The sequence below is a fragment of the Varanus komodoensis genome, unplaced genomic scaffold (genome assembly GCF_004798865.1).
Source record: "Varanus komodoensis strain SLA01 unplaced genomic scaffold, ASM479886v1 scaffold39, whole genome shotgun sequence".
Lineage (NCBI taxonomy): Eukaryota > Metazoa > Chordata > Lepidosauria > Squamata > Varanidae > Varanus > Varanus komodoensis.
Window position 1 is genome coordinate 619,596 of NW_025335922.1, and position 72,089 is coordinate 691,684.

At 42.6% G+C, this 72,089-nt stretch overlaps 2 protein-coding genes across 4 annotated transcripts in view; one reads left to right on the top strand and one right to left on the bottom strand.

The window, feature by feature from the left end:
- Positions 1-3,848, top strand: part of SLC16A8 (solute carrier family 16 member 8) — a 5,850-nt gene extending 2,002 nt beyond the window's left edge. Inside the window, exons 2-4 of the mRNA XM_044441192.1 lie at positions 1-37; positions 531-1,400; positions 3,463-3,848. The exon at positions 1-37 is cut by the window's left edge and continues 107 nt beyond it. Of these exons, the coding sequence (XP_044297127.1) occupies positions 1-37; positions 531-1,400; positions 3,463-3,848 (1,293 nt within the window). The remainder of the gene's footprint in view (positions 38-530; positions 1,401-3,462) is intronic.
- A 5,581-nt stretch (positions 3,849-9,429) lies between these two features.
- Positions 9,430-35,245, bottom strand: PICK1 (protein interacting with PRKCA 1). Of its 3 annotated transcripts, none has more exons than XM_044441196.1 (13): positions 35,203-35,245; positions 32,006-32,088; positions 29,142-29,253; positions 23,966-24,094; positions 23,779-23,845; positions 23,546-23,635; positions 21,586-21,639; positions 20,422-20,484; positions 18,834-18,967; positions 15,897-15,989; positions 13,322-13,372; positions 12,420-12,564; positions 9,430-11,228 (listed from the first exon to the last, which is right to left on the bottom strand). In XM_044441196.1, exons 2-13 carry the CDS (start codon positions 32,044-32,046, stop codon positions 10,987-10,989), a joined length of 1,221 nt encoding a protein of 406 aa, XP_044297131.1. In that variant the 5' UTR covers positions 32,047-32,088; positions 35,203-35,245; the 3' UTR covers positions 9,430-10,986. The 3 variants fall into 3 exon arrangements, with proteins under 3 accessions (XP_044297131.1, XP_044297128.1, XP_044297129.1); XM_044441193.1 differs by lacking the exon at positions 35,203-35,245 and adding an exon at positions 35,067-35,196; XM_044441194.1 differs by lacking the exon at positions 35,203-35,245 and adding an exon at positions 33,580-34,966.
- Positions 35,246-72,089: the final 36,844 nt, after the last annotated feature.

Consider the following 72,089-nt stretch of genomic DNA (forward strand, 5'->3'; position numbering starts at 1 on the left):
ATTATTGAGCTGTACTTGACGGCTGGTATGCTGACAGGTGAGTGTTTGCACAACAAGGAAGAATAGCTATATCCTATACAGATACACCTGGAAAAGATAGGCGGCATGTGAAACAGGTATTGCTGGGAGTACCTGCTAAGGTATGTCAAGGAGAGTGAAAGAACAGTCAATTGAGCTTTGTCATACAGATGATGCAAAAAGTATCTTTCTACTGCTTTTAGTGCTCATGTGTGAAAGTTATTGAAGATATAAACCAGAAAGAGCACTTTTATATAGGCATCACAAAGTCTATGACTGAGTGTGGGGTGTGTGCTCCTACTTATTGTGGTGAGGTACTGTTATCACTGACAAATAATGTTAAATAATGGCTGAAGGATCAAATGATACATTACATGGATGAGTGGAAGATTAAATAGCATATTCTTTGGTGGAGGCTTCAGGAGAGCTCTGTAGGGATCTTAAGACACTAAGTATCTGTTAAAATTATCTTCTCTCACCTATTTCTACAATTCCCTTTCTATATTCTGCAGGTTTAGGTATGGCTCTGAACTTTCAGCCTTCTCTGATCATGCTAGGGTCTTACTTTGACAAGCGTAGACCTCTGGCCAATGGGCTTGCTGCAGCTGGAAGCCCAGTGTTCCTTTCAGCCCTCTCTCCACTGGGGCAAGTCTTGCTGGATAAGTTTGGCTGGCGAGGGGGATTCCTCATCATGGGGGGTCTCCTACTTAACTGTTGCACTTGTGGTGCGGTAATGAGACCCCTGGAGATGAGCATGGAAAAGGCAAGAGAGAAAGCGCAGAACAAATATGAAACTAAAGAAATGCTGCCAATAGGAGGAAGGACAGAAGAGGCTATCAGCACCATGGACAGCACCAAGAAGTCCAAGAAAGCCAAGAAGAAAAAGATGCCCAAGAAGGGGAAAAAGCTATTAGATTTCTCTATCTTCAAAAACCGGGGCTTTGTCATTTATACCATTGCCATGTTCATCATGGTCCTGGGTCTCTTTGTGCCCCCCATACTGCTGGTCAATTATGCCAAAGACACAGGTGTCCCAGACAAAGAGGCTGCTTTTCTGCTATCTATAATTGGTTTCATTGACATCTTTGCCCGTCCATCCTGTGGGATTCTCGCTGGGCTGAAGTGGTTACGGCCCCATGTAACTTACTTGTTCAGCTTTGCCCTGCTCTTCAATGGCCTGACGGATATCTTCAGTGCTAAGGCTAGCACCTATACGTCCCTTGTCATCTTTTGTGTCTTCTTTGGCATCTCCTATGGGATGGTTGGGGCACTGCAGTTTGAGGTGCTAATGGCCATCATTGGATCACAGACGTTCTCCAGTGCCATTGGTCTTGTCCTGCTAATTGAGGCCTTGGCGGTGCTCATTGGACCACCCTCTGCAGGTAAGCCTTGGAGCTTTGCTACCTGGAAACATCTCTCCCTTTTGCAGGGCCTAATTTGACCTGGGACCCATCAGGTCAGCTTAGATCAAGAGTCAGTTTTTCATGCTATAGCACAAATGTGAAAATAGAATTATGAGTCATAAAAAGGTGAGCATGTGCAGAATCCCCATCCTATATTACTGCATAACTGCAAGTCTGTGGTTAGGAGCCAAGGGTTTGTGGGTTTGTTTTTTAATATAGGTTTACCATCCTTTTTTCCAGAAATCTCAAGGTAGTATGTATTTATGGTTCCTCTTTTCCCCACCCATTTTATTTCTGCATTATCTCTCAAAGGTTGCTCAAGCAAAGAGGTTGTGAAAATTCATGCACATTGAATTTGATGCCTAAGTAGAGGATTGAACTTGAGTTTCTCAGCTCCTATTCCAATAGTACAAACCAGCTTCCAGGTCAGATACATGGATCTTTTAGGCACCACAAAGGCTTACTATAAGAAGCTTTTAAAATGTAGGTTTTTTTCTGTTGAAATGTTTTACCTTTCAAATACTTCAATTATCTTGTCTTTCAGTTTTTACTCAGTCTGAGTTAACATGGTGACATCTACCATGTCAGAATACTGATTTATTCATAGAAAAATAGTTCATCCTCCTGTTTATGGCTTGGCATATTACCCAAAGAGCCAGGCTACCCAAATAAGTACAAGGAGCCTACTTAAAAAAGCACATATTCCTGCCTGTCTGCTCAGTTTGTGCGTACATTCCTTGACTTACCTAAGAAGTGATGACTGATATAGTTGGGAGCCAATGGAATCCATCCTAATTTGCATGAAATCCTTTTCTTATTCTGGCTTTCTTAATTTCTCTCTTGCTCTATGACATGGCTTTACACACCCACAAACAGAACTTGGAAGCAGTGGTGGGAACAGAGATAGAGGGTATGGATAGATCAAGGTTTGGCCATACTTGGAGAATGTCCATATTTAGATTTTTATATACCACCCCATTCCCATAGGCTTTGGGTGGTTTACAAGAGATTTAAATCAACAATGATTAACATTTGACTAAAAACAAGCACAGTAAATAAATACTAATCTAGAAAGGTCTGCCAGAGGAGACCTAGTTTAGGGGTAACCACTGAGAAAGTCCTCTGTGTAGCTGAAATCATACAAAAGCAAACTTTGGGAAATTATCTGCATAAGACCTTAGTGGGTGAAATGGAATATATGGGTAAAGGCACTCCTGAAGGTTTTTTGACTCAAGAAGGCCTTTAAGGTGACCACCAATATTCTGAACTGTATCCAGAAATGTATTGGCAGCTAGTGCAGAGATATTTATTTATTTATTTATTTATTTGTTTATTTGGGAAACTTGTATGCCACCCCATTCACATAAGCCTTGGGGTGGCTTCCAACAAATAAATAGCAGTACAAAAATATAAAAATATTGGTGATATATGTTTTCTTCAGGATGATCCAGAAGCCAGCCTAGCTGCTGTACTTGTATTAGTTGCAGCTTCTGAATAGGCATAAGGATAGCCCTATATAGTGCACATCACGAAAATCAAACTTAGAAGTTACCAGTGTGAGCACTACTGTTTTAACATCATTCTCCTCTAGGAAGGGTTGCCTTCAAGGGGAAAGAATTCAATGAGACTTGGGTTAGTAATGACTAACTTGATCACAACAGATATGCCATAAATATGACTACATATGGTTCCTGCCTTATAGGCAGGTATATTCAAAGGCCAGCCCAAATTAACCTCCAATCATTTAAACAACATGCATATCTTAATAACTATTTCGATACTGCCACAGGTCCTCCAGTCTCTGATGCTGAAGTGATGTGATAGAGGATCATATGGGGATGGGGAGGTGAAAACTTACTGAGTATGTTTACAGACTTTGGACCTGATTTAAGTTTTCTATTCCCAAACATTGTGAGCTTTCAAACAACACATGCTCCAAGTTCTTAGTAAGTCTTTTAATATGGCATTTACATGAAAGAGGAGTAAGTTTATAGTTCAGCTACGCCACAGTTCCTTTTTCTTTTCCTTGTTTTAATTCTAGGGATATTGGTGGATGCACTCAAGAGGTATGAGGTTATTTTCTACCTGGCTGGCTCAGAGGTTGTACTGTCTGCTCTCTTCCTGGCTATTGCTTCCTATTGTTGCCTCACTCGGCAGAAAAATAAGACCTCTCAACCAGAGAATCCTCCAGCAGGTGGAGGTGGCAGTGAAACAGAGGAAGCAGAATCAGATGTCCAGGAAGCGGATGATCACCCTGCTGACAATCACCGCCTGTCTCACAGCAGTAACAGTGCTGGAGGTGATACAGTGAACCACATTGAAGAGAACAGAAATGAAGGTGGAAGTGGGCGCCGGGAAGGAGAGGGGGAAGCATTGGTACCAAGTGGCTGCAATGTCAACCAGACAGTCGAAAGAAACAGTTTTTAGCTATGTGGAAGTCAGCTTCAGAGAACAAAAACAATACCACCAATGCATGGGATGTAAAATATAGAGGGGAAATGGATATGTCTGAATGGTGGAAAGAGAGAGTCCCAGTAATAACGATTTTCATAGGTAACTGACTAGTAGTACCATGAACATAATTCTCTAAGGAGTACAAGCCATAGTGTCATCTCTTCCCCTCCCCAGCTCGGCCTGTGGTATTGTACAATGCTTTCCCTCACTGCAAGAGTTTGCTCTCACATTCTGGCAAATCAGAGATGTTTGATAAATCTGGAGGTTGCAGTTAAAATCTGATAAAACCATCAGTTATGTTTTTCTAAATTGCCTTTACAGACCCAGAGTCTAGCAAAGGAGACGATCACATAATAATCATGACCCCTGAACATGGTGTTTCCTGTTAAATCAGAAGTACAGGACACAACAGCTTTAGCAGAAGGCTGGTAATTAGGCTGGCAAGTAATACGATGTTTTTTGACAAACTGACTCAGTGCCACAGCTTCTCTGAGAAAGAGTATGCAGTTAAGAAGATGTCTACTGTTGGACAGGTTTCAGCTGGCCAGATAAAGCAGCTTTTCTTCCTTCTGGGTTGGTACTGGTAGGCTACGAGGTTGACCAGAGCCTCTAAACTTTAGTGTAAGGAGGCCAGTTTTAGCTGTGTCTAAAATGGGAAGGGGTGCCAGAACAATGAAGTCCCTGAAACTGGATCTTCAGAGATAGTAATTAAACATTCAGTATAAACATTTCAGGTAAGTCAGACTATCCACTCAATGCTCTAAAGTAGAGCTCAGATGTCACAAGTGCAAAGGACTGTCCGTCTTACCAAAAATGCACCCAAGATATTCCACTGAGGACAGGGCTTCTGTCTCTTTAAAGAGTTCAATGCTGATCAAAAGTTATTCACTGTTGCTACAATAGGAGGTACTGTGCCAGTTGGATGCTGTGCAGAGCTCTTAAAGGGAAAGAAGTGCCCCTTTTGCAATAAGAGTCAACTGAGTTTATCAGCTGGGGACTGACACAGGTCAGCTGTAACTGAACTTCCTTCTAACATGAGGCCTCTTGCCCTGCCGTCCCATGACATTATCCTGCTTTGGTAGGAAATATCTGCTTCAGAAAACACCCATTATTTACTAAGCCCTCTCCACGGCATAAATATGTATGTCACAGACATCTAGGCAGGGGTTTAAGCAAACTGGATGCACTTCAGAGCCTGTCCTTAATACACATGAACCTACTGATTATGGTTTACCCAGCAGGGGTGCTCTTAGGGCTTGTATAGCCAATATTTTTTGGAACAGTAGAAATAATAACTACACATGAATAATATGTTTCCTGAGAACAAGTCAAATATTCTATGTTAACCAACTCCCATTTTGTATGCCAGTTCAGAATTAATTTTACCTTCCATTCATTCTTGTGAACAACACTTTCAAGTTTGCAAGCTGGGTTGGTGTGCGCGCACGCAGAGCAATCTAATAAAAACAATTGCCTTACCTAATATGAGTGGAGTGTTACTCCAAGAGAAACCAACTTATGCCAAGCATTTGGTCACAGACAACTTGGACAGTCATCTGAGTGGGATGGTGTAAACTGGTGACCTGCAACAGCAGGGGGCTGGACTTGATGGCCTTCTTGGCCCCTTCCAACTCTACTATTCTTTGATCTTATAATAAAAGCAAGTCTGCCCTGTCTGATGCTACTAATTTTATGTCAACAAGACAAACTAGATGGGATTCCCTACTATTCTCTGATCCTTGCATGATTATCGTGCATCTGTGTAGAACTGGGGTGGGTCCTGAAACAAGAACTTTATGGTTGTTGCTGCTGCAAGAGGTGCTCATCAATTTCCTAGAGCACTTTGGCTATTGGTTAGTATAGAAATGTATAGTATAGAATACACAAAAGCAGAAGACACCAGATTGCAAAAGCCTAACCAAAGATGATAGGAAGATCACTATTTGAGGGGAAGGCTAGCTAGGTGATTTCAAGAATGCTTTAGGCCCTCCACTTAGGCTAAGCCTATGACACCAATTGGGTGATTTAAGTCTAAATGAGAAGGAAGCAAGTTTTTGCACTGCTGCATAACATGGTTTAGATTTTTGTGTAGTGCTGGTTCAGAGGGCCTATACTGCCACTGAATAGACTTTTTCTTATCACTTATTAAATTATAATGACAGTAAATTATTCTGTGTCAAGATTGATCTAATTGGTTCACTGAGGTCTTTTCCATGCTCCAACTGTAGAGTTTCTGTTTGGTTTACCTTCCTAGATAGCCTAAAATGCAAACAGTTAATAGAGAACTCTCACGAAATGTGCAAAACAAAAGCTGAATAGTAGGACTGAAGGGACATGTCTGGTATTTAATTATTCTATTTATATCCTGTTTTTCTTCATTTCAAGGAACTCAAGGCAGCTTACACAATTCTCTTTCTCGCAATCTTATTCTCACAACAACAACGCTGTGAGGTAGGTTGGGTTGAGAGACCGTGACTGGCCCAAAGTCACCCAGTTAGCTCCATTGCTGAGTGGGAACTAGCATCCAATCTCCTGAGTCTTAGTCCCACACTCTAAACCACTATGAAATTATCTTTGATACTAGTCCCATGAAAATGCCTGAAAGTAACTGGGAGGAAGGAAAGCAAGCAAGAGCAGCTGTACAGCTGGCAACTCACCAAACTGCCATCAGGGTTAACTCAGATGTGTGCTTCATTCTGAGATGGTTTTCTGGTCTCCTTAAATTTAGTGTAAACATTCGTCCCTCTTCAAAGTAGGAGGGATGTGGTGCAGCTGGATGTGCATGAACACATCATCTTATGGCACTGAAAGATGAAATCTATATTTAAAACAAATGTGTTACTCTGAGGTGATCTCACCACACAGGTAAGTCCTTACAAAGAGTTTCTGCATTCTCCAAACAAGATATGCTTCTGTCCTAAGGGATAATTCACTCCAAGCACGGTACAAAATGTATTTTTACCCCACTTTACATAAAGGCATCTGTGCTAACAAAATAAAGAACAAATTGCAGCCAAGAGGCTGAAATGAAGGGTGAACTTAACAAGCAAATTAGGCCAAGGGCCTCTTGGGTCTTTAAAATGGATTTCTGGATGAAAACTACCTTCTTGGGCATGCCTAAATCACACATAATCTGCTTTACTACCAGGTCTCCCATAAACAACCTCTGCCAAAGCCCTTCCTTCCGGTGCCTTGATAACCTGACCTAAAATGCCCAGACCAGCACTTAAAAGACCTTTGCTACATCAGAGAGGCATCAGACAATAATTACAACATCTGGCAGGAGCTGCAAAAGAATGGGCATTATTCCCCTATCTCTGAGCTCATGTTTAATGCCACAACTTATACGTGATAACTGATAACTTCCTAAGTGGCTGGAGATTTATTTGCTTATAGGCAGTGGCTTTTAACTGACAAGAAAGCAGCTATGCAGCTGATGTAGTGCAATACCTAACAGCTCATTTAACCCAAATAGGAGGATACTTCCAATTGCAGTCTTTTCAGCCAAGCAGGGCAATGGGCATCTTCATGTAGCCAGTGTATTTGCTCCTTCTCCAATGCTGTTTGTACATAGACTCTTGAAAAGACAAAGACTCTTTCCTCTGCACCGACGGCAAATAGCTTATCTTGTGAGTGCAGAACTATCCTTGAAGGTGCTGGTTTATGCAAGCTATGGGGCAGAATGAGCTTCACGAATGCATTCAACTGTCCTCTGAGCAGGATAACCTGGGGCACACTACTTCAACTACTCAAAACCTTATTTGCCATTGAAAAAAAAATTAAATGCATTTTATAGGATAATGTATTTCATTTCAGGCAGGTAGCCTTTGAAGCATCTTCTAGTAGAGAAAACAAATTCAAATGAAACGCTTGAAAAACAGCCAAACATAGTTTCTTTAACAACCTCGCTATGGTGAAGGAGTTATTACCTAGAGAGCTATGGCTAGGAATTAGTGCCTCTTAGACAAAATTCACAAGTTTCTCACAAACTCTACTCCCTGTCCTCAAGAGAAGGTTGCAAATTTACGAAGTCAGCTATGGTATAGAGGTGAAGTTGGCAATAGAACAAGGTATGCGTGTGTTACTTAGAGCTAGACACAATGTACATTAAGAGCATTTTCACAGCCCAACAGCAAAAATCATGATTAGAAAAAAGCAGAAACTATGTAAAACCTACAAGTCAATGTAGGGTACCATAGCTACAGTTCTTCACCACTGGAACATTTGTCCAAATTCTCTCTGGTTTTTCAGTTTCTCATTGTTCACACTCTCCAGAGCATCTCATACCTGAAAATGCTGAGAATGCTGTGCAGAAAGTATATGATATTGTGTCCACAATACCACAATATATACTGTATTTTTCCTTGCATAAGATGATACTTTTTCTTTAAAATATTTACCTAAAAATGGAGGGGCATCTTATACATGTGGAGCTGAGAGGAGAACTGCGGCTGCGATCGGGGTTGGGGGGAGACTGGCCCGATCGTGGGCACGCTTGGGGAGGAGGTGGGCGTGGGTGCAATTGGGGGAGAGGTGGGCGTGGGTGCGGGGAGGTGGTATGTGCGCAGCAGCAGCTTGCTTGCTCAGAGATTGGTAAGAAAAGTGGGGGGGGGTCCTATACATGGGGGCATCTCATAGTTGGAAAAATACAGTACACTGTCCCATTTTCAGGAAACTTAAGAAATGAAACTCTCTAAGGGCAATAGGCCTGAAAGGACACAATCCTTCTTGTTAGGCTAGCAGCAATATAATACATTCAGGATACCTGTTTCTCATTTGTACAGTTTTTATGAATGTATATGCATCTATTTGCAATGACAGAAAACTCTGAAAAGAATGATTCCATGCCCTCTGGGACCATAAGATGGCTCGGAAGACCCTTCCTAGGTTTGGTGATAGCACTCCAACTTTGGAAGCATGAGTGATCTGACACTAATTGCACACAGCTAGTGTGGAAAGAACTGCACAGACTGCCTCTCCAAGGTTGGAAAAGAGAGGGAAAAGGAGGTGTTTTGGTGAGCAGGGAGGGGAAGAGACTGGAGAGGCCAGATACAATTTATCTGAGCCTCTTTCTCCCTCTCTCTTGCCTCCTCCAAAGTGCCTTTGCTAGACTGGCTGAAAAACTTATCTAACAAAAAATATAGATCTTTGCATGGGGTGCAAAGATCACCTCTGCTGCTACTTCTGCCTGGCAGACCAAAGAGATCTTAGAATACTCTGAGTATGAGGGCTTCCAAGCAGTGAGGCCACAGAACAATGGACTGTGCTCCAAATGTCTTCCTTAAGCCTGCAAAAAGTGCCCCAGGACAACCTTTAGGAGGATGAACTGAGCTCTGAGCCTTTTCAGGGGGAGTGCATCTGAATTTATTCAATGTCGTGCTTTTGGATTTCAAAATTACTGCAACAGGCACTGCAACACCTCCCTTTTGGAGGCAAATAACTCCTTGGCTAAAAGGCTACTTGATTTACTAACACTCTCTGCCCATCATCCCTCTTCCTGTGATCTGAACAGGAAGATGAACCAAATTGTTAAAAATTAGGAGGAAAAGAGACAGAAAGTTCATTTTTTCTTTATTAGTCCACACATAAAAGCCCACTGAAGGGCCCTGGACCCACATAGTCTTTTCTTGGCCATTCACGAAGAAGGATGCAAAAAGAAACAAAAACCAAGGGGAAGTTACAAGGACACACATTTAATGCTGTTATATACCTTCTCTCCTTGACAAGCTGCCACAATCTCATGGAGTGATGTAGTAGCCAATGCCCATTATTTCCAAAAGATCATTCTTACTAATCAGGACAAAATGTCACTGTGTTCTGTTAGAAATTGCAAAAAGGTACAGGACTGGGAGAATTCCTCAGAGGATCAGGATGTAATCCTGTGCATGTTTAGACAAGGAAAAATACTACAACTCTCAATATTTCCAAGCCAGAATGGCTGGTTGGAGAATGCGGAGAGTTGTAGGACTTTTTGCTGCCTAAATATGGATTATGCCCTAATTTACCCTTCCTCCTTCTCAGTGACCTCTTTCTTTTAACATTACATGAGTGAATGAGGGGGAGGAAATACTGTTTGGGGCTCATAATGGGCTCTCTGTCCTCAGGAGCAATATTTCAAAAGAATAAAAGAAAATGCGTAGGTGTAATGAAAGTGCAGGATACAAATTAGAACTGTAATGCTTAAAATGGTTGATTTTTAACCTCAGCAAATCGATGGCCTCCTTTCATAGATACCATTTCCCTGCTTGCTATATAAACTTTCCAAAGTGGCCACTATGTTAAATACTGGAACTTTTCTGTATTTTAGAAAAGATCACACAGCAGGAGGGTTATGACTATGTGATCCTTATGGATTTGGTATTGGCTAAGAACAGTCATGACATATTGCATGGTACTGACTGGAAACATATAGCAATGCAATTTAATCCCAACATCACATTCCATAGTGACTATCCATACTGATGCCATCCTATGGAGGATAATGATAATCCTCAGATGGTCTTTAAAATTACCTTTATCTTCAAGGCCATTTTTTCTGGTTTCATCCTTCTGGTCTAATAAGACCTATGACCAATGGTAAGAAAGGGATCTATTCTCTGAATTAAACCTATCTTTTAAGAGAAATGTAATTCAAGATGAAAAGTGGAGGAGGAAGAAGGAACCAAAAAACCTTCAGCCATTCTTCTTCTCCTACCCCATGATATTTTTGGACTTAACTAACACACAAGGAGTCTGCACTGATCATCATTTAGTTAATAGAAATGTGTTTCCTGTACATTCAAATGAAGCCCCTCTGCACAGGCAGCCTTGCTGGGATGAGGACTGAAGGGTTTTCCAATGTAGTCAATCTTCCTCTGGCCATCTCCTCAAGTTGGCAATGAAATTTTGAAAAAAGGTCATTTAGACATACCAGGCAGGAGGACACTTTTGGAAGAGGGGCCGTGCATGAACGATTTTAGTTCCAAGCCATCCCAACTGCCCACAGTCAAGTCAGAATCTTGATTCCACAACTGGGCTTATACAGACAAAAAAGTCACTGTAAACAAGTTGTCTAGAGAAATAGAATTTATCAGTCTTTGCAGGGGTTTTCCACCTCATCAAGTTTGTGAGCTCAGGCATCATCAATGAGTTTCTCACCATTCTCTTCTTCCTTCCGGCTGCATTCCCCTTCTTCTTCCTCCTCATCCTCTGCCCCATCTGTGAAGACATCCTTCTGGCCATAACTCAGTGTGGTACGGGCCAGATCCACTTCAATGGGAAAGACATCTGCATCCCGCAGTACAGCATAGCAGTCATCATAATACTTGGAAAGGGTGGAAACGAAGCGTTGGAGCTGGAACACAATGTCTTGCACTGCAGGGGAAGACACATTGGGAAAGCTGTAAGAAAGGAGCAGCATGCATCATCCTTCCCCACTGGACAAACTGGTGTGTAGGAAACTGCTGCCAATTCTGCAGATTTCCTCAGTGTAACTACAATCCTTGGATTTTGCAGCCTGCCTTACTCTCTCAAATGTGGCTTTTGCTGAAGCGATTGAGCAAGAGATCAGGAGACCAAAGACTCTGGAATCAAAGCACACACTTCAGAAACATGCTTTACTGCAATCAAGGGAATGCGTGTTCATGTTAATATATCTTCACATTGTGAAGGAACCAAAACGAATGAGTTCAGCCAAGCAATCTTTGTCTTATACTAGAAGAAGGTCAGTTGATCTAGGCAATAGACATTTCAAAGTGCAGAAGTCCTGACAGATGTAAGCTCCAAGACAAAACTATGAATTCTTTTAATTTTTATGTCCTTAGTAAGTCAGTTTAAGGTGGGCTACAACATTTTGAAAGGATGTCACCCCATCCATACTTCTCGGCCTTCCTTAAGCTCCAAGATACCTTTCTAAGCTTAAAAAAACGAACACCAAGATGTCCTACTCTTGAACCTTCAGCCTCACCTTGGAGAGTTCACCCAGTACAAAAACATTTCTCTAACTCAGTATCTTCTTTCTGCATTAGCTGAATTTTCATTGTGTTCCGAATTCACTCACCTGTACTCTTCTGCTTTTCCAATCCCAGCTATTGCAAAGGAAGCACAAAGCAGTCTGGAAGATCACAGCAGGTTTGACACCTGTGCCTAGAAACCAGTTGCCTTCTGCGCACTCAAGCCATCTCCTTTACGGTGTGGCTGAGTTGATGGTACATAAAACAACTGGATCTTGGTTTGAAAACTGTCCATTTCTGCACGACAGCAATGTTGCATATGGCAGACAGCTGGCACCTATACATTCCATCAGCAGCTTCTGATATTCTTCAGAAGAACGGAAGAAGTACAGTGTCAGCCCCATGCAAGAAGTACATACTAGCATGCTTGATGAAAAGGATTTCTTTGGATGGGGTGTGCTCTAAGTGGCTTGGTTCTTATCCTTCTGCAAGCCCAACTGCATCTCTAGCTTTTTCATGCATACATGGGTCTTTATTATACAATTATTAATTGTCTGCGCCTTTGTAGTGATAACTAGGTCTTTGTATGTTGAAAAAAGGTAGCCAAACTCACCATGTTTCTGGTCTAGCAGCTCTATCTTTTCTAGCACGTCCTTCCTCATCTTGGCAAAGCGCGTACGTGCCTCTTGGCGGCAACGGAGGATTAAGCGATATTCATAATTCCCAGTGCTGACCCGATAGAGAGGTTCTCCAAGTGCCTGCCCAAAATACCACATCTCTGTTGCAACCAACCAGAAATTGTTCAATAGTTTCATGTAGGACCAAATGCTTCCCTGATCTGCCCCAGTGAACTCCAGCTCCTCATGTGATCATGTCACAACACTAGCTGGCTGACATTATTAAAAGTAATAAAACCTGAAGCTGCTTTTGGCAAGGACTGAGCCTAGAACCTACAGGCAGGGCAGCCAATGTTTCAATCAAAAGAGATGAATCACAAGGATAGTCACATGGTAAGTGGGATCAAGAAATAAACAGCTGATTGTGAAACACCAGAATGGATGGTGCCTCTTCCACCACACTGAAGTGAACAATGTGTTTTTACTTGAAATGTTGATTGTTTCAAAATTGTAACTTTATATAATGTCCTAAGTGCACTCATAAAACCCTGCCTAGCAAGAGTACACAAGTTTAAAGAAATATAAAAGGAAATGTACATGTTCTTAGAATAAGCACTATCTAACCAACCAACCATAATGCCTGAAGCAAGCTCTACACCCAATTCCTCTGAGGCACCTTTAAGAATCAAAGAAAAGCCACAAGAAGGCATTTTACAGGATATCATTGTTGGCAATTATTTTCATGAGAATACACAGTTTGAAAGACCTCAATAAGGGAAGAATTAGAACATCTATCCCTGCCTTTAAGTTGTGGAAGTAGGAAAACCTGTAGGAGTGCCTGTGAGGAAACATGTAACTGCAATGGAAGCAGCCTGCATGTTAGAGCCACAGTACTTACAATGCAGCTGCACTCCTCATCATCCATCTCCTTCACCTTGAGACAGTAGGACTGAAAGGAGGAAGAAATACACGAAGTTACATTTTCTGGAGGAGTAACCATGTAAGTTTGTTGCAGCAGAAACAACAGCAGTCCTGTGGCACCTTAAAGCCTAACATACATTTAAGACATAAAACCTTCTCCAACCTGGTTCCCTTAAGGTATGATGGACTAAGACTCCATCACCCCCAGTCAGGATGCTCACTCCAAGGCTTGCTGGCAGGGTTGATGGGAACTGTGCTCCAACACATTTCAAAGGCATGAGGTTTTGTTTTGGTTTTAATCTGTCAATATATATTAAACAGAAAACTGAAACAAAAGGGGGAACTATATCTTTTGAGAACAAATACCATATAAAGTATCTTTCCATACACAATAATCATATATACCACTCTAGAAAGAAGGAAGGAAGGAAAATTGGGAAAGAGGAGAAAGGTACTACTATCTTAATTAGAAGGCATATGCAACTGGGTGGCTGTAATGGACTCTCTCTCTCATCTGTTACAATGACAGAACCTTGTTCCATCCAGCCTAGTACTGCTGACACTGGCTGGCAGCAAAGTTGTTCCAGGGTAGGCATGTGTGACCTCAGGTGTATAACCTACATCCGAACACCCAGAAATAACCCTGTTCATTCTGACAACAGCATTCAGGGGGTTCTTGTTGACCATTTTTACTGTTTGCCAAATCTAGGGTATTTCCAGGGTAATGGACATGCACAGATGTTCAGGCTTTCCTAAATGTAATCCTAAATTGATGTTTAACCCTAATCTCCGTAAAATTACTCAACATGCATAAAGACAGTACTAATGGTATTCTTGTTCTCTGCTCATTCTTTCTGTCCAGTTGAGGCTTTTCCCAGGCCCATGGACATGAACAGGGAGCCAGGATTTCCTAGTCCTAACTACAATCCTAACACCCAAATAAGGTGTACACATTCAGTCAACAAGGAGAAATGGAGCACCCTGGGGGCTCATGTTGACTGCTCTCATTGTTTTACCTGATCTAGGCTTTTTTCAGAGTGCTGGGACATACACAGGGAAAGAGGTTTTCGAAATCCGACCCGTAGCCCTACCCATAACACACAGTTATAACCCCTGTATGTTCAAACAACACTCAAAGGCAGCACTCAGAATGTTCTTGCTGACTGCTCACCTTTTTCACCTAGTCTAGAATATTTCCAGGCTCACAGACATGCACTGGAGCCCAGGCATTCCTAACACAAAACTAAAGTTAACGCAGGTATAATACATATTTGAGCATTCAGAAATAACGCATAAGAAAAGTAGAAGTCAAGATGTTCTTTTTGACCACATACTCTTACTACAATTGAAGCTAGTTCCAGACTGCTGGACATGCACAGGGACCCAGATTTTCCTAACCCTAACACTTGTGCTGGCACTGACTCTCTGTGGAGCAAACTGAACCAGTCTGCAGACTTCTCTCTATGGAACAGCCCATAATTTGTGCATTCTTTTAGCCAATAAAGAAATTTGCACAAATAAATGCCAAAAATCATGTGGTTCTGGTATGATCTGTTTGCCAAATCAGCCAATTATCACAAATCACAATTTACACAAATTCTGATTAAATGCAAATGTATTGGTTCCACATGAATCACACTACAGCCAGATGAGTTTTGGGGGGGCACAAACTTTATTAGCAAGTAAAAATGCATACTAATTACAGTTGATTACAGTTGGAGACGGAAGTCTGTAAAAACCAAACCAAATCCAACCCAACCAAACCCCGACTCAGCCACTTCTGATCATTAGATCTGAACTCATGAGGAAATCTGTTGAGCTCATACCTTTCTACTCCAGGATTTAAGGCAGGATTTGTTTCTAGCCCTGCCTGGAGATGGCAGGGATTGAATTTGGGACCATCTGCATACAAATCAGGTGCTCAATCGGTGAGCTACATCCCCTTCAAGACTGATTTACGTACTACATCATTTTCCTTTTTGGCTTTTAAGTAAGAAGACTACAGATTGAAATGTCACTGCCCGTGCCTGCCTACAATATGCAGCAAATGCCACTGAAGTCCAAGTGCAGAAGCAGCCCCTTTTAAGAGCTGGTATCCTGCTAAGTCAGTTTACCTAGTAGTTTTGCTTGCTACTGATTTGGAGTTGATTTGAAGCTGCAGCTGAAAACAATGGCATGCTGCCTAAAATTTACACCTACTCTCATTTTTTCCCCTTGCCATTTTCAGAAACTGGAGGTGAACAAATGAACACACTACACTTGATTTTTCCTTCTTGCTCACTTCCTGCAGAGCTCCTGTTCACAGCTACTGTCTTGATTTTCAGACTAGATGAACCACTGTTTTGAGAATTATGAATGCAGCTGTAAAATACTGTCAGTTGACATGAAATTAAAAGCAAAGTTGCTCAATCTGTTTTAAGCCAAACTAACCACAGACAACACTGAAATCATTTTGCAGAGAACATGACTGGAACTCATTTCTAGGCCTCATGATTTCCTTAAAGAATAATTTTTCATCTTAGAATTAAGAACAACAACATAAGATTGCTCACCAAATACTCAAACTTCACATCCAAATACTTCTTGATAGTCAGCCTTGTATCAGGAATGGCTTTATTCAAGTAAGTGTTCAGGTCAGTCAACATCTGTAAGGGAACACTGACAGTGAAAAATTAAGATAACTTAATCTTTTATTTGCTTGCAATAAAGTAAGAAAGCCTGAGAAATTTGCTATATGCCTTATGGATACCAAGATTTCTGTCCTTTCTGGCAGCTAAACTGAAACACTGGATGTAATAATGACTGAGCTCTTCACTGCATTTGTGGCTCATCTGTGAGCCAGTCAGATGGAGATTCTGCTCATCATCCCTGCTGTTGCCACAGTCTAATGCAATATAAAATGACTCCTCTCCTGCCATTTCCATACCCTCCCTATCACAGATTTTATATATTAATTTATTAGACTTTTATCCTGCCCCATTAGCCATAAGACTCCCTGGGCAGGTTACAAATAAAATGATTTGCAGATTTGCAGACATCAGCTTTGAGGCACTAAAGGCTTTTGAACTATACCCCAAGTCTGATGTCCTCAACCCTGATGACCTGGAAATGGAGTGGAAGAGCAAACAAATAAGCCAGATTCAAAACCTCAAAAACTAATGAACAAAGAACTGAGCCGTGATTGAACCAGCAAATGCATTCCACACTTTGGCTGAGTTTGTATGAAATGCGAAGTGACATATTAAAACCGACAGGGTACCTCCCACAGGTACAACAGTCAGAGAGGTGTGGTGCACAGTGTCACATCAAGGACATTTTGATCCATTCTCTCATTCGAAACTATGTTTATGGGGGAAACCAGATATAAAATTGGTATGAGAATGTTTGTCTGGCAGGCTTGGATGCACAAACTAAATTTTAGTGGGTATGAATGACAACTTTTTGCCATTTTCTGCTCTATGTGCAGAATATCATTTGTCAGCTACAGCTAAATGGCAATACACTGAGAGCCAGTGTGGTGTAGTGGTTAAGAGCATGGGACTGGGACTCAGGCGATCAGGGTTCTAGTCCCCGCTCAGCCATGGAGCCAACTGGGTGACTTTGGGCCAGTCAGAGACTCTCAGCCCAGTCTACCTCACAGGGTTGTTGTTGTTGTGGGGATAAGATGGAGGAGGAGAATGCTGTAAGCTGCCTTCGGCCCTTTGTAGGAAAAAGGCAGGATATAAATTGGAAAAAAAAAAAAACATGCAACAGAAAAAATCTGCTGGAATTTAAGTTTAACCCTGCTACTTTTACAGCTTCAGAGTCACCTTCCTTATTAGAATTATTTATTAAGGGTGGCAAAATATATCAATTCATCACCAGATGTATAAATACTTATTACTGGTGAATACATATGAATGTGTATGATCTTAAGCAAGGATGGAATAGTTAATTGGACTGTCCTATCTTGCCCAATTAATGGATTGCTGCATCGGAACCTATCTCAGAAGGGTTATGAAAACTTAGGTTATGTCTGCTTCAGGAAAAAAAAAACTAATGTTCAAGGTTGGGATCAGTACAGCGAAGGGCCTCTAGGATGGTGGCTGGTTTGTAGGGAAAACCATATGAGGAGAGACTGATGGAGCTGGGTCTTTTCAACTTTGAGAGGAGGAAACCCAGAGGGGAACTGTTAGCGACATAGAGGTATGGGAAGGAGTGCCACACAGAGATGAGTCATGACCATTTTTCCCCAGCAGTGGAGGGCAGGATGTGTTCCAATGGAGCAAAGCTCAGGGAACCAAGATTTAGGGTGGATGCCAGGATGCATTTCCTGATGGTTAGGACCCCTAGAGTATGGAATGGGCTTCCACGGAAGGTGGTTGAAGCCCCATTGGTGAGGGTGTTTAAGGATAGGCTGGACATGCACATGGTAGGCATGTCATGAGTGGAGCTGGCTGGAGCCAGGGGTCAGACTAGATGGCCCAGGAGACCCCTTCTGACTCAATCTATGTTTCTATATATTGGGTGCCACTATGTCTTCCAAGAAAGATCTGATTAAATAGGAGTTGTATTAGATGTAATATTTTTCTTACAGGTTTTCGCAATGCTCAGCAGCTGTCTCTTCTTGGAAGGAAAGGGCTTCTTCTCAATAAACTTTGACAGAAAGCCCTCTGATATTTATTGATGTACATGTTCTTCTCAATTATCTGCTTATATCTTAGAACTTAACTCAAAGTAAGTGAAATCTGATTTGCCACACCCTTCTGACAACTGAAAGACTAATGTTACAACAGTGGAAGGAAAAACAGGCACTTTCAATAACACAACAGGCTGAGCATTTAAGAATGATTTCAATTTTTGAAAAAGTGGTCTTTAGGTATAATTTGCAAATGGAAAATTTATATGACTATTTTGTCTGCCTTTGCTGAAGTCTATGTAGATTTATTCCTATGGATAACAGTCTATTTCACTTAATAGGAAATACATAGGGGCAAATATTGTGTATGTATCCATTAAAAAGGATCTTTTCAAATGTCAGGTAAGAAACCTAGTATTTTATCTTATTTTATTTACATTTTTCATTTTATCTTTGTTTTGATTTAATGAAATGCACAATAAAAATAATAGTAAGCAATAGTTTATTTAATCAATGGTTAACCTACTGCTTATTACCCTATCTCAAGTTTATCCGGAAGAAGGTACCATCTTTCTGCTTTGGGGCACTGACAGACTTCACTGTTCTGTAAAACCTCTCAGACACTGTGGTATATAATCACCACTTTGACCTACATGACCTCTCTCCTATGGTTGCATATATGCACATCATAATATTATAATACTATTTTGTACATCACATTTTTAACAGCATTTTAGAAAAGAATTTTTTGTACACTTTGAATCATCTTGAACACAATGAAGACAAAGACAGTTTCTCCTAGAAAAGAAAATCTTAGTTCTACTCCCTCCTCCCACCAACACGCCTTTCCTCCTGAAATAGGTTTCTTTACCGGTTTGATAGTTTTTAGAAGGCGGATTCCAAACTTCTCGATGCTGCGATGGGCATCTGCAAATTTCACAAATGCTTCACTAGCAGCTGGCTGGGGCTCTCGTACACCAATGACTGAGAACACATCACCAAATGCTGTGCAAAAACAGCAAACAAACAAACAAACAAACAAAAAACATACAGCTGAGGACTGTGGCCCAAATCAAAGGCATTTTCAGGCATGTTGATTATCACTTCCAAATCTCTGTTAACTTCAGCTTATATTTATTACCACAATAGAAAAGCTATACTTGTACTGCTTTAAAAGTCACTGCATCTCTACCAACAATCATTAAAGCATGTTTCACCTTCCTGTCCTGCTGATACTGTTTTGATGTGCTAGAGATGGGTGCAAACTGCATCTCGCTCAAGGAAGGGGAAGTGAATTGGGACTTGGGGCAGGATGTGTTCCCTGATATAAAGTGCAAGCTGGAGCACTCCAGCCATAACCTCACCTGAGGCCACTTTGCCTCCTCTGCATGGTATCTAATATGGGAAGTCATGGCATGGGTGAAGGAGCCCCAACTGAAGCCACAGTTGGAGTGTTCCAGCAGATTCCTTAGCCAGTAGGGTGGCTTTCTCCAGTAGCGAGGGTACAGCAGAAGCAAGGTCAGGAAGGAGAAGGGCAGATTGGAAATAATAGGAGGATTCCTTCCCCCTTCCTAAGCCTCCAGTAGATTCAGGTGAAGCTTGAGTAAAGGTGAAGTCCAGAGGGAGCCAAATGTTCCCATCCGCTGTACTAGCTGAGCCAGCCACCCCTGGTACCTCTGATGAAATTGACAAGACCAACCTTCATTTTTTAAAAAAAGTCATCATATTACTTTGCACAAAAGTGCACTTTTGCACTGCATTTTTGAAGACAACCAAAACTTGTCCCTCTTCTTCTCAGAGCTGCAATAAAAGCAGCTGGGAAAATAGGAGGATTGACTGAAAATAGTGAGGCTTTGGGAAGCAGGGAAGGGAAATAGTGAAAGAAATCTCTGTTGGTGAACCTGACGGTGCTTCCCTCCACCACACACTTCCCTACCAGGGTATGTTAGAAGGTAGAAAAGGACATTCTTCAGACATGTGCAACTCTCTGGGAAAAGTGTTGAGTAGAGAACTAAAAATATATTTCAGAAAGTACTGAATGCATCTGTCCACAGAAAGCATATGACACAAATAATGCACAGCAGTTGAAATGCAATCTTTCTAAATGGCAGCAGAATTGATCTACAAATTGTTCCATACTGAAAATGTGTGTCCTGTTTTTCATACATGCAGACCAACAGCAAGAATAAGGCTTAAAAGCATTTTAAGTGGAACATATGAAATCTGTCAGGGCAAACAATGGAGAGCAGCAATCTCCCCAAAACTAAAATTTCATTGGAAGCATAACCTCTAATCCAATGGTATCAAATCAGCAGCGCTATTTCTTGTAGTTTTCTCATGACTGCCTTGGGGGACATTCTTGTCCTTTCAAGATCTAAGATAATGAGAGATTTCCTGTGTATGGCAGTGTGGCCCATGATGCTGTGATCTTAAGCCAAGCAGCTTTCTGGTCCATTTACCTCTATGAGTCTGAGACAGCTCAAAGAAAGCTCTGAGGAGGTTCTTTGTGTGCTCCGTCATGCCTAGGCAGAGATAGAAAAGAAGTACAACAGTAATTTCAGTAAAGATGCACTTACACGGGAGGTTCTATCGCTTTTGCATTTGGTACTTCAACACTAACTAGATGCTTGGGATAAGAAAACAAAGCAAACAGTAACTAGAGACAAGTTCACAATGAAACTAAGTTTTCTATCATGTGAAAAAATTAGCACATGCTGATTCTCATTAGTGAAACTGATTCAATTTATATTACATGACAACCCTTCAGATTGAATTCCCCAGGGTGCCTTGTTCATGGGCAAGTAGACACTTTGATAACCCACAGGTTGTTGTGGGAGTTGTTGTATCTACAATAGGTAGATGTATTGTCTGGTGCTGAGCAAGCAATCCTGTTACAGGCATGAAGAAGCTGCTACTGAGGCTCATGGCAAGCAATGACCTCCTCACTGTTGCTCCCAGGTGATTGGGAAACACTAATCAGTTGGCCAGCAAAGAGGAGAAGATGTACATAATGGGATCTCAGTGATCCCATCAAATTCCTTCCACAGCTCCCCTGCTGACTGGTGCTATAAACTGACTTTCCATTCACCCCCTGTGATTTCATCACCAGCTGCTAGGGTAAGCTGGTGTGGTGGGCAGTGGAAGCTGTGGAAGGAGTGTGGTAGGATCACAGCGATTCCACTACATGTCTCTTAATCTATTAGTGCACTAATTGGTGCTCTTCAGTCTTTCCTCATGCTAATCAGCTGGGAGCAGAGAAGGAGGAGATATTGGATCTCATTAGTGAGGGAAATTAAGCTTTTCCATCCCCATGCACTGAGGAGAGATATTGAGAGAGAAAGAGAGAGAGAGAATGAAGGTGTGTATATGGAAGGAATCAGACCCCACCTCTAGCTCTGGCATCCTCTACTGTTGGCATACAGCCCCCAGGGCACTTCCCACTATTCCATATAGCTGTCAGGGCAAACAGGTTGCCCATTAGGTATATCACCCTGGACTGAAGCCCTGTATATAAGTATGTAAGCTCTGGAAATGATTACTTGAGGGATTGAAAGGAGCTCATCAGTATGAGCCCTGAGAGCCCTTTCCTGATTGCAAAGGAGGGGAAAAAAGAGTAGATATACCTTTGTATAGCTCTGCAGTCCTCTCCAGCTCTTCCAGTCTCTTCACCAGCCCATCTATAATGATGAAGGGCAGAGGATTATATATAGGAGCACAAGGGACCCTATGCCATAATGGTTGAACTTGCTTAGTAAGATTTTAACATCAAAGCTTTCATATGTCCTATAAATGCACTACTTAGCTAAGGATCCCTGAAAATTTGAGAAGGACTTCTAAAAATAAATGTTAAAGTGTTGGGGACTATACCATGCAGAGAATTGTAACCCCATTCAAAACGGCAAGAAAAGCAAATGGAGAAAGTTGAAGCAGTAGCTCGAGAGAGAGAACAGTCAATAATCTGAATGGAGAAAGAGCTAACTGAGAAAAAGGAACAGACCGACTGGTACAAGGACCTTGCTACAGATTATTGCCACCTGGACTAAGAGAGAAAAGGCCCTAAGTTTAGACACATTTTACAAATTCTAAAGGAATATTTGTAGTTTTCAAATCATACATTTTTCATCAATCTTTTCTGCCTCAGGCTCATGTAAGGCCATGGTCAGTCTTGTAACTTGGCATGACACAAGAAGTGTCCTGTGAATCAAGTGGCGCCTCCACACAGATACTTGTAGCTGCTGCGACTTCCATGATTGTGCTGATCCCAAAAACACAGGGAAGCCACTGCTCTCAAGTGCAATGCACAGCCTCTGCTTGGACATTTTTAAAATGGTTTCCCTAGCTTTATTAAATTCAGATTGCTTCACTCAAAACCATGCAACCATGTCTTGGAAGGCCTTCATTATAAAACACCACAACATTGTTTAACAGCATATGGGTCAATGTCTAAATTAAATGACCACTGACATTCGTTATTATTTTTTTTTTACTTTGCCAGATGATCACTGTCCTTCTAACCCTGTTTGAGGGTGATGCCTTGGAGCCTCAGAGCTCATGTCAGACTCTTAGAATTTCCTATGGAATAACAAGCAAACCAAAACCACTACATGCAATTAATATTAGGATGTAAACTGGCCTACAAGAGCCATTACCCAAACCTGAACATGTTATCTTTCACTCTCAAAATCCAAGGAGGGAGGATTTTCTATATAGCAGGACCCACAGACTAATGCAAGTGCCCTAGATGAGTTTGTCAGAAACAGAAAGCAGGAGCTAATAAGGTGCATCACACCAATGGGCTTGCATAGCAGAGAGTGACAAATGACTCAAGCAATTAAGCCAATGTGCAGGATATTAGGATCAGCCTGCCAGCACAACAGTAACAGCAGAGTCTATTTTTCACTTTAAAGCAGGGGTGTTGAAAAGCAGGCCAAAGCAGGCCCATCTGGAAGCCCAACCTGACCCTCCTGGGTTACCCAGATGGCCACACACCCTTCCCTAAGGCCCACCCAATTCCCTTGCATGCTGGTTGTGTGGTACTTTCCCAGCTTTTGTGTGGGCTCCTTCCCCCATTCTAAAAGGTTGAAATGCTCCTCCTAGTTACTGGCAGTAAGACCTTTAACCTAAACTATGCTGAGATTTTTAATATTTTTCATTCTGCCCCCTTTTGCCTGTAGCCAAGCCACACCCAGATGCAGTTCTGAGAGTGTCTTTGAAACCAAGTTCAGCCACTGGGCTGAAAAAGGTTTTGCACTCATGCTTTAAAGTATTCAAACACTTCACAATTATTATCTCAGTAATCCTTTAAGCAATCCTGTAGGGAACAGCAATCACCCCATACTTTAGATGGGGACTGAAAGATAAGGTTGAAAGATACTAGCTTGGAAGAGTAATATTTGAAACAGAGATCCCTTGGTTCACAGATTACTTAATAATATTACAGTAGCTCTTGATTCCAGAGCTTACTGAGCCTACACCGAAGGCAAGTTTCAGGAGAATGCAGCCTTTGTGCATATGTAGGTGTGCTGATGCAATCCTTGGCTTTACTTGATGCAAAGAGGAAGCTACTTTTCACATGCCACTTACCATTGCAGAGGATAGCTCGGCTCAGCCCCAGGGCATCTGCTGTCCCTGAACTCATGTTCTCCACCAAGCGGTGCTTCACCTTCTTCAACACTGCATTGCAGGAGAGAGATCGTTTCACAGCACACACAGAATAAATGTTTATGCTTTATCAGATCTGCATGAACCAGGCTGAGAAAATGCCTCAGGAAAGCCAGCCCAACTTTAATTATTTAGGGACAATAAGAAAGACATACCAATATCCAAGGTCTTTCCCTGCTTTGGATCAGCTTGGAGTTTGTTGTAGTGGATTGTCACTTCTCCCTAGAATAGCAAAAACCCAGGCTGTTATTCTGCATTCAAGAGGAATGGATTATTATTTCCACTGAAGAGCAGCAACTAGTGCTCCTTTGCATTTCAGCAACATCCCCTCCTACCTCTCACCTTCACTGCTTGGATCATTTTGGCCACTTCTACTTTGGTTTTCCCTTTGACTGACTTTCCATTCACACCTGTGATTTCATCACCAGCTGCCAAAGTTCCATCTAGAGCCGCTGGAGTGTTATCAAACACCTAAGGAGAAAGACAGAGGGAAGGTGAAGGCATAGAAAGAAGCCAAAGGAAGGAGTGGGAAAGCAGAAGACTAACACAGAATCTTTGTTATGTCATGTTATCAATAGGAAGGTCATGTTATCAATAGGAAGCCTTTAAATTCACAGAGGCTCATACTCTTGCATAAAAATATAACTTATTTTTGTGGCTGCATACCTGAACAAGCACAGATGGATGATAATCTCAGCCTTTAACTTTTTCCCATAAAACATGTATTTACTTTAATTCACTTAAAAAACGCAACCTGAAATTAATTGCAGTTAAAAGATTTAGAAGCTAAACAGAATTTCAGAGAAGTCTTCTCAAGGCAGTGCACAACAAAGCTTAAATAAGTAAAAAGAAAGAACATTGATAAAATCAAAATTAACAAGACTAGATGTTGTTAATGTGCACATGTGCACAATTGTAGAATCCTAAATCATCAGGTCAAGGTGGAATGCCTCTAATATTGCATTTTCTGTGCTGAAAATACTCTCAGAGAGCAATAATATATGCCTTTCAGATACTATGACCATATATCTTTCACACCATCCAAATTAAACAGTCATATTTCACATTAAATAGGGTTGTTTTTCACATTTTACGTATGTAATAAATTAATGCAATTACTTAGATCAGCTCCAGAGAGCATGGCCAATGGCCAAGATTACTGGAAGATGCACAGTCGTCTGAAAATCCAAAGGGCACATGAGAAAGGCAAAACTAGACAATGAGAAAGGGTACTCTGTCACTTGTGCAAATGCCCACAGCCTAACTCTTGGTTGCTGAAGAACACTGAATATTTTCACAGCTTTCTCTTTCCCTGCTATTTTCCTCTAGTGGAATTTCTTTTAGATTCCAGGGTTATTCAATAAGGTTAGTTTTACCTTTTCTTACCAGTTATGAAAAATATTTTTGAAAAAAAAGAGAAATTAACTAAACCTCATCAGAAAACCAGTAGACTTACATAATTAGCTGTCCTGTCACTGAAGCTACACTGTGGCAAGCAGAAACATTGTATTGGATCCTGAGTTTCTATGACCCAAATTCTGTTCTGACTTCCCCAAATTCCCCAATATAACCGTTCAGGGAATTCTTTGGGAAAGTTTCAACACAGGGTAGAGGTGATACTGCGATGGTGCGCATGTACAAGGGAAGCAAAGACAATTGCCTCCACAGTGCACACTTCTTCAAGTGGCAGCCTCCTCTGGATATCAGATCCACCCACCAAATAAATGAGTTCACAAAAGGGAGACTCTAGAGAAGTGGTGGCGAACCTATGGCACGTGTACCACAGGGGACACACAGAGCCCCCTCTGTCAGCACGCGAGCCAAGTCGCCCCAGGACCGCCCCAGGAGCCAAGCATCGGATAACAGCGCACAAAAGGGCCATGCGCATGCTCGGAAAGGAGTAGTGGCGCCAGGCGATGACATCATGAGCCATGACTCATTAGCCACAAGTCATCTGAGCTTTCGCTTGGCCTTTCAGTGCGCTGCCAAGGATGCATATATATTTTGCTTGCACTGGCTCGGAGTTGTTTTTTCTAAACTAAAACCACAGTTTTCAGGGTTCTTGCAGTGTTGGCAATTTGCAATAAATAAGAGGGTTTTGGGTTGCAGTTTGAGCACTCAGTCTTTAAAAGGATCGCCATGACAGGGATAGGGTTAGAATAACGAGGAGTCCAGGTATGATTTTGAAGGGTGAAATTTGTTTAGGATGGGCCGAAATGATGAGCTGTGCAGAAACTGCTGTCCAAGGAAAACCTTATCAAACCCCTCTTTTTCAATGCAACTTTAGCCCTCTATTGGGGTTAGGGGTGTGCACCAGGGTAGGCTTAGGGTTACGAGAACGACGCTCCCCGGCATGATTTTGATAGTTGGAATGTGTTTGGAATGGGAAGAAATGATGAGCGGTGCAGAAAAAGCTGCTCAGGGAAGGCTTTTTCAAAATCGCCCTCTTTTCAATGGAAACTTCACCCTCTATTGGGGTTAGGGGTGTGCACCAGGGTAGGGTATTGGTTACAAAAACGTGGTGTCCTGGCATGATTTTGATGGTTGGAATGCATTTGGAATGGGCAGAAAGGATGAGCTGTGCAGAAAAAGCTTCTCAAGGCAGGCTTTTTCAAAATTGCCCTCTTTTCAAGAGAACTTCAGGTCTATATAAGGTTTAGGGGAATGCGCTAGGGTAGGGTCAGTGTTACAAAAATGTGGTGTCCTGGTATGATTTTCACAGTTGGAATGTGTTTAGGATGGGCCGAAATAATGAGCAGTGCAGAAAAAGCTGCTCAGGGAAGGCTTTTTCAAAATCGCCCGATTTTCAAAGGAACTTTCGCCCTCTTTAGGATTAGGGGTGTGCACCAGGGTAGGGTTAGGGTTACGAGAACGATGCTTCCTGACATGATTTTGATGGTAGGAATGTGTTGAATGGGCAGAAATGATGAGCCGCGCAGATAAAGCAACTCAAGGAAAGCTTTTTCAAAATTGCCCCCTTTTCAATGGAACTTTCGCTCACTATTAGGGTTACGGGAATGCGCAAGGGAAGAGTTAGGCTTAAAAAAACGTGGTGTCCTGGTATGATTTTCACAGTTGGAATGTGTTTAGGATTGACCAAAATGATGAGCTTTGAAGAAACAGCTATTCAAGGAAAGCCTTGTCAAAATTCCTCTTTTCAATGGAACTTTTGCCCTCTATTAGGGTTAGGGGTGTGCACCATGGTAGAGTTAGGGTTACGAGAACGAAGCTTCCTGGCATGATTTTGATGGTTGGAATGTGTTTGGAATGGGCAAAAATGATGAGCAGTGCAGAAAAAGCTGCTGAGGGAAGGCTTTTTCAACATCGCCCTCATTTCAATAGCACTTTCGCCCTCATTAGGGTTAGGGGTGTGCACCAGGGTAGGGTTAGGGTTATGAGAACGAAGAATTCTGGCATGATTTTGATGGTTGGAATGTGTTTGGAATGGGCAGAAATGATGAGCGGTGCAGAAAAAGCTGCCCAGGGAAGGCTTTTTCAAAATCGCCTGATTTCCAATGGAACATTCACCCTCTATTAGGGTTAGGGGAATGCGCTAGAGTAGGGTAAAGGTAACAAAAATGTGGTGTCCTGGCATGATTTTGATAGTTGGAACGTGTTTGGAATGGGCAGAAATGATGAGTGGTGCAGAAAATGCTGCTAAGGAAAGGCTTTTTCAACATCACCTTCTTTTCAATGGAACCTTCGCCCTCTATTAGGATTAAGGGAGTGCACCAGGGTAGGGTTAGAGGTATGAGAACGAGGCTTTCTGGCATGATTTCAATGGTTAGAATGTTCTTAGAATGGGCAGAAAGGATGAGCTGTGCAGAAAAAGCTACCCAAGGAAGGCTTTTTCAAAATAACCCTCTTTTCAAGAGAACTTTACTCTATATTAGGGTTAGGGGAATGCGCTAGGGTAGGGTGACAAATCTTGGTGTCCTAGTATGATATTCATGGTTGAATGTGTTTAGGCTGGGCCGAAATGATGAGCTGTGCAGAAACAGCTGTTCATGGAAAGCCTTGTCAAAATTCCTCTTTTCAATGGAACTTTCACCCTCTATTAGGGTCAGGGGTGTGCACCTGGATAGGGTTAGGGTCATGAAAACGAGGCTTCCTGGCATGATTTTGATGGTTAGAATGTTCTTAGAATTGGCAGAAAGGATGTGCTGTGCAGAAAAAGCTACTCAAGGAAGGCTTTTTCAAAATTGCCCTCTTTTCAAGAGAACTTTACCCTTATTTTAGGGCTAGGGGAATGCGCTAGGGTAGGGTTGGGGTTACAAAAATGTGGTATCCTGGCATGATTTTGATGGTTGGAATGTGTTTGGAATGGGCAGAAATGATGAGCGGTGCAGAAAAACCTGCTCAGGGAAGGCCTTTTCGAAATTGCTTTCTTTTCAATAGAACCTTCACCCTCTATTAGGGTTGTTATGAGAACGAGGCTTCCTGGCATGATTTTGATGCTTAGAATGTTCTTAGAATGGGCAGAAAGGATGAGCTGTGCAGAAAAATCTACTTAAGGAAGCCTTTTTTAAAATCGCCCTCTTTTCAAGAGAACTTTAGCTTTATATTAGGGTTAGGGGAATGCGCTAGGGTAGGGTTAGGGTGATGAGAACGAAGATTCCTGGCATGATTTTGATTGGTGGAATGTGTTTGTAATGGGCAGAAACGATGAGTGGTGCAGAAAATGCTGCTAAGGAAAGGCTTTTTCAACATCGCCTTCTTTTCAATGGAACCTTCGCCCTCTATTAGGGTTAAGGGAGTGCACCAGGGTAGGGTTAGAGGTATGAGAACGAGGCTTCCTGGCATCATTTTGATGGTTGGAATGCGTTTACAATGGGCAGAAATGATGAGCTGTGCAGAGAAAACTTCTTAAGGAAGTCCTTTTCAAAATCTCCACTTTCAGTGGTATTTTACCGCTACATTATAGTTAGGGGAGTGCACCAGGGTAGGATTAGGGCAGTGATGGTGAATGCATAGCACACGTGCAACAGCAGGCATGCAGAGCCCTCTCTGTCATCATTCGAGCCATGTTATCCCAGCATCCCCCCAGCAGCCGAGCATTGGATAACAGCACACATATGGGCCATGCGCATGCTCAGAAAGGAGTAGCATTGCCAGGCAATGACGTCACAACCCACAACTCATTAGCCCCAAGGCATCCAAGCTTTCGCATGGTTGGTCAGTGCACTGCCAAATATATATATTCATATTCTTAGACTGGCTGTGAGTTGTCTTTTCTAAACTAAAACCTCAGTTTTCAGGTTTTATTGTCGTGTTGGCACTTTGGAATAAATAAGTGGGGTTTGGGTTGCAGTTTGGGCACTCGGTCTCTACAAGGTTCACCATCACTGCTCTATAGATAACCCAATCCATGGTTTTGGCATTGGTTTGCAAGGCTAGAAGAGTTTCTGTGAACCCAAGGACAGCAATGTGTTCAGCACTAAGGTCATATCTCATCCTGCACACAGTTCTTACCTCCCATCTCTTCTCAGTGATAAAATCCTCTCCCACAAACACCAACCTGAACAATGTAAAGGCAGGGACAGCACTGCGCTCCTCCTCCTATGCTGATTCCAATTAGATTCTGAGAATCCTTCTTCAAGGTCACCGTGCCAGGGACTGTAGGAATCCCCCTAAAGCAAAACAGGGGCACACATAAAAACTGCCACCAACAACTCACTGTCCCTGCTTTTTCCACCAAAAGGATATGTTAGTAAGAGCAAAATCCTAGGCATGTTTATTGTCTGAGGGAATGTTGCAAATTGTATTTTTCTTTTTGATATTAACTAGTATAGGATGCGCCCAAAGATGTTCATTTCTGCAAGACACAAATGGTTCTAATGCAAACACAGAGTGAAATACATTTGCACATTTGTTCATGATAATTATTATTTATTTTAAATGTCTATGCCACTCCTTCATTACTACATGCAATCCCAGGGTAGTGTACATAAAATGGATAGAGGCAGAAAAACCATAAAGCCACTAACTTCCCTACATCAAGCTAAAGTAAATTTCCTTTTTGAAAATTCCAAGTTTTCAAAATTATTCACAAAATGCCTAGGCAAACTGCAATGTATTAATTTGGTGCCAAAAAGAACTCAAAGTCATGCTAATCATATCTGTCTCAGGTGGGCATTCCAAAGTCAAGGTGCCACAATAAAGAAATCTCTTTTTGTAAGTGTATATTGCACTTCTTTGAACAATTGTGTGTGTACAGATGTGTACTTCTGTAAGATGCAGAAAGCTTGCAACAACACAATAGGTTGCAAGTCATATTAAGTGAATTAATGTTATTCTTTAAAAAAGTAATCTTATGCAATGGCTCATTGGGTCATGCTGGGAGCTGCAGTCCCTTTTTCTGCTAAACATGCATACTACAGAGTCCTTAACTTTACAAAATTAGTGATATGTGATATATACACTTCCAGACAGTGCTTTGGTAATTATGTCAGTTTCATGATTTTTGAAAGCTGGGCATAAGCTGATGCATTTAAGCTTTTCCCCCTCCAATGATTTTTCTGCATTCATCACACTCTGCTGCTAAATTTTTAACTTTATCTTCAGAATCATAAAGACAATATACTTTTTCTAAAAAATAAAAACTGAAATTTTAAAGGATGCTAATAAAATTTTGTAAGCTGCCCAAATTTACTTTATATGTTTTCAAAACTGAAAAAAAAAAATCAGATTCCTGGGAAGTGGCACCAAATTTCTAGATAATTTTTGTATGTCATTTTTAAAATGTTCAAAATATTATTTATATATTATTTGAATTATTTTTTTAAGAAACGTATTAGGCAAGCCACCATCCCTATATAACGAATGACCCACACACTTATGCAAATAATCCATGCTTCAGCACCATGCTGCATTTGTATTTAACTTCCAGGTATTGCCTGACATTTGGAATTTTCCAGCCCGGGAAGAATAGATCTTTGTAATATCTATTATGTGGTTTACTTACAACATACATTTTAGTCTTTCTAAGCGGGAACATAACTATCAGTCTACCATAGTCAGAAAAACAGCCATCATACAACAATAATAGAAATTTCTACTTGCTATATCTGTGTGATTACCTGGTTCATATGTTTCCATTCAGCTATGGGCCCTGGCTAAGACTGAGATTGAACAAATCCATTGTGTGAAAGAAGTCCAGAACTGAACTAATAATGAATTGTACCATGTATTTTGGTTCAAACAGAGCATTCTTGTTACTAAAAGTTTATTATGTTATCATAGGAAGTAAAATATCCCTTTTTACATCTTTTCCTAAACTCTTTCTCTTACAGGGGTCTGTCATCATATTTGGCACATCATCCATACGTGGAATTAATGAGGCTGCTGTGCTGCTCTTTAATATCACATATCAAGGATGATCCCAAAGAGCAGCTGTATAACAAAGACACTGCTCTGCTTTGAAGGCCAAGGCAGTAAATAAATAATCTAGCAATCCCCATTCTCTTCTCTCAGAGAACCTTTTCATACATGCACAAGTTCTCTTCATTCCCTGCCCTTAATATTTTATTCTAAGAGAAGAGAAGAAAGGATGTTTTTGTGGGGAATAGAGCTTGGGATATGCATTGAAACTTCAGAATCGTATTCACAGTGCCCCTTTAAATCACCTAAGAGATTTGAAGACAAAGTCATTATTTGGACTTGCTAATTTCTACCTAATGCTTGTGTGCACATCTGGCAGGTAGACCAGATGTGCCCACTACGTGTCTCTGATCTGGTGCCCTAGGTTGATGACCTGTCTCATAGGCCTGCTGACTGCAGAAAATGATTACATAGGATGTAGCAGCCTGCAGACCTATTTCTAATACCAGGTGCATTTGTAACAGTTTAATTTGACTAGAGCAACTTTTTTCAGAAACATACAAAACTGCACAATTTGCTATTTTACGTTATAGATGAGAACGCATATAATGCTGTTAAGTATTAAGGTAAATTTAGTTTCGATAAACACATAAGTACCGCATATATCTGAACCCTGACAATGGCCTTCTCCTTCAGTTGTACATCAACAGAGCAGACGGTATAGAGCAATTTTTTCAGCAATTTTCTACCCTGTTTCTGAGAGGGTACGAGCAACCAACACATCCTTAGCCCTTCCAACATGCTACATCCAAGGTGCATGGGAGGCAATATTCATCATTTCTTCCTCATACTAATTCATAAAGAAAAAACAACTATGCAAGGCCTGCGGTCAATTTTGTTGGGCTACAAGGGGAATGAAGGGATTTTGGGATCCTATGGATCCACAGCCACACACAGAATGCCCTATTTTGCTCTCACAGCCAGCAGACCAAAAACAGGATATTTGTCAGCAAAACAACAGATTCACTATTGGCAGAAACTGGAAAACAGTAAAGTACTTACAGCTTGTCCTCCTCAATGTCATAGTCCAAGTCTGCAAACATTGTTCCAAATTATTGTCTTCTCATGGGAGATTCTGATTGCCCCTAGAAAAGAGAAAAATTCACCACAACTGATAAACACATCTCATAAATTAGAAACACAATTCTCCTCTCCACACACCAGATTGTAAGCTCCAGCTTTTGTAAAAGAAGATGCTTTACCTCCTGCCCATTTGCTGTTCAAGAGGGAAGATAATGAGAAAGATCTTCTGACTTTCTGAACAGATCTACATTTTTGTTGTTCAACAACCTAATAAAGCTCAGAATAACATAGCAAGCATCTGGCAAGGTAATATTAGCTGCAACTTGCTACCTCTACCACTTTTGTTGCTAAGAAGACTTTAGAGCACATACATCTCAGCCATAGCATGTAAGTACTGTGTCACACCACCATACAAATTGCATTTTTCAGTCCCAGCATTCAAGTAACATGGGAATGACACTGACTGGCTGGTATTCCCACATTGTGCATGCAATGGATGCACAATGTTAACAGCACAAAGCAGTATCTCAGTAGAAAGGTAATAGTAGAAACCAGGGCAATATGCTTTGAAAATCAGCAGAAAGAGGGGGTTGTATCAAGTCTCCCATGATAGATTTTTATATGTGGACAGTGCTTTTTTTGTAGGAAAAAGGGTGCCAGAACTCATGAAATTATTTACCTTTTGCACATAGTCAGTCACTGTACACACACCCACACGTCAGTTGTGTAACAAAACATAATGGTCACCGCCTGCAGTAAGCACTCAGCGCGTGACCACACAACCAATCACAAGCCGAGCAGCGCCATCACAACCAGCGCGGACGAAGTACGCATGCATCGGATTCGACACACAAGCAGCCTGCATGCACCGTTTTAATGATTTTACCGCCAACCTGCTATGCTCGACAGGGCGATTCAAATTCACATGGACCAAACATCAAATTTTCAAAAGTTACTTTTAAAACTTGAAAAATCTGTTGAAAAACGGTGCTGGAACTCTGTTCCGGTGTGTTCTATGACAAAAAAAGCACTGTATGTGGAGATCTACTTTAATGTAGCAGCAGCATGTTTATCATATCCCAGACATGGACATGCAGTATATGATTTGGATGTGTATACACATTTACGTCCAGACAGGATGCTGCTTTCACTAGAATTTTTTTTTTTAAATCAAACATTGCCTGTAGGTCTGAATCAATAAAAGAACACACATTTAATAAATATTTCTTCCACTCTTTAGCTATGTTAATTAAACAATATTGTTGGGTGAAAATGTCTCCCTTTATTTTCTGTATGACCTCAGTCTGAGAGGCAGGTACCACCAGCAAAAGTCATTAAAAACCTCTTTAATGTAGGTGTATACCAGCAATATAGTGTCAGCTCATCCAGTGAGGATCAGCTCTCTTTCAACATACCACATATATACATTTAATACAAGAAATGCATCTTGTTATGGTATCAAGAAAAGTTATTTAGAACAAAATACACTTTTAAATCAAGCTGGAATATATCCATTAGTACAAAGAAAATGTAAGCAGGAAACATTTAATTACCTTTTGTACAGGGTTATCTTGACCTACACTTCTTTTTAGGACATTTGGTATCAAAGCATTTGCCTCCAGGCTTATCTTTAGAAATACTGACCTTCTAGATAAGGGTTTATTTTATATTTTTACCACTCTTGCAGCTCTCTAATGGAATACTGAGAAACTGGCCTTTGCAGTTTGGTTATCAGGGGGAAAAATGCTTCGACATTAATATGAAACATGGCAGTGACTTAAGGAAGCAGCCCCATCCGGAATCAAATTACTGGTCTATCTAGCCCTTTATTCTGATTAGCAGCAGCTTTCAGAGACTCAAGCAGAGTGCCTTCCCAGCACTATAATCAAATATCCTTTAACTGGAGATGAACCTGGTACTTTCTACATACAAAGTAAAAGCTTAGCTACTGAGCTACAGCCACCACTCTCATTATCAACTGTACACATGTCTTAAAAATTGGGAGGGTACTATATCCCCCTTACAAACGAGTTGCAAACATCCCCCAAGTTGCTAAATGTTCCTGTCCTCAGATTTGACTATAGGGCTGGATGCACAAAAATTGAAAATGGGAATTTGCCATAGCAGAAATAAAGCCCTGGAGCAAGGGTGGATTCAAGAAAAAGGAAAAAAATAATGTTTTTTTTTTTAAGCCCCCGGCCTTAAGATCTTGACTGCAATATGTATTCAAGTCTTACTTCGGCTAATTATTTTGGGAACAGCATGCTGTCTCTGAGCCTCACATTTCCTGTCTACAACAGGGGATTCACACTATGTCATGCAGAACTTTGCTACAGAGCGTTTTGCATGACAAAAATTCTATATAATTCAAATATACCAATACAAACAAAGGAAGGTGGCTAAATAAGGAGAAGGTTGCCTTTTAAAAAAATGTTTAAAATATCAGCTTGATACTAGCAAGTGATCATAATTCTTTCCATGCTGTGAGAACTTTCACTTGCTGACTTCTCCACAACAAAGTGCTTCTAAAGCCAGTGTGGCATAATAGTAAGAGTGCCTGATCACTGAACCACATTCACTGGGTGGCCTTGCATCAGTCTCTCTCTCTCTCTCTGTCTTTCTGTCATACCATTTGTGCTCACTTGAACTCCTTGGATGAAAAGTGGAACATAAATGTATTAAAAGTAATAATAGACATATGAACATTTTATGTGTCTGCTGTTCCTGGCTGGCCAACGGGCACCCTTACACAAAAAATCTACACAATGCGTCACCTGTCACTGAGGTGTGAACCTTAGGCTAGGATCTTTAGCTGCGTTTCTGTGGCAGAGGATGGAAAAGGTGTGTGCCCCCTATCTAGTATCACCCCCTTCGTGACTGGGGAGGTCTATATGCGAAGTGCGGAATGCAGCGATTAGAAGGCTCGGCCCCCGCTCCAGGTTCCCCCTGACGAGGGCCCCCTGAGGAAGGGGAATAGCTCCCTCTCTTTCCCCACCCCACCCCCAGTGGGGGCTGCCTGCCCGCCTGCCTTCTTCCTCACCGGAAGCGCCTGGCTCGAGCTCCGCATCCGCCTCCACCTGCGCGCTTTCTTCTCGTCTCTCCTCTACCTGTTAAGTCAGGGGCACCCCCTGGCTTCTCCACGTCAGTGTCTAACCTGGCCGGAAGCCTCCACTCACTTCGCTTGCATAGCCCCGCCTCCTTCGAAGACGGAACCACGGCCGGCTGTCAAAGAGTTGGATGAAGAGGCAATAAAGAACCAACTCTCGCCAACTCTCGCGATATTATAAATAGAGCGGCGGGTTGCTGAGGTAACGAAAACGGAGCGGTTTGACGTCAGAAGAAGTGTAGCGGGGCGAAAAAGACTGGAGAGACTTGGTGGCTTTCAGTGCAGGCAAAGGCAGATGAAAAAGAAGGGCAGTGTGGTGACATAGCTTTCCGAAGTTGAATGTGTTGGGACTACAACCCCCGCCACATCCCTAGCCAGAGCCCCCATTGGCTTGTTGACTGCGGATGATGGAGGTTGTAGTCTTAGAGTACAACTATATTCTGGAAGCTGGTGTAACATGTTCCACAAAAGAAGCATAGATTCCCAGTGTTGTCTCAAATACCAACAAATTTATTGTGACGTAAGCTTAATCATGTATACAGGACCTGCCTCTCCCTTTTCTGTTGTCTCATAATACTATCCCCACTTCCCAGCAGCACACAGCTTTGTGTCCCTCGCATTATTCCTTTCTCGGTATTCTTCATACACAGCCCATCATTACTAACATTTACCATTCTTTCCAATCAAAATGAAGGCATCGAGGAAAGCAAAAGATCCGTGTGCTCTTTCCTCTTTAGCAGCTTTCCCCAGCATCGTGCCTTCCATAATGTGTTGAACTACAATTCCCATAATTTTCAGCCAGCTTTCCATAAATCCCAGTCAATTGGTCATGCTAGCTGAAAAGTATGAGAGTTGTGATGATGGCTGGTGGTGACAGCTTCCCTACAGCATCCCAAGCTTTAGTGTTTCCTCAGTCTGCAGGGCTTGAGATAGAGGGTATTTTTCAACCCAAGATCCAAATTCATTTTCAGAGAGGCTCTTGTAGTCTGCACTTTAGTGATGGGTAGAGGCAAAAATACCAGGCTATTTTAGGTTAAAGCTCCTACTGCTAGTAAATGATCCTAAAAGAGCCACTTCAACCTTTAAGAGTGGAGAAAGAACTGCTCAAAAACCAAGAAATCAGCAAACAATTGGTGATTGGGGAAAAGGAATGGGGCTAGAGAAAAGAGAGAACTTAAAGGAACTTAAGAGGACCAGTTTGGGATCCCAAGAGGACTAGGTTGACCTGAGGGTCCCTGCCACAGTTGTATGTAAACACTTTTATGTGATACTGCAGAAGATGCAAACTGTTCACATGGAAAAGAAACTTACAGATGCATGAATGGAGTTGCATTTGCTTTAACTTTACTCATAAGCCAGTGCTTTTTAATCCTACATCTAGATCTGGCAACTGCATGTAGCATGTGTATCTGACAAAATGGGCTATCAGTATGTAAAATATAATTCTGCCAGTTCAAAACAGAACACTAAATGATTTCATGATTGAAAATTGCAGCCCAAATATATGCAGGATCACCAGGGTTTTGAATATTCTGGATAGTATAATAAATTACATATATAATGTCCTCATCCAGGATGAGGTCTGGTTTAATAGTAAAACTCTTTTGAAGGTTTTTTTTACCTCTCTGAAAGGGTTCAAGAATTAAAAGAATGCTTTGATTTTTCAAATTAAGAAGGAAATCCTATTATATCATGTATCTTCTCCCCTTCTCTGCCCCAGCCACTGTTAAATGTCTGAATAATAAAGAAACGTCTGATTTGACTTTTGACACAAAGAAGTGATGTTCTTTTTAAAATCTAGAAATATGGCTTTGTTAACAATTGCTTCTCTTTTCCCTGACATGTAAGGTTTTGTATGCATAGTTAAATGTCATGAATGGCCACATTGATCAAAGCATTGGAAGGTGAAGCCACCCATGGTGAATGGACAGCATAATGTATATAGGAAAAAGCTCAGTATTCCTAAGTTCAAGACAAGTAGCTTATTATTCAGAGGAACTTTATTCTGGAGAAAGTCTGTTATAGATTTAGGTGGCCTAAGGAAGGGGATGAAGCTGATTGGTAGAAGACATTTTTCTCATGCAGTGGACCTCGGTTTCAATCCCAGCTAAAAAGATACATGGAGAGCTAGTGTCAGTCTGTGGAGTCTGTTGAGAGCTGTCCAACTTTTTTGGAACCATGGACATGTTTGGTAATTTGAGAAACTGCTGTGGATACCACCACAAAATGTTTAATTAGTGGACTGTATCCTCACTAAATGACTATTGCTGTGTACTTAGACCAGCTTTGGACAGTTTTGACCAAAAGTGACAGATGCTACCTTAAGGTCCAGAGAGAGAATGCACACTTTCTCCAGTATAACTATCCCAAACAAGCTATAACTTCACATCTTGCTAGCAGAAGAAGAGATGCAAAACATCAGTTTCTTGAGATGAAACCTTGTTATGGAAGAACAAGAAGCAAAAGGAACTTTCATGCCCTGTTCCTTTGTCATGCCGCAAAGCAACATCCATCACTCCAGGGTTTATGTGAGAGTTACTTTTGAGTTGGGTTTCAGTAGTTTTAGAACTTTCTTTCTTCAGAAGACACATGAACTTTTCTGCTGAAGAATCATCCACACAACCTCTGTATTTGCATAACGTTAGCTGAGATGGATTATTGATGGTGGGTACACACTCGGCACAGAGTATATCTGACCTTAATAGTTTAACTCACAAAAATCTACTTCTGGTTGCTTGATGTTTCTTCACTTTATCAGGTTTGGTGGTGGCCAGGGGCTACCTTTTGGTTGCTACTAAGTGTGAGTCAAGAACCATTGTAGATTTACTGCAAACCACTAGGAAAAGCCCGTCCAGCAGAGTAAATATAGGCAAGCAAAATATTTCTAGCCCAACAGCACCACCTTATGGACACATATAAGTATACTAGTTACTATCAAGAGCAGTTTAGGATGTATTTTATTACAAGGGAAATGCAAAACATATGCCTTATTGGAAAAAGAAGACTTTGCAATGTCATCCTTTTATATAACAGCAGCACTGGCATGATTTTTCTGGGCAGCAATTTAATAATGGAGGGAAAATCAGGAATTTGGCTGGATCTCCAGCATATCGCTTCTGCTGATGAGATGTAGGTCTATAGCACAAGCAAGATCCTCATTTGGTCTTGCTTGTGCTTTTATAAACCTTATTTATTTATTTTTACATTTGCATGCTGCCCCATACTCCAAGTTTCCCCTTTCCTATAGTTTTGTACTACCCAAAGTGATGACACATCTTTTTGTTTTTGCTCCTGCTGTTGTGTTTTGTTCTAAATTTAATGATGAACATTGGAAGCTGCACTATACTAGGTTAGATTATTTAACTCAGTATTACCTACTCCAAGGGTGGGGCTCAGGGTCTGCATTGTCATCCAGACCTCGGTGGGAACGCTTTTCTGTTCCTAACCACTCTGCCACTGGAGTTGTTGCCAAAATTCAGCAGTGATGCAGTAGGCAAAATGCAATGCTTTGCTGCTGAAATTTGCTACTACTGATTTAAAAGCAAAGTAGCTCCTTTGTGCTACCACCCATTTCAAATTCAATAATGTAATAGTGGTAGGGGAGCAGCCTACAAAAGAAGTCCGAAGGTAGGAGAAATGCAGCCTGTGGGCCACGTTACCCGCACTAGTCTGCTCCGATTGGCAAGCATTCCCCAGGATTTCACACAGAGGGGCTTTCCCATCACTTACTACCTGATCCATTCACCAGGAAATGGCAAAGAATCAACCTGGGGACCATCTGCATGGAAAACATAAGCTGTACCACTAAGATGTGCATTTTTTCTTTTTCAGAACTATTATTTATAATCTTACTAAACCCCTGATAGCAAAAATAGCAGATGTTATCTTTATTCCCTGCCCTCCCACAGGTTATTCTGGGGCAAATATGATGTCTTTAAGAATGTGTGTATGCTTTTATTTCTTTTCTCTTAGTCTTTTACTTCTTTAATGATTCTTATATTTAATCCATGGAATCCCAGCTGCAGATCTTTTGACCGTCTGTAAGGACTGCTCTACCTAACATTATAATTTTCAGCACGGCAACAAATGTACTTTACCATCCCTAGGCTGATTTCCATATGAGAACTGGTGTCAACCTGAGGTTTGTGGTTTAATTCTAGGGATGGGCAAAGCTGTCAAGCCTGATTTCAGTCAGTTTTTCATAGTTTCATTTCCAAGTTTGTTCTGTCTTGTTTCTACATTGCACTGCATTTTTAAATATGAAATTGCATATGGACTTTTGTGCACAATGGGGGTAATACACCTGTTTAGTGCATTTTAATGCACACACACATTTGGAATGTACACATTTTAGGTGATTTTGGCAAAACATATCTGTGCTTCTTTTTCAAATATGTGTATTTTTGTGCACATTTTGTGTGTACCTATTTTTGGTGACCAGCATTGCAAACTTTGGAAATATGCATGTTTTTCTGGTGTACTGTATTTCAGTTCATATTTAGGGTATGTTTAGGGTCATTTGGCATGTTTGCATTAAAATGTAAACCCAATGAATTTCTCATATATCCCTATTAGTAGGCATGTCATGAGTGGAGCTGGCTGGAGCCAGGGGTCAGACTAGATAGCCTGGGATGCCCCTTCTGACACACTCTGTTTCTATGTTTCTATTCAGTTCTCACCTCACCCACAAAAACATTAGGCAGACTTTTGCAGGAGGCTGTTTTGTCAGATACAGTCTGCAGTTTACCAGTTGGGGATAATACTGGCCTGCCTTACAGACCTGTTGTAAGAATAGTTGAATAGTTATGTTAGATATGCATTATGCAAATGCTGAGCAACGTTGATGCTATGATTCATGCAGACAATTAAGGTTTACCATGCAAATCTATGAATTAGGAGTTAGCCATAGTAGGGGTTCCATATACTCAGGACTGATTCATACTTTGCATGTGCCAACCTTAATAATGGGAGCTGCAGTCAAACAAATCTGGAGGGTACTTTGCTGAGGAAGGTTGTTTTACACAGGTGATGTCCCCAGGGGTAAAAAAAAAACACTCTGAAAAGTGTGAAGGGGAGAGAAAATGAAAGGAAGTTACAGGAAGAAACGGTACGGGAAGATGGCATATGTGACTGGCACAGAAGTAACAAGCTACCATATTTCTAAATCATGCCTCCACCTCCTGTGAACGCAACGTGATATACAGCCTTTAAATAAAAACAGAAATAACATCAATACAGTCTTAAATACAAGAGCCATTTTGCAATAAAATCAGAAATAACATTAAAAATCATTAATAGCTAGACAGAATAACATCTTCACTGCCTACCTGAAGCTTCATGAAGTGAAGCCTAGTCTGACTTCTCTAGGGAAGGAGTTGTATAACAAGGGTGTTGCTACAGAAAATACCTTATCTTGCGCACCTCCCAGCCTAAGCAGTTTAGGTGGTGGGCCGCATGACAAAGCCTCCAATGACAATTACAACTTATGGGCAAGTTGATATGGGAGAAGATGATCTTTCCAATATGATTCAGGTCCACGCTGTGGTTATTTGCACACAGCTCATATTCACACCATAGAAAATGCCACATACTATACATTGAATGTCTGCAATGTAAAGGATGAATTAGCCCAAAGCAAACATTCTTCTTGATACATAATGCCCAGCAATTAACAAAATGTTCCACATGAAGCTTCAAAAAGCTTAGTTAAATGGTGCCCTTTCTGGAAAGGAGGCTGCTATTCAAACATCTTTGAATGACATTGCTAGATCAATAATGTCAAGTCAGTTTCCATTACTAGTTTAATTAGATCAACTCGGTTTCCATTCCTCGTAAGCAGATGCCTTATACCTGGTCACACTGTGTCCACACAGGGCAGCACTGCCTTCTCTGCCTGGAAACAACTCTTGGGCAGTGATGCTCTGAGGACCGGACTTTGGGGCAGAGTTCTAGGGTCCCAGTCAGCAGAACGAGGAAAGACTCCAAATGAACAGAGCTGTCTTACTTCGGTTTGGATTTAGCATCTAAAGAGTCCCACCAATAAGGCCTTTTAAATTCAACATCTAACATTCCACCACTGCTCCCAGGCATAATTCTTTTAAGCAGAGGTACCCGGGGTCACATCTGGGATCTTCTACATCCAAGCTGTGAAGCTGTGGTTTCTCCCTCATTCACCTGTAGCTGGTTGCAGTCCTATGCCTGCTTACCTGGGTGGAAGCCCCACTAAACTCAGTGGTGCTTTCTTCTAAGAAAACATGTATAGTGTTGCAAATCTTTGAGAGATGTGCTGCACCCTGGATAAACATCCCTGACTGCATTTGTGCATTTGGCACCTCATTCCTTCATATAATATGCTGTTTCCTAATCAGATTTCATTTTGTTGGTACCACTCCACCCGACATATTTATTGGCAACATTTTCACGTTTGCTTGGTTTTTTTAAAGATGGAATTCATTTTTAATTCTGATCTTGAGGTTTTTGCTAATGTTTCCCACATTTGTTGCAAATTTTAGAAGGCTATGGTTTATTCCTTTATTCAAGCCACTGATAAAATGTCTTGTTATACATCCCAGGCCTCACTCCACACTGCTGTGCAATGTGGGAAGACTCAAAATCGGGGCAGCAGTAGACACTGGAAGCCACCATTGAACTGAATGCCCCAGAAGCCCTGAGGGATCACTTGGGAGTACTGGGTCAAAGCACCCCTTGACAAGATTTGTGGATTGCCAAAGCCAGTGGGTGAGAAGCAGGGCCAGCATTCGCTCTCATTACTCATGGCTCTAGCCTGTCCTCTTCAAGCTTCACATTTTCACCTTCAGAATGTAAAAGATTCTTGTTGAGACAGCGGCTGTAATTCACAATGACACTCTCTTTTTATTAACTGGTGGGTTGGGGGAATGTGTCTGATGAAAAAGGAATGAAGTAGTTTAGTCAAAGATTCCCCTCAAGAAGTGAGGACCCCTGCACTGGGCTACCCCTTCTCACTTCCCGACTCTATTTCTGGCTGAAACTTTGGAGTTTAAGTGGGATGACCTCATGACCTGGCTGCCCCCCAGGGTCACTGATGAAAGCAGATGGAAGCTTCACAGTCAGGTCCCCTGTGTGTGAGCCTTTTGTTCAGAAGGGTCGGGTGTGCGGTGCTTGGGGACAGTGCTCAATTGTTTAGAAGCACTGCTCTACCCATCACAGATTTCCCTTGGTGGCCCCACAGTCACTTGGTCCTGTGTAGGAGGCAGGCAAATTTTCTGCCCCTGCTCTGCAGAAACTCCCTCCCTCCCTCTCTCTCCCTCGTCCTCCTCTCTCAGTGTAATGTCAAACCATTTGTCAGAATTGTGGGGGCAGCTAGCCAATTCCATGAGAATGTACCCAGAAGCCAACAGTTCTTCAACTCATTGCACCAAAGGCTGTCACTCTGTCATCTCAGGGACAAAAAAGACATTAATGTCTAGCTGCTACAACTTGTCTTCATTTTTACTCAAGAGTAGGTGCAGGGCTCCAGTATATATTGCAACCACACTGGGGGCCTAGTCTGGTTTGGTTGTAGGGGGCCTTTAACCTCCAAATTTGGTTCCCGCACCTACTCTAAAGAAAAAAAAAAAACATGAAAAGAAGATGTAGCTGTTAGACACACAATTAATGTCCATTTTTGCTCTCCAAAGGTTGAACAATGAGAATTCCTCATATTATTCCTCCTAAGGACTCAAAATCACTTCCACAAGATGTAGTAATGACCACCAACTTGGATGGCTTTAAAGAGGAATTGGAGGAATCATGGGAGAGAAGGCTATCATTGACTACTAGTCCTGATAATTATATGCTACCTCTGGTAACAGAAACAGAACAAGGGCAGGTGGGGCTGTTGAACTCATTTCCTGGTTGTGGGATCATGTGGACCACAACTACTGGCCACTGTATAAACAGGATGCTGGGCTAGATGGTCCATTGGTCTGACCCAGCATGGATCTTCTTATGCTCTTTGGAAACTTGCTTTAACCATGAAGACCAGGTTCAGCCAAGGAACCTCACTTTAGATTCAAGAATACTTAGAAAGAACTGCTTGTATCAGTACAGTTTAGTGAATGCAGTGATGAAATATGAATGCAAAATAACATCAACAAAGGAAATCTTGCATTCCCTTGTGGCCAGATTGGTTCTTTAAATAAGCTCTATAGGCCTTGAAAATTGCCTGGGCAAGCAATGCATCAATTTTATTTCCCAGGTCAAGAACAAAAAACAACACTTCTTGCCATGGATTTTAGAAAGTTCTTGTCTCCCGCTACTGCAGAGTCTGTCAAAATGTACACTGGATTCTGTTCTGCCAAAGGCAGCTGTTCTTTTCTAGGAACCAGGGACAAACACACTTGTGGATGAAGGTTAGAAAGTTTTATTGGAAGACTATAAGAAAAGTTTACAAAAACAAAATGGGCACAGAGGACAATTCTTATGTCCTTCCTGTTGTCAGGAACTTCTTGAAAGAAATGATAACAGACAGACTCCTGGCCAACATGCAACATTTTGTGCAGCTAGGTCTGTATCAGAAGTTTCTGTAAGTGTATATAGGTTTTTTGGTGCTTACCGTAATTACACTTGATGCCATTAAAGTAGACAAGATTAATTGGTGAAGACTTTGAAAAGATAATAGCATATACATCTCAACACTCCTGCACCAGCACATTGGCTTGGTTAAGCCAAGCTGGTTCAGCTACTGCCCAGAGCCTCTTGGTTCCCAGGTCATATCTAACTGAAAGTCATCCAACCAATTTGCAAGAGCTTTTGAAACAATTGATGTGTTCCTACAGATAACAGAGAGAGCTTCCTAAGCCTTGGTTGACATTCAGATCAAACCCAAGGCTATCTGAAAACAAAATTAACTAACAAGCTTCTTATGGCAAACTCTAAACATCATCATCTGGCCGAATGTGATAGTTACAGTTGCTTTGTGCTGTAGCTGCAAAGTGCTACACTGCAAATAGACTGCTGGGTGATGATGATAGCAATCTCTTTGCACTGTAGCACTTTGCAGCTACAGGACAACACGACTGTAAATGTCTTCTAATGAGTTGGAAGATTACCCTCTGCTCATGTCAAGCATGTTGAACCCAAACAGATACGTAACTCCTCCCCAGAACCCCAGTAACTCTGTGGGTTCTACTCTCAGGGTAACTCCAGCTGGTGAAGAGCCAGCCAGCAAGACCTACTCAAGCCCTCTAACTGGGCAGTTCATCTTCCTGACACTTCGTCAGGGACCAGGCAAAGCAATGGCTCTCCCTCCTCACTTTCTTGGGTTCCCCCGCCCATTTCTTCCAGAACATCCCCACTCTCCTGATTGGCCTGGAAATATGTGGGCTTTCTCTGGGTTTCTAAAACTCCCACCACAGAGTCTCCTGGGTCTCCCTTCTCCAGGTCATGATGACCTTGGGGTGCCCACTGAGGGTGGCAGTCAGGTTCACTCACTACATCTATCGCTGAAACAGGAGAATGGGTTATACGGATATCAAGAACATGAATGTACAGCACAACACGAGGATGATAATCACAACACTAATGGGGAGAGCCATTCTATGGTCCCTAGACAGCATCCAGAAGGCAATAGGATGCTTTGGATTCTCACTTCTAAGGTTAGAAAAGAGCTCTGGATGTCGATTGAGGATCTGCACTCAGACCCCCTCCCCCTCCCAGCTGGCACTAAAAGAACCATACCAGCTGCATCTCTGGGGTGTAAGAGCAACCTCAGAGAAGCAGAAAAGGAGGCATTCCAGTGGGCAGGGAGGGGAGGAGACAGATACCACAAGGATACTTCCTCTCCCTGGTTGAAGAGAGCCAGTGTGGTGTAGTGGTTAAGAGCATGGGACTGGGACTCAGATGATGTGGGTTCTAGTCCCCACTCAGCCATGGAGCCAACTGGGTGACTCTGGGCCAGTCACAGACTCTCAGCCCAACCTACCTCACAGGGTTGTTGTTGTGGGGATAAGATGGAGGAGGAGATGTAAGCTGCCTTGAGCCCTTTGTAGGAAAAAGGTAGGATATAAATCGAAATAAATTGAAAGTGTCACAGCTACAAGGCTGAAATCAGAGATCACTTCCACCTTGCATAGGATGCCTGTAAACCTCTGACTTCAGAGGATTATGAGCATTTCCATTGGATTGTGCCCCAAGCTGATGTCCTCGGAACCACACAGTAGTTGGCTAGGGTTTCAGGCAAGAGCCTTTCCCATCCCTTCCTGATGATACTGAGGACTGAATGTGGGACCTTCTGCAAGTAATGCATGGGCTCTGGCACTGAACTATGGACCTTGCCCCAAATTCTATGTAGTGCAAGTTTTTCTTCCCCTATCCTCACTGTTCCTTCCGTGATTTCAAAGGGGTAACATGTCTAGGCAAGCTTTTAGTTGTGAGTGTTTATGTGTACACTGGAAGAAGTGGGTGGAAAGAACCAGTGCAGACCAGGCAGGCAAAACTTAAGTGTAGATAGAAAAATATATTTAAAGGTACATAATGATATAGATATTAATTAATATGCAATTGGATAATATTTAAAATTAAGTTATTTAAATATGTAATTGGATAAACATTTTAAATAGTGCTTGTTTTCGGCATAACAGAATACTGCTTGCACACCCCTTTCTTTATATACATCCACCAACGAAAGGGCCACAGACTGTGGGTGCTTCTAAATGAAGCTTTTACTGAGACTTTGCCCTGCCTCATTCATGGAATTTAACAGACAGTGTAGAAACATATTGATGCTTCAAATTTGCCACCCTCCCATGTTTCCCTACTGCTTCTATCTTTTTTCCTTACCATAAAAAGCTGTTATGGAGAGAAAGACTGAATACCTGCACAATATCTTAGGACTGGTAGTGCTAGGAGCTCTCTGTCTGGAAGCACCCTTGCTTTTTAAAAAAGCAAAAATTCAAGCAATGGATCTAGAGCAGAAGAGCAGGAAGCAGGCTTGGGAGCTAAATCCAGCCTTCCCAGGTGCCCCAGAAGGCCCTACTTCCTTTTCCTAAAGCACCAATTGGTGATATCTAAGCTTTTTTGCATTTTTCCCACATACTAAAAGTCTGAAAGAAACTAAGACATTTAGACTAAAATCAGCGGGGGCGGGGGTGTTGCTGTTCTGAAATAGAATTGAGTCTTCAAGCTAGGGGATGCTCAACACCTGTGGCCTAAAGTCTCCCTGAGGGGTCAGTCTCCCCATCCCACAGCTATGTAAAGAGAGGGAGGGAAGGAGGCAGTCAGTCAGTGTTATACCCATATTTCCCTTTATAAGGAACTAATAGCATTTGATCAAATGATTTTAAAATCAGATGAAACAATGATTAAAATGTTGTATAATTTTCTTTTGGATATGAAAATGGTAGATGAACAAATAAAAGAAACTATAATAACATGGACGCAAAATTTTGGATATAATACTGAGTTACAGAAATGGCAAAAGCTGTGGGAAAGAAATATTACGATAACACTAGCATCTTCATATAAAGAAAACCTTTATAAAATGTTTTACAGATGGTATCTATCACCAAATAGATTAGCAAAAATGTTTCCAAATATGGCAAATAGATGTTGGAGATGTAAACACAAATCTGGTACTTTCTATCATTTGTGGTGGACTCATGTTAAAGCAAAAAAAAAAAAAAAATACTGAGTTAAAATACACAAATGGCTTGAGGAAATGCTGCACAAACCGTTAACATTTAAACCATATTTCCCTAATAATCCTGACCTTCTATCTCAGCAGAATAATATAGGGAACAGAAATTCTCCAAGTTAAAAAGAGAGAGAGAGAGAGAGAGAGAGAAACTGTTTACACAAGTTAGACTTAAGAATGGTTTAGTATTAACTGCATGACTAGCAACAAGCCCTGGATTTCATGGACTTCTGCTTTTAAATTACCCAGAGTTCCTTGTAGGAATGAACTTGAGGAACTCTGATTAGGTTAAACTCTGGTTTGTTCAAAAATGCTAGCATTAAACTCTGGTACATCATATTGGCATGTTCACAAACCATAGTTTAAACTAAGCAGAGTTCTATCTCTTCAGATGCAAGAAGGTGGCTCTGGTGTGGATGCTTCTAGCTTTCTTGTGCCTGTGTTAGGGAATGGGAGGCAAAGCGGGAACACACAAGTTAGAGTTTTGCTACTGCTCAAGTGTGTGACACTTGAATGTGTTTAGAACAGTGCTGGCAGTCTGTAACCCAAGAGCAGCAGAAAATTCTTAACAAAAGCCCTGCGCAAGCCTCCAGATCTTGCAAGTGTGATCTGTGCCTCCTTGCTAGGCCATGGGGAAGGGAGGATGAAGGCGAGATTGAGGAGGGATGGCATAAAGAGAGGGAGAGAGCCGGAAGAAGAAAGCGAAAGAGCATTCCACACTCTTCTGACTCTGGCCTGCACTAGTGGCATGCCGTCCGCGCTGTTTATCCCGCAGGGAGTGTGGCTCTCACCATTAAAAAAGCTTTCTCCTACCCCAGCTGAGCATTATTTCTGAACTAGACTGCTGCAGATCTGTGGGGTCTATTCTGTGGGCTGAGGCACCTATATCTAGTCTGATGTTCCCCACATTCAGGATGCGTTGGTTACATCTATTAGAAAGGATGACAACAACCAAAACCCTGACAGACTTAAAGCCACACCAGGGCCAGCACCAGGTTTTAGTGGGCCCTTGGCACAGTGTTGCTGATGGCTCTCTGCTGTTGCCCTGCCTCCACACCCCCTGCCAGCCCCAGCCTTCTGCCCCCCATTTTCCAGCCGGAGCCCTCCACCTGCCCACTCATGCTTGCTAGCTGGCCCCATCACTTCCTAGCCACCCACCTGCCAAAACCTCCAGCACCTGCCTTCTTATCAGCCTTCTTACCAGCTGCCAGCTCATCAGTCAATGCTCCTGCCCTTCTGCCCAGCCAGCCATCAAAGCCCCCTCACCTGCTCACCCGTCCATTCACCAGCCAAAACCCCACACAGTCCTTCGCCAGCAGCCACCACCAAAGTCTGCCTCCCTCCCTATTTTTTAAAAAATGTGGTGTGGGGGTGGCAGCACCAGGAGTGCTTCCTCCTCCTCCTCCTCCTCCTCCTCCTCCTCCTCCTCCTCCAACAACTGGCCCCACTGCCAAAGCACTGCAGAATCCAGCTGGCCAATCTTGCCCCATGTGCAATTTTATTTATGAATTTAGTTTTGAAAAATGCATGTTTTCAGTAGCCACAATCAGACCCATGCACAGGCTATCTCTGGGGGAGCCACCCTGAACAGGGTGGGCTTTCAGTCAGTCCTGGCCCTCACTGGCTGAGTCCCCTCAGAGACGATGTATGTTGAGCTCTGTTACCCAAAACGTGCATTTAAAAACAAGGTACCATGGGGCCTGCAGGGCTGGCCTTGAGGTTCCCCTTTTGCTACTGCAGCCATTCAGGCAGATGAGTGAGGAGGAGAAGGACGGTGGTGGCAGGAACAGCTGCGGCCCTTCTGAGCCTCTGGGGCCCTTGCCAGATACCTGCCCATGCCAACCTCTGCCAGGCCTGGCAGACACACCTCGAAACTGGAAGAGCCGAAAGAGCAAGGCTGGACAATTGCTGTGCTTTGTGGATCCAGGTGTGTGGGAGGCTCGTCATCTCTGTCACATTGTCCTCAATGCTGGTAGCCTTTAACTTCCTCTTACGTTTTACAGGTCTTTCTTCCTCCCTCAGCTTGCCATATTAATGAAAAGGGAACAGTCTAAAATGAGCCTTGCTTGTCCCTTCCGGCTGCCCTCTTCTGTAACAGGGGTGTTACTGCACTTAGCCTATGCATATGAAGAGCAAAGGGACAGGACTTGATTGCCCTCTTGTGCTGCCTGAGTTGGATGATAGGAGGTCACCTAACAGTTGCCATGCCATAGGGGAAGAAGGCTGCTGAGAAAGGCACCCTCTTAGTGGAGCATGGTGAGGACTGGGAAGAGGAGAGACTTGAGTGCATATGCGGAGAATTTCACCTTTGATTTCTTGTTCCGAAGGGTACATGCTGTATATTTGTACCATATGACTGGAAATTGCATTTTCTGGGTTGGATCCAGATTTAGTCATACTTTGAGTAGTCTCATCGAAACAAACAGGACCTTAGTCATGACTGAGTTAAGTTCCACTGATTTCAAAGGGTGTTTTCTAAGTATAATGAAATCTGACTCCAACCCAATATTTTTATGTCACATTCAAATCAGAAGAGCCCCATTTCTGTGCTTACAACTGCTAAAGCATATTCTTGACAAGCAACCAAATGAAGTAAGAATAAACTTGTAGAGTTCTGAATCTCAGGACTGGCTCTATCATGAGGAAAACTGAGGTGACCACCTCAGGTAGCAGTTGCTGACGGGCAAGAACCACTTTTGTTGCTGGATGGATCTATATAGGTGCTGGCAAGGTGGAATGGTTTTCTTTATCATTTAAGGCACAAATCCATATGATTGCAGGCCGGCTGGGGCATGCTGGGAGTTGTAAGCCCTTTTCCTGTCTAAATATGCACAGGATTGTGCTCTAAGTCCTCTTCACCTTTTAGACGGCTGACAAGCTTTCCAACAGTGCAGTCCCATTTGCTTGGAACATGTCCCACTGAATTTACCCTTACCTGGGAGTAAACAGACCTATGAAGTCAGCTGAGATTGTCTCTCTTCCCTTCTTATCTCACTCTTCCCATTTGCCATCAAAAGACACTTCCTTTTGGGTTTCTCTGCCCTCTACCGCCTGTGATCCACCTACTATCCCTCTCCCTTTTGTGCACCTGCCCATTTATACTCATCACTCCACCCGCTCTTTCCTCCGCTCATTCTCTTCGCTCCTCTCCCTGACCCCCAGTCATCTCATCGCAGTCCATCCCTTGGCATTTTTTGCATGAGTCAGTTCTGGAATCATGAGATCACTGTTTTTCTGGTTTTCTCTGTCGGTGGGAACATCACATTAAGGAGCGTGGAGAAGTGACCGGGGGCCATTGGGGTGACCGTGACACCCCCTTTCCTCTGCCCTCCCTATCCCTTTCCTGCTGGGTATCAATGGAGGCCTTGTTATCCAAAAGGGGAACCAGAGAGTCAGATAAAAAGACGGAACATGTGATCTCATTGGCTTTATTTAGCGCCCTTCCATGCCCCGCCTTTTCATTATTCATGTACAGTAATCTAAATAAGAATCCATAATCTCCTGTCCTTTTGCTCTGAGAATGAAAGGGTGATCCATTGAAAACAAAACTATTTAAACCTTCAGCCAGCAAAAGAATAAAAAAGCAGAAATTATTTTCCCTCTCAGGAATTAACAACTAAGAGCCAGTTGAAATGCCCTTCCCTGCCCCTCCCACCATTTAATTGAATCTCATGGTGCCATTCAACCCAATATTTCAGAGCCTTGGTTTTTGGCCTTCAGAGTCCCAAACAAGACTAGTGATTTTGGCGAAATGATTCTAGTTAATTGTTATGAAGAGGAAGCAACATCTTAACAGCATTCATTCATGATACTGGGAAGACCTTTATCCCTGCCTCATGTGGACAGTTGTGAGCTCTGGGAATTTGGATAGGGTGGCCACTGCATATGTTAATGGACATGTTTCTATGCAAATTTGGAAACCATGACTGTAATTTAAACAGAAATGCGATACACTGCATCAGAGGAGCTAGGTCTTCTGTGTGCCCTCTCAGTTTGCTGCCCAGATATTAACTTCAAGGCCCCTGCTGGTTCTGCCTTCTCAATATATTTTTTAAATCTTTATACTAGGCTTGGACTGGATAGCCCTTCTGGTAGGCAACTGCCCGTTGTAAAGTAGGATGCAGTCCTCCTGAGCTGAGCAGAGGTGGTAGGAAGGACATCCTTCTACTGGACTATAAGAGATAGCCTATTTATACCATGACATCACAGCAGTTCCTTTGCTTTTTCTATTCATGCTATCCCTTGGGCAGCTATCTAGGATTTTTTTTTTTAGCAACTGAGGACATTTCCTCACATATGGTGGTTCACAGATAATATGGTGGTCATTTGTGAAGCTCCAGAAAAAGAAGAAATGCATTACTAAAAAGAGGATGTAGATTTGCATAAACATAGATCTAATAAATATTGCTATAATTTGTGCCTATAGTGGAGAAAACGTTCTTATGGTCTCTGGAAGAGCATCCCAGGGTGCTTGGAAAACCCCTCAGCACTTGGAGACCATGCTATACAACTTCAGAAGGAGTTGGACCTCTGACCCCAGAAGTCTTCCCATCACAGCTGGTGTGGCGAGAACCTTGCCACCTATTACTCCAAGGGTGTTCTGGTGGGTGGAGAGGGGCAGAGACTGGGAGGCCAGGATATGATTTATTCTGAGCTTCCTTCCACTCCCTCCTACTCCCAAACACCTGTCTAGTGAAAATCACCAAACATGGAGGATAGGGAGACAAAGATTGTCTCTGTTGCTCCTTCTGAACTCCAACTTCAGCCCAGCAGGGCATAAGAATCTTGGAAACCTCAGAGTTCAGAGGCTTCCAAGCAGCAAAAAGCAGTGTATCTCACTATAGCATGAAGATTGTGCCTTGCTCAGTCCTCTCTCTGAACACAGCTGATGGGCAACTTCAAAGTTCAGCTCTTCCTTCTGCTGGTTCTTCATCTTTCAGTGGGACTTGGACTGTGCAGCCCTTCAGAGGATGTTTTCAAAATAGAGATCAAATACAGGACAGTCCTCTTTCAGCCCCTAATACAGAGGATTGCCCTCTGTAAAAGAGGGTGCATGGCCATCCTATGTGAGTAATAGTCCATAATGCAAGCTGCATGGATCACAGGAGAGCGACTTTGAAAATGGCTCTCTGCTAGTTGTTGCATTGTAACAATGTGTAATTCTAGGACAGGGTAGAGACAGGGTAGTCTCCAGGGAAAAAAAGTCAGACCTCCAATGTTAACATAATGACTGAACTGCTCTGTCTGGGTTGAGAGAAAGAGGGCATCTCTTCCTGGGAAATTACATTTTAGGAAAGAGGCTTTATTGCCCTGAGAAGCCAAAAGATCCCTGTGATATGCTATTATGGATTAGCTAGGCCCTCACACAGTGTATCTCACCAAGACCAATTCAGCCATTTACTACCTGTTGTATCTTGCTAGGTGCTGGACACACTTCTCCCTGCACCCCATTTTTTGCCGTTCTGCAGTAAATGCAAGAGTCCCACCTGACTCCACACTCTGAGAAGCAGTTAGCAGGACTTCTTTCTAGAAATTTGCTAGGCTCCATTGCAGACCTTAGCCCCTGTATCTTTAAAAACTAATAATTTGGCACCTCCTGCCTCATATGCCTTGCCAGCTTGTTGATTCCACATGAAACATGGTTTGGCAAATCATCTAGCCTCCCCTCAGCTGGTGTCGACTGGACATGTTGGATGTGAAGGTTGACCTAAGGCTACTGACTCCTTGATTTCAAGAGCTGGCATCTCTAGGTGTTCTCATACTGCAGCTAAACCTCATGCCAGCCTTTCTCAACATGGTGCTGCCAGATGCTATGAATGACAACCCCCAGCATTCCTGAACTGGCATACTTAGTGGGACTGATAGAGGTTGAAGTCCAAAACATCTGGAGATCACCAGGTTAGGGAAGGATGCTGATGGCTCATATTCCATGCCTGGCTGTACCTGCTGATTTATCACTCTCACTGGAAAATAAGGGCCAGCATGTGTGAGGGCCAGTGTGGTCAACAGTTCTATTTTGTTGGCTTGCTTTTTTTGTTAGCCAGTTATAAAACAGGTTTCCTCAGCATCATGTAAAACTGAATATGTAAGGATAATTATACACTAAAATTTTCAATGATTAATCTTAAAAGAGCCAAGCCAGCCTAACAACAGCACAACAAAATACAACTCTGAGCTGCTAAAAACAGTCATTAAATACAGGACCTAAACCCACTGTCAGTGGCACATGGAGACTAAAGATGGCTGTTTAGAGCTGGATGGGGAATGACAGGAGTTGTAGGACCTTTTTCTGTCCAAACATGCATAGGATTGTGCCTGAATGGAGCAAGGTTTTACATTGCCTGGGAAACCTGCCTATGATATTTGTTTTCTCCCTTCCATTTTGGAAGTCTGGGGGATGGAACCTCAACTTCAAAATGAGGGAACAGGGTCACACAAATAATTTTGTACCATCTGGGGATGGAAAAGGGGGCTTATGTGGTGACTGTGGGGCTTACCTTCTTTTTTCAAAGTTTCCCCGTCTGCATGGTGGCAGCAGCAGGGTCATAGGTGGCCACTGCCCCTTCCTTCCAGAATCCCCCTGGGTATAATGCCAATGTGGCCTGACAACCTTTTGCAAATAAAAAGAACTGTGGTCAGAATCCCCTGCCCCACAGAGATTTAAGCCCCCTCAGCCCCTGAAACAGCACTGAAATGACCTCTTCCACTTTGCCAACAGAATTGGGAGGAGGGGTTGCTCAGGTCTATCTATTCTGGATTGAAATTATAGGATAATGGTTTAAGCCCCTACTCAACCATGAAGCTCACCAGTCCCTTCTTCTTTCCCTCAGTTTAACAATCCTCACAGGAATGTTGTCAAGACAAAATGGGAGGGAAACATTTAGGCTACAAGAGTACTTCAAAAGAAAGGCAGTATAAGCATTCTGGTGAAAGCACGCTGTAGGTGAAATGCATTTGGGGCATACGTTTTTCATTGTGTGAAAAGGCCTTGGGAGATCATGCCCTGCCCAAGGCAATAACCTGCATAGCTTAGGAGAGATTGAACATGGCTCTTCCATGTTCTCTGCTTTATACCACACCGGCTATGATTTGCACCAGTTCTGGGTGCTGTTCACTTGATTTCTCTAGATAATGTGCCATGACATACAATCTGCACATTTCAGGTTGGGTCAATCTCTTTCCAGTGAGACTGTATCCAACTAAGGGGATGCTCCCATCACCAAAATTCTCTAGGCCCCACTCAGATAATAACCAGAGAAATATTTGCCATGACTACATTATGGTCATTTTTTGCCATTCCGTAGTTAGTTGGCAGCCAAGGAGGGGAAGAGGCGGTAGCTGGAAGGGTGGGGGAAGTGAAGGAGACTGGGAGAAGAGAACAAAGGATTCCTTTGTGGTACAGTGAGAGAGAAAAAAAGGGAAAGCATCACCAAATGCCCAGAAGCCATGTTTGTAACAAGAGAACTATTCTCTCTGGATTCTTAAAAAACAACTCTGAGCAAAAAGAGCCCAGCTGAATTAACCCTTCATGGAGGCAACGCAATAAGGCGTAGGAGGAAGGCGCTGTAGTCCTAGGCTTTCCACATTTTTATTATTGAGAGAATGTTAATTTCAGGTTGAGGAGAGGCCGTGTTGCTTGGACTTACCAAGACTGACCTCAAGCTGGATGAAGAAGACCTGTGAGGGAAGCCACTTCTTAAAGCCACTTCTCATGACCTTTGGGGACATTGGGGTACTGCATTTTTGGATTGCTGCATTTGTTTGAACCTCTGATAAAAGACTGTTCCTAGCTAGGAATTGGAGGATTTCATCACAGGCATCATTATGGTTGAGCCTTGCCACTGTATAACTTCTAAACAAAATGGTTGGCTAATTATAGAATGGACCTGGAATAGACTTCATATGATGCATTCATCATGAATAATCTTGGTCAAAAATAAGAGAAGCAACCCACTTTGTCCTGGTTATGGAAATTGTCTGCAGTAGAAGATGGAACCATTCTCTCTTCACATTGGTTCTTGTTACTTGTAACCCCAACCCCAACCCTAACCCCAACCCTAACCCTAACCCTAACCCTAGCCTGGTTATTCTATCTAGCTTCCACCTGAACATAACTGAAACATGGCTGGGGCAGGGGAAGCACTGGCCTAGGGCAATGTTGACTCTACCTTTGAAAGACCCATGGTCAAGCTGTCCCACTGAGTCCCACTCAGAATGAGGTCTCCTCCTTGCTACAGTTGGCATTGCTCATGGTCTCCCTCTGGCTTCAGTCTCCAGTAGGATTCAGAAGAAGAAGGCAAGGTAAGTGGCTGCTGTTGCTGCCACCCTTTGGCCTTGCCCTTGTCACCACTTGCATGCTTGAAGAGAGCAGGAAAACTGGCAGCAACAGCAGCAGGAGGAAGAGCAAGTCACGGGGCTTTGGGAGTCAAGCATAGGTCTCTTTATGAAACATCAAAAGAAGGAATGCTTCCTCAAAAAAGGGATAAAAGAGGACACCAATTTGCATAAAATGTGTATATGCAGATTGCATAAAATTTGTATATGGATGAGCATACATTTTAAGTACTCAAATAGAATTGCAGTTAATCTTACCCTCACGTGCAAGACTGTGACCAGGTGTCCAGTGTGCCTCCTAGAGTCTACTGTCCAGGTGCTGCGGATATGCAACTTCCAGGCCTTCCTCCTCCTCCTCCTCCTCCTCCTCCTCTTCTTCCTCTTCCTCTTCCTCTTCTTCTTCTTCTTCTTCTTCTTCTTCTTCTGTCCTTTAGTGTTAAATTGGACTTGGATTGGATGGCCCTTCAGAGAAAGGACAGCTTCAAAACATCGAAGAGTCCTCTGGCAGTTCTTCAAACACATAGCCCCTGCTAAGCTCCATGCTGAAGTGTGGTCCATGGCAGATGCCCAATAGTATTGACCCCTAGCAGGGTCAAGCCCAAGAGATGTAGCAATTGAAGTTCCCTTCCATCTTCCACAACTCCCCTTCCAATCATGCCCTCTTCTACACTGATTTACAGCTATTTAAGCTAAGGCTGCCAGGACCAAGTCTCTGCGAAACATCTGGTTCTACCCTTGGTGTTCTGGTTCTAGACTATCATACTAACTTGTTAATGCACCAGGTGTTATACAGTATACTCATTGCTACTCCAATCCTTGTGAAATTTTCTGTATCTCCAAAATGGCTAGATTTGGGCAACTTTGGGGAGTTTCCCCAGATCTTCAAAAAAAGACCTAATTTGAATGCCCTTTTGTTCTGTGACCTTTTGATGAAACCCACAACTTCAGAATGGAATTCAGATTCAGTGGCCCATAATTCAAATGTCCAAATAATTGCCCCCACCCCATTTAAAACTCCTTTGTGATTCCCTTGTTTGAGAGAGCTGCGCAGGTCCAAGGGATAAAATAGAATCAGCTGAATTGGTTTGGAAAGTCCCCCACTGAACTTTATGGCTGCCTTAAAACCAGATAAATTCCTCTGTGGTGTGGAGCAATGAAAGAGTCAGGGAGAAGTCAAACATGTGACAGGGCTGAGTACTCTAACCAGCAGGGGGGAAGAAGGCAAGGCTACACTCCCTGCACTTCAGTTGTTTACAGGAAACGGGGCTACCAGGGCCAGGTTTCCCAGGGGGCAATGTTCTTCCTTGATGTGTCTTCAGCCCCTGGTAGGGGGCAATGTTCTTCCTTGATGTGTCTTCAACCGCTGGTAGAGAGGGGCATGAAGATAGGCAGTGACTAGAATACCGATCCACACCCTCCCCGCCCCACCCCAAGGGAGCCGTGAGGCATTCCAGGGTCAGCTGTCTCCAGCCCTGCGAAGCCTTTTTGAGTAAAAATGCCCATGGATATTCCGGGGACATGTGGGTTGAGTGGGATGAGAGGCAGATGCTGACTGCGCACTGATTACGTCTTTGCTTTCGTAAATCAGAGATCACATGGGATGTATGTGTGTGCGCGCTTCAGTAGTACTTTGAAAACAACCAAAGAAATCATGTGGAAGCATAAATCCACAGAAGCCGCCTCCCTTTTCGGCTACCCGTCCTCTTGATCTGGTTCTGCTCCTCTCCATGCCTAAGCCACAAATGCTGACATTCTCAACTCTTGCAGATGTGTGACAGGAACCTTGGATATGTACCCTGCTAAGTATTCATGGGCATTGGCCGAGCCATACAAGTTATCTCTGTGGCTTTAAGTTCCTTATTTCTGGATTTGGACATCTCCACCTGTACTAGAACCCAAGGGCCAAATTAAACATGATGCAATCTTTTTCTTTGCTTTAAAGTGGGTGTGTGCATGTGTGGCTGGATTGGGACCACAATGCAGGGGCAGGGTGGGGTTAACATTCCCCACTCCATGTTTACCTGAGTGATAGTACCCCCACAATGGATATTAGCATCAGGGAGAGAAAGGCAGATGCATACTTGGTCCTCTTTCCTTTCCTCACCTAATAGCAGTTGGAGGAGGTAAGTGATTTAGGTTGCAGAAGAATGCAAGGGAAAAGAGTTTTAAAAATCTCTAGCATCGCAAGCTTGATCCCACGCAGAACACCCCGTGGCTTCAGGAGGCTCAGTCATGTTTTTCCAGCCCTTTCCAGCCTTGTCCTCTATGAAGACCTGAATGAAAGATTTTGTCTTCAATCTGCTATCCCAAGAAGCACCATCTTTCACCCTGCAAGTGCCTGCAGGTCCTTCAAGGATTGGTGCCTATGTAATCATGCAGCAGAGCTGAAAGATCTGGAGATCTCTCTAAAAGGCTTCTTGGCACTGCTCAGTCTTGCTACAGGCTTTTGCGCTGGCTACACTGCATTCCTGGTCTTGTCTTTGGCTGTGCCTTGTCTCCTGCAAGCTCCTGCTCTTGTCTTCATGCTGACCCTGCCCTGCCAGGTACCTGTTTCTTGCTGTCTTTGACCTCACTGTGCTCCTGGCTCTGCTTTGTCTTGCTGGTAACTGAGCTTAGCTTGCCTCTGGACCTGCCATGCCTTATTGGTTTCTGATCCTTGCTGGCTTCTGACCTTACCTGCGCCATTGGTTCCCCATGCCTTGTGGATGTCCGTTCCTGAATCTGCCTTTGCTTTTAGACCTTGCTGATATCTGACTCCTCCCTGTTCCTGGCTCTGCCTTTGTCTTTGGACCTGGCATGTCTTTCTGGATATCTGACTCTTGCTAGTTCCTGACTTTGTCTTTGCTTCCAATCCTCCTGCATTCTGCTAAGACCTCCTTCATCCACCTTCATCTGTGGTCCTGGCATTCTAGCTATAGACACCCGCTCCCAAGTCTCAGACCTGTTACAAAAGAAGCAGCTTTGTCCTATAACTTCATCATACTTTGTGGCAGAAAATGCTGCATCTATTGTATTTCTGCCTGTTGTGTAGCTGTTGGTGAGGGATTTTCTCACATTACATTTCCTGAACTGCTGCATAATGGCTACGGTGCTAATCCGGGGGGACAGGATACTCCTGGATAAGCATCCGTTTAAAATAACATTTATTTCATTTCAAAAATATAAACAAATGTACAATATTTCAGATTGGTGTGACATACACCAAAGTTAAGCAATACAGTCAACACAGAAATGCAAACAGGTCTGCAACTATGATATAGCTAACTGTAACAGCTGAAACAGTGCAATCCTAAGGATGTCCGCTTAGAATTCCTACTGAGTTCACTGAGAGTTGGTCCTAGGTAAACATATGCCGGATTGCAGCCTTAAGGTGCAATCCTATCCAGATGCTTGTAATTCTCCGAAGTCAAAGGATTATAGGTAGCCTGTGCAGAATGGATAGGTCACCTCCATGCGCCTTCTGTAGACTTGTGAAACACTTGGATGGATGGCTGTGGCCATTAAGTGTTGCATTTCAGAGAACAAGAGGAAGAGACTAGAGTGCCACCAGGATATTGTGTTTTGTGGCAGTGCCAGAATATTGTATTTGTATTGTGGCAGTGCCTGTCTCTTTCCCTTCTCATGCGCTCATCCACTCAACCCATTTCCGCAGTCACACTTCTGACCACAGAAATGCGACCGGCATGGTTTTTTCTGCACCAGGTGTAATGTGCAAAAAGGAGGGTGCTCCAAGCTTACAGACTCTGCTACAAGGCTGCAGTGCTTTTCTGATCTCTTAATTGGGTTTCTGGAGAATCCTATGGCCAACTAGATTCTGTCTAGCAGTCAGGATTGTGTTGCCTAATTCTGTGCCCTGCCACCTCCCCCTCCATGGCCATAATATTGGATATAAGTATCACATGTGAAGAACAATGTTCTCTGTTGGATGTAGATTAATAGACATACAATTTAGTTGACTTTGAAAGCAATTAATCCTCCTTTAATCCCATCCTCCCTTGCTTGTTTCTTTAGCAAAATGGGTTCCTCTTTTAGTATTGTTACTTAAAATATTTTCATACCAGTTTCTGAGGCAAAGTTTCTTCAAGACAGTTCACAAGGTAAAATTTAAAATTAATCAAATATAAAACTGAACTGAACTAAACTGAACTAAAACAGTACAAACCACTTAAAAGAGTACCGGCAACCATTATATGGGAAGCGATGGGCACAATTCATTTAAAAGCAGACTAAGGCACAATCCAATGCACCCTGCCCTAGATGCAGAGGCTCACACTCAGCTGTGCATTTTATCTAGACAGCTGTTTTTGCCCGGATAAATAGAGCGAGGGCAAGAGGCCTGGCCATGGATAGGAACTGGGATAGGTAGATGCTTCAGTCTCTTCCTCACCCCCCCAGCAGGCCTCTTTTCTTTCTCTCAATGGGATATCTCACATATTGGAGGTAGCCAACATGGTTCTTTCCATGTTTGCTATGAAGGGCCCGGGGCAGGGGCCTGGCCATCAGAGTCCGAACACCAAGAATCCTGTGCACCCACCCCCATGATTTCAGGAGAAGCAGCAGGACCATCAGAAGAGACTAACCACCATCACCCTTGTCTTTGCTGGAACCTCAAGAACTGTGCCAAGATACAAGAGGGACATAGTGAGTTTTGTCCAGTAGAAATGAAGAACGCCTAGTTCCCCAAGTGGCATGTATCTGCAGCCACTACAGACCCTCCAGAAACTCAGAGCTTTGCAAGCCTCATACAGTGAGAGAGTGGAACAGGTCCATGATCAACTACTACGGCTTGTTGCTTTCCATACTGTATTTGTGGGCTATTTGTTTGCAGTTTGTACTGTTAATGCCTCAATGCATAGGAAAGGGTTACTTGCAGTATTGGGCCCTGGCTTACACATTGCTGATAAATGATATTATGTTTTGATCAGTTAATTTTCCTATTCTGTAACTGATTTGAAATGTTATAATGCTAGTATTTGTGAAATCTACTGTTGGGTTGTTATTGTAATGATGTATTTATTTAACTGGTGTACTAGTGTGCTTTCTTTCATTGCTAGGAACTTTCCTGAGCTTCAGGTATTAGATGGTCTAGAAATTTGATAAAATAAATAGGACTGCACCCTGAAACATCCAAGTCTTTGCAGCCTGTTTAGAAAAGTATCCAGAAGGAAGCTATGGGTATAGTCTGAAGTGTCTGATCATTCCTAATCTTATGAAGCTAAGCAGGGTCAAACCTGTTTGAAACCTGGATGAATAACTTAATGTTGTGAACTGCCCAGAAAGCTTCAGCCACAGGCAGTATAGAAATGTAATGAATAATGATATCCTCTACTAGGGCATCCCACAAGGAGGAGGGACACCACAAAAGATCCAGTTTCATTTGTGTATTTTCAACTTCATTTGTGTATTTTCAACTACATTAATGATCACTTAGGGCAAGATCCTGTGTATGTTTGGCCAGAAAAGGACCCTACCACTTCTAACATGCTTGGCTGGAGTATACTGGAACTGTAGGATATTTTTTTTTCTGACTGAACATGAATAGGATGGTGCATTTAAGAATCTTCCCCATCATTCCATGAGTTTTGCTTTCCATTTCTTGTTAGTGCATAAAATCATTCTCTATTTAGGTATCCTGGATGCTGGCTCAATCTGCCCTGGATTTTCACAGCGAGCAGGGTCAAGGATTAAGTTGAGGGGAAAAGTTGCAGCTCATTTTTAATGTTGCCATTTTGAACTAATGCATGAACTGAAACTTAAGTCTCCAAATTTTGCAGTGAAGTCTCCAACATATAAATGTGTGCAAAAACAAATAAGCTTGTTAAGGAAATGAACACAGAAAAATGCAGATATTTGTAAAAATGTTTCTAAAATCCACTGCTTGCAAAAATGTATATATTAGCAAAAATTTGAAAATAAATGCACAGACAAGCTTGTATGAGTCCAAATCCAGTTAAAACAAATTGGAAATCTCCCCATAGGAACTATGGCTCCTGGAAATGGACAACATCAAGGGGCCACCCATGTCAGGAGATCTGAGCCCTCAAGGGAGAACATAACTGGTGTGTATCCCAGCAGCAGGAAGGGAATTCTGCCTCCAAGGTGGAGGTTAGGTAGCCTAGCACCCAAGACTGGTGTGGCCTGAAGAATCAAGCCAATAGTGCTCCTTTCAGAAGTGCTCAATTACAAAGGAGGACTTCTTGGGAACAAGATCCTCCTTCTAAGCAGGTCTTTGGCAAAGGCCATATAATATGGTCCAGCCTTGAGCCCTACGTTGGCTCAGGAAACTCTGGTTATATTAGCCTTCAGTTTCAGCCTTACCCATGCTAGAACAATGTTTCCCCCCCAGTTCTGGTGCTTTGTTTCCTGGATTTTGCATTGTGAGGATCCACTGTGCTACTATCCCTTGAATTTCTGCTTGACTCTGTTTCTGGGTTGCAGCCAACTGCTTAACTGTACTTAGAACTTCCCTTGTATTTGAACTGCTCCTGCCTTGGCCTGATCTCATCCTTGACTGCATCTTTGTGTTTGACCATTTGCCTGTTTTATTACTTTGCCTTTGGATCTGCTCTAATGCCAAGTCTGGTTTACCCAGAACAGGATAGTCTGACTGATGGCAATGAAGCTCAGATTAGCTGTAGCAATTACTTTGTTCAATTAGTTTCTATAAGACTTCACAATAGACTTTGGCTGGATCAGGCCATTAATCTTTTTGCTAAATCAGAAAACTCAGCAATCTGGCTTACAGGATGGAAGCTGTCATCTAAACTTCATGGAAATAAATCCTAGCTATCTTCCAAGTCATAAAAAGCATAACAAAAAGAATTAATGCCAATAGAACTCATAGATGAAAATATTTGGAAGGCTACAACTCCCACAATTTCTTACCTTTGCCTATGTTTACTATGAAAGATGAGAACTGTAGGTTAAAGTACCTGGAAGGCCATAAGTTGCCTACCCCTGATTTAGAACAAGAAAACAGTGCCAAGAAGGTTTGTTTGTTTTGGGTCTGTAATGAGCCCTAAAACAATAACAACTGGTTGGGCAACATGATGAGTGATACCACTGAATAACAAATCATGCCTTTCTATCCCTTTGAGTACTTGGATATGGTGCATTAATTTTCCAGCCAGTGCTATTGCCATGTTATTCCAAGTCAGCTTCTCACCCAAAACACAAGAGAGTTTCAATGTTTTGCCATTTCTGTACTAGCAGTGGCTAGTAATACTCTTAAAAGAGACTCCACTAGGAGTAAGGGGTTGCATAGAAATGCATAAAGAAAGAAAATCCTTATGTAAGAAGTAAGCGCTGTTAAATTCAGTATGACTTCCTACTAAATGTGGATTGGCTTAGGATGCACAGCAGCAGAGATGTTCTTATAGGTTACAAAGAAGCTTCTTAAATAAAAAAAGAGTCTCCTTAAAGCGAACAGCTGTCCAAGGTTTTAAAACAAATTGAGTTCTAATTAGTGGTTAGTGGTTATAATGTTTATCTTAAGGAACTGCAAGTGGCACAGTGGTTTAAACCGCTGTGCTGCTGGGCTGGTTGATTGAAAGGTCGCCAGTTCGAATCTGCACAACGGGGTGAGCTCGCATACTCTGTCCCAACTCCTGCCAACCTTGCAGTTTGAAAGCAAGCAAATGCAAGTAGGTAAAAAGGTACCACTTTGGTGGGCAGGTAACAGCGTTCCATGCACTTCAGTGTTTAGTCATGCCAGCCTCATGACCACGAAGACTGCCTGTGGACAAATGCTGGCTCCCTTGGCTAGGAAATGGAGATGAGCACCGCCCCCTAGAGTCAGGCATGACTGGACTTAATGTCAAGGGAAACCTTTACCTTTTTAATGTTTCTCTTGAAGTATGTTACTCCCAGGAATGCAGGCTTTGCATTGCCCTTTGAACTGCAACCAGACCTGCAATCATACATTTATGTGAATTCATCCCAACTATTATGTTATGATTATCCTCTAATGGACCATTGATCTAGTTCACCTAGTACTAACAGACACTGTCCTCAAAATCTCAGATCTATTCCTAGCCCTGCTATCTGAGATTCGATAACCTAATCACTTCTACTCATATTTATTTGCTTTGTATTCCTAGGTGAATTCTTGTGAACCTTCCTGGAGAAAACTACTCTGTTCCGGAGGCCGTCATGTATGTTTTTTCTGCAATCTGGAATATGTATGGTGACTAGGTATATGAGAGAGGGCCTCCTCAATTGTAGCAGTGAAGATTTTTATTTCAGTGAACATTCTCAAGATCTGGCCACTTTGGTCATGCTGCAACTGCTGTTTTTTGTATTTTTATTGTTGGTTTGTGTTGATAACATTACAGTTTATAATCTGGGGTTAGGGACTTCTTTCTGTCCAGATCTGTCCCAGCATTCCCTAGCAAGTCATGGTTCTCTGTGGAATAGTTGGAGTTGTTGGATTTTTAAAATCTAGTTGCGTACAGGATTGTGCCCTTGTAGTTGTTTTTCAATTGTGAGTGAACCTGAGTACACTTCAGTGTAGAAAGGAAGTGCAGAAATATGAAAATACAGGCTACAGAGACAAAGCATTGTTCTACAATTGAGTGATGTTCCCTACATCTACTAAGGAGCATTTGAAATTGGGGAGTCTCCATTCTCAAATGGAAATGAAAACTAGTATTGCTTCCAGATAGCACTTTTTATAGAATTGTACTGCCATACTCCCAGTATTTTAGAAGAGTTCCACAGTTATCAATGTGTTGTCCTCCCATGTTTTTCCATTGCTGCTTCCACCATTTTACTTCACAGATGCTGATGAAGAACAGAAAGTGTAATGGCTGTACAATGCTTTTTGAATATTAGTGCTAAGGGTTCTCCATCTGGAATCTCCTTGGTATGTACAACTGTCTTCACCTAGGAGTCCAGATGCTGTATCAATTTTTTACAATTATAAGTCTTACAAGACTCTGATTTTCATGTTTTTAAATACCATAGAGTGTTTGCTTAAATATCACAGAGTAATTGTGTCAGATGGTGCAGTTATTTCATTTTCACTGTCAGACAGCTTTTGCTCTAGGATGGTATAGACATGATATTAACAACCACCACCATACCACCTTTTCTTCCTATTGCATTGTTTTGAACAAAAAACTCACTCCCAAATTTCCTCAGAATTTATCTTCTGCAACTTGGATGTCAAATGATTTCATATCTTCTCTTTCCATGTTTGATGTTCAGCTGTTTATTTGGAACTGCATCATAATAGAAATACTATGATATAATGTGTACATGAAAGTTTAGAACTTACCACATCTGAAAACAATCAAGAGGAACCTACACACATAAAACATTTGAATTTCAAATGCTGAAGTAACATTGTGTAATGAATGTGAATGTGAAATGTTACATTCAGAACTTGAATAACCAAGAAGAATTTGGGTTCTTAAACACATTTGCAATTATTCATTTTCAGCTCAAATTTTTATTGCAGACTTCTGTGGTACCTCATCACTATTGCTTTTGACAATGTATTCAGTCACCAAGTATTCATAAACCCACTAGACCTGCCTGTTCTTCCTTATGAACTTGATACAATACTTAAGAATCCAACCATTTTTTCTTAGTGAGCATTATTTATTTATTTAGAGTATTTGTATGCCGTCCCATCACATAGCCTCAGGACAGCTTACATAAATAAGAAAAATTAAAATAAAACATAATACAAATAAAATCCAGATCCACCCTGGCTGCAGATTAAAACCTATATAGTAGATGTTGAAAGTTATTAAAATATTGTTGAAATAAAAAGGTCTTAACCTGGCACCGAAAAACAAATAACGGCGCCAGGCAGACCTCTCTGGGAAGCACGTTCCATAGGTGGGGTGCCACCGCAGAGAAAGCCCTCCTCTGGGTACTTTGCCTCCTAATGTCTTTTATGGAGGGTTCCTGGAGGAGGGCCTCTGCTGCCGATCTCAGGGGGCAGGAGGGCAAATACAGAAGAAGGCTTTCCTTTAGGTATCCAGGTCCCAAGCCGTTAAGGGCTTTATAGGTGATAACCAGCACCTTGAATTGAGCCCGGACTTCAATGGGAAGCCAGTGAAGCTGGTAGAGGACTGGGGTTATATGAGAGTAACACCCAGTCCCCGTCAACAATCTGGCTGCCCTATTTTGCACCATCTGAAGTATCTGGAATGTCTGGAATGTCTTCAAGGGCAGCCCCACATAGAGTGCATTACAGAAATCCAACCGGGAAGTAACCAATGCATGTGTCACTGTTGCTAGGCAATCGTACTCCAGGTAGGGACACAGCTGATGGATTAACCGAAGCTGAAGGAAAGCGCTCCTCGTCAACGCAGTCACCTGAGCTTCCAGGGACAGCTTTGGGTCGAGGAGCACTCCCAAGCTGCAGACCCTGCCCATTAAGGATGTTATCGGCCCCTTTTCCACAGCCAAGTTACTCACAGGTTACTTGTCAGGTTGGCTGGGAGACCGACCTCATAAGAACCCTCTCTGGAGGAGAATACTGGAATTTCACAGCAAGACTCATTCCCACAGAAGACATGGATCAGCTGGGGTGCCTCAACAAACCTTTTCATGAGTTCTGTCCTGGTACCCACTTCTCCTTTGTTGTGTGGCTCTCCGGCATATCAGTGGTGGCAGAGCATGAAGAAGACTCAGAGTTACCTTTGGAGCACCCACCTGCTGCCTGAAGACTCTTGAGCCCAGCATCCACTGAGGAAGAAGGAAAAGTCCCACTGGCAGACTCAAAGAAGCCCACTTGGCTGCAACTGCTGAGGCAGGAATATAAAGCTCTCAGTCTCATCCTACAACTTTGCTGCTTTTCTTTACATTGTGCTATTTGTTTAGAGCCACTGTGCCACATCCTTGCTCAGGTTGACACTTCATGCATTTAATTTTTAGACAAGCTTACTTTAAAAATAAATACGTCTAAAGAGGTAACATGTGAATGGGACACACATTTAAGTAAATGTGTCATTTACTCAGCAAAAATGTCTCAAGTTGAGTTTATTGCTGGCACACCTGGCTTTGCTTTTCACAATGAAACAGCCCTTTGGATGATTACTCCAAGAATTAGGATTTTCACCAATCTGTATCGTGCACTGTAATGCTGGCCCCAGTATGAGGAACTTGTTTCAGGCTTTCAGGCACAGTCCACTGAGACAACTTGAAAGGCAAAGGCTGGAAACAGGACCACGGAGAGCTCCAAGTGAAGTTCAGTAGAAATCAGGCTGGAGGGATGTACGCATCCAAGAGCAGCAGACTGACATTGCTGCTCTTGTGAAGCCCTGGAACCGAGCTGAGGCTTAAATGGGCTGCAGGCAAGTCAGGCTTTTTCACCCCACCCCTGTAAGTAGCTGACTGGTTCTTAAAAGGACCCTGTTCCATTCTGCAGGCATTGGCTCCAACCGAGCGAGGGAATCTCTGGCTCTACTGTAGCTTCAGGAATGGGATCTTGAGAAAAGTGTCCCCTTCTGAACGTACAGATGGCAGGAGGTTTCCTTCTACATGGAGAATTCCAGCAGAGGGGTACTTCCGGAGTTTGTTCTATGGAGAGTTTCTGCACCCAGCATCCCCACCCCCAAATCTCCTCCTGATCATAAAAAAATCTGACCCATCGAACAGGACAATGGCAGAAGCTTCCAGATATCCTCCTTGTGGCCCTTTTGGGTAGAATAAACTTTACTGTATGACATGAAATCCCTTTGTTAACACTGTATTAATACTGACATTTGGGAGAAGACAAGACAATATACTACACTCATGAATGCAACATATCTGGTTTTTGTTGGTCTGCATGGGTCTGAATCAGGTTTGGAACTCTGTTGCACTGTGTAAGCAGTAAAAATAACCCACCCATCCCATTACTTTCTGAAGCAAATACCAGCATTTAATTTGTGTCAGGAGTGCAGAAGAATGAGAAAAGATTAAACCCTTCCCTATGGGCTGCAGTTCCAATCCTAACAGCCCCATCACCACGACTGCTAGTTAAACAACAACAACATTTATTTATTTATTTGCTTGCTTGCTTATTTAAAATATACCCCATCCTTTCACTAGAAATGGGAGGCTTCAATACAGCTAACAAGAGCAAAATCTAGATTAAAATAAACTTAATTAAAAGAATCATTGAAACAAATAGATTAAAATTCAATTAAAACAATTAAAAAATCAAACATTGTATGTTTATTCATTTGATATATTTATAATGTCATTTGACATTTATACCCTACCTTCCAGCAATATGTCCTGATAAAATGACTTGCAAACAATAAAAGCATTGGATGCAAGCACCTATAAATATTTTAAACAGAGCATTTTTAGAACTGAAGCAGCTCAGGTGCCTACATGTCTGCCTATAACCCTCTAAATCCCACAGGTGAGGATTACCTCCACTTACATAGCTGATTTTGGCTCTCTAAATACCCCCCTCCCCTTGTGACGAGGACAGGCTGAGGTACTGTATGAACTGCCTTTCACAGAATAGCAGGGCCTCATTCCTCCTCTCTTTGTCCAAAGATGATCTTCTATGGTTGGAGCTGCAGCCAGTGCAGAAAGTCTGCTCCAGGTGGCTTTCTGAAGAGGAGGCTCCCCCCTGCCCTGTTTCTCAGAGGGCTTTTCTGAGGTTGCAACAGGGCTTCCTCCTTTTCCTATTGCTGGCCAGACAGCACCTCCTGACCATAGGACTGCTTCCTAAACCAAGTTTGAGCTGGTTGAAAGTATTGACTATCAACTTGGTCAAAGCTACTTTGAACAAATTAAGTTTTTGAAAGCCTCCACTGAAGTTGTAAAGCACAAAGCAGTAAGCAGGGAATTTCTTACCCGAGTAGTCAAAAACAGGAACAATTCTGGCACAGTTCTAAGTGGCAGGCACATGAGCTCCTGAAGACTGATAGCCTAAGCCTATGCATCTAAAATAGCATCTGACTTGCTGGTGCAATTTCTGCCCTTCCCTTGGTGTACTGTGCTGAGTGTACTTGAAAGTTCTTAATTATGGCTTTTCCCACAACGTTTAAGTGATGACAGGAGCAACCATATGAGCCCTAGGCAGCTTCTGGGGAACCAGAAAATAGATGGATTCCTGGCTCCAAAGATGAAAGAGTGCTCTCATCTTGGAGCTAAGAATCAGAGCTCCAGTCCATCTCCCCTGACACTTTGCCAGTTGTGAAGTGAGTTCTCCTTCCCAGCAGTAACAGTCTCATCAACAATTCTTGCCAAATGTCTTGATTTTACAAGCAAGTCTCTGAGCATGTACAGAGCAAAATGTTGAACCGTCTTGGGCCTTCTTCACCCAAAGTTTTGCTTAGGAATCCTTCTGCACCTGCTCCTGGGAAGAAGAGTACTGTGGAACCAGACACGACTTTGCTTCTCCCTCTGAGAACCCAATTGGGCTGCCCTATGACTGTGACGATGGACTATCAGGCCCACCTCCTCAGGAGGCTGGCATTCTCCATCTGTTAGACTCCCCATCTCTTTCCATCGGGATGTTGTCACGCTTCCTCATTCCCACAAGCAAGTTGACTAGCTCTCACAGTTGTCCTTGAACTAATCTCTCCCACAGCAAGCATAGGGAGTACAGCTGGAACTGGGTCCATTTCGACAATTATCAGAGCCTGAACTGTCAGTCCTGCTGAGATAGGCCAACTCCCCTGTATACGTACATCTTAATCTCAGAATTGAGCTGTCAGTCCAGCCAAAATGGTCAGCCTCTCCTGCGTGTCCCTGAAATTTGCCAGAAGAGCATGTACAACATTGCCCTTGATACAGAAGAAATTCTGCTCACTCTTCTGTGAGGCCAGAAAAGCAGCTCAGAGGGGCTATGGGGACAGAGGAGACTGAGACAGCTAGGATATAAGCTGTTACTCCCCTCACCTTCTGAAACCCTCTGGTTCACCCTCTGTAAGCCACCCAGAGACTTTTTTAGTAATGGGTCGGCATACAAAAACCTTAAATAAATAAAATAAATAAAAACCCCATCCCCTGACAGCTGCCTAGCTTCATGGGAGGACAGGGAGGTGAAGGTTTTCTTCACAGCTCTGCATTGGATCAGTGGATTTTGTCCTAAGAGTGCAATCCTAAGGCATCTTCTGTTGATCAAGAAGAGGATGGAGGGCTCTCCAAAGAGGGAGTACCTCTCAATCAGCAGAAGAGCCCAAGATTTGCCTATCCTATGCCCTGTTGACCAGAACCAGGCAGGGTAGGTGATTTTTGCCTCCCATGCCTCTTAAAAATAAAATAAAATAAAATAAAATAAAATAAAATCTGTTAGATGGGCCTCTGATTCCGTCTATCTGCTGTACCATTTTGGTGGGGATAGTGATCCTACAGACCCTGGCCTTTCCACTCCCTGTCCACTAGAACACCCCCCTTTGACCCCTTTAGGGCCATCAGAGTTTGCACTCCTGTCCTTGGAATGGCAGCTGTTGTGGTGCCTTCCATGTTGTCTGCAAAGGGTAACAGCTCAATGCTGAATTCTCCCTGCTGAAGTGATAGGACTGTCTTTGGCCTTAGGTGCAGTAATCTGACATATACTGTGGCATACCTTGGGATGCCCCTCTGTGCCCCTTAGGAGTGTTCTACCTGGTATATGATAATGCAGTCCAAATCCCATTCCCTATGTAGGATCACTGTTTTCCCAGATGCTTGCTATAGACCAGACATATTTTTAGTGTGCTGCAGGAAGCAGGGCATAATGTACCAACCAAGGGATGTCCCTTAAATGAAAGGATTTCTCTTAAAATAAGAAGCCTCGCTTAAAACACAAATACAAAGCTCCTATAGGTAGGCTGTATCTCAGCCTTCCCACCTGCTCCATCTGCCTTTCTGAAGAAGAATAAGCACATTGGAGGGGGTTGCAGATAGCGTGGTCTTTTGGTGGTACTGCTAAAAGAGGTCTATCTCTTTACAAAGCAAGCAGCGAACGGAGCAGGAGAGCGGAGGGTAGCACAGCTCTGTACAGCTGCAGGGCTGCCTCACAACAGGCCAGAGTGCTTGGAGAATGCGCTCTTTGTTCCCTTCCTTTAAAGGGTAGGAGAAACACTTATGCATGGCAAATTAGCCCAAAAATGTATTTCTCTAAAACACCCAATTGTCTAGCCAGCTCTGCAGCTGCAGGGAAGTTCCAGAGAGAGAGAGAGAGAGAGAGAGAGAAAGGGAGTGAGAGAGAGAGAGAGAGAGGGAGGGAGGGAGGGAGGGAGGGAGAGGGGTTTGGCATGAGGGGGGCGAGGTGGAAGGGAGAGGTTGCGAGAGAGATTTGGTGGGTGGGTGGAGAAGGCATACTGTGTAGAGGGGAAAACATTTTGTGTGTAATTCAAATATTGCATACATTCAGAAAGGAGGGTGGAAGCTATAAGAGATAGTGCCAATGGGATTATACGTGATGACATTTATGATCATTAATGACTATATGGCAAGGGACAAACAAAATGGAACATTAAGACATCTCCTATGCATACTGAATAGAAAGGTACCCAGCAGATGTTCAGAATAGGGCCCACCGCATCTGGTGGCTCCTGAGATGTGTATTTTTGTAATGCATTATTTTATAAATTTTATTTTATTTTATAAATTTTATTATTTTATAATTGCAAACAAGCTAGGAGAGCAGACATATCACCGAAGAGTGAAGCAAATTATAAATATATACACTTTTCCTGATTTTGGCTCAGTGGAGCATAAGATTTTTGCCCCACTAACTGTTGAGGTCCTCCAATCTGGTTGCTTGGCCGAGCCAAGCCAGCACAGAGAGGATGCTGGCTGTCCCCACCTCCTGAGGTTGCCACTGGGCCTTGGAGGAGGAAAAAGGGGGGTACCAAGGTGGGAGGGGAGGAGGCTGGGGCCACAGAGTTGCACCAATTCCAAATGATGTTGCCCCAGATTCCTTCTCTCCTTCTGTCCATTCCTAAATGTAGATGGCCAAAAATGACTGTCTGGATTAAGAGCATGTTACAAGGCACAACAAGGTGTGTTCAGAGGCTTATGACAAAAAGCATGGAGGTAGGATGGAATCTTATGGAGCTTCACAAATTAATGTCCATGGGGTCAAACAAAAGTCCCCTGGCATCACCTCCCATCAGAGGTGATGTGAGAGTCCTTGCATTTGTGGCAACTGACCATTGTTATCAGAACTACCAATGAGGACAGAATCTTCAAGTCTCTAGAAGATCATTCCAGAAATTGTGGGATTTTGCTGACCTCTGTCTTCACCCTCAGAAGGCACCTTATGGCACTGACTAAAAGGTCCACAATAGTTGCTGTCACAATGTTCTGGGGACATCTTTCCTTCCCTCAGTAGCCTCCCCCAGAGTGACGGGGAATTCACCAGTCCTATGGTTGGCATCGTTATTTCCATTCCCATTGGGAGCAAAGGGAGGGGAAACCAAGAGCAAAACAGCCCTCAGAACAGACCAAAATAAAGCACAATATAAATTCCAAGTCCACCCAATTACAATAGTCACTTTTGTACAATGTACATTAATATGCAGTACCTCCAGGTGATAATGACAAATAAGAAAATGGAAGTATGAACCCTACAATAAACTTCAAGCTACCCCAAATGATACACTTATGCATCTAAGAGATTATGCCCTACCAGATGGTATTGAATTGCATCTGATTCAAAGTATTCCTTCATGCAGAACACTGAAGCATGAGACACCATGCCAGGTATACCCCAAAAAGGCAGGAAAGCATAAGGAACTGGAACACTTAACTGTACAAAAATATTTGGGTTACCAAAATCATACAGCCTCATAGAAGTGTGCAGACAGCAGGCAGTCCAGCTTGTCTCAGAGCTTTTGGTATGCACACAACACTCTCCAAGTGGTGCACCCTCAGCAATTACAGTAAAAAAAATAAAAGAGTAAGGACCTGGTGCATAGATTTTGTGAAGATCAGTGTCTTCTTTATCATGCATCCTCCCCTTTTTTGTGGTTCCTAAGTGGCCACTCTAGACAGCCTCGGAGAGCTAACTTCAAGAAATG

Coding starts and splice junctions, on each gene's coding strand:
- PICK1 (XM_044441196.1), bottom strand. CDS start 32,046: ATGTTTGCAGACTTGGACTATGACATTGAGGAGGACAAGCT. Junction 29,254..32,005: donor GACATTGAGGAGGACAAGCT/GTAAGTACTTTA, acceptor GTTTTGCTTTAG/GGGGATTCCTACAGTCCCTG. Junction 15,990..18,833: donor TTCTAAAAACTATCAAACCG/GTAAAGAAACCT, acceptor GTTCCCTTACAG/ATGTTGACTGACCTGAACAC.